This window comes from Phodopus roborovskii, unplaced genomic scaffold, assembly GCF_943737965.1.
Source record: "Phodopus roborovskii unplaced genomic scaffold, PHOROB, whole genome shotgun sequence".
In the NCBI taxonomy this organism is placed as follows: domain Eukaryota; kingdom Metazoa; phylum Chordata; class Mammalia; order Rodentia; family Cricetidae; genus Phodopus; species Phodopus roborovskii.
In genome coordinates, this window is record NW_026126682.1 from 4,471,692 (window position 1) to 4,543,780 (window position 72,089).

General features: G+C 38.7%; 2 protein-coding genes and 1 pseudogene across 3 annotated transcripts in view; 1 reads left to right on the forward strand and 2 right to left on the reverse strand.

Moving 5' to 3' along the window:
* Nucleotides 1-12,917: 12,917 nt before the first annotated feature.
* Nucleotides 12,918-32,285, reverse strand: Slc25a40 (solute carrier family 25 member 40). Its single transcript, XM_051174574.1, has 10 exons — nucleotides 32,181-32,285; nucleotides 30,299-30,358; nucleotides 27,091-27,197; nucleotides 25,238-25,305; nucleotides 23,164-23,288; nucleotides 21,860-22,033; nucleotides 20,027-20,136; nucleotides 18,185-18,266; nucleotides 14,918-14,998; nucleotides 12,918-14,610 (listed from the first exon to the last, which is right to left on the reverse strand). The coding sequence occupies exons 1-10, from the start codon at nucleotides 32,278-32,280 to the stop codon at nucleotides 14,504-14,506; spliced, it is 1,014 nt and encodes a 337-aa protein (XP_051030531.1). The 5' UTR covers nucleotides 32,281-32,285; the 3' UTR covers nucleotides 12,918-14,503.
* Nucleotides 32,286-35,079: 2,794 nt separating this feature from the next.
* Nucleotides 35,080-72,089, forward strand: part of Dbf4 (DBF4 zinc finger) — a 38,913-nt gene continuing 1,903 nt past the window's right edge. Inside the window, exons 1-11 of one of the 2 annotated variants that reach the window (XM_051174570.1) lie at nucleotides 35,080-35,360; nucleotides 36,390-36,562; nucleotides 52,829-53,008; nucleotides 54,368-54,418; nucleotides 55,647-55,716; nucleotides 55,898-55,974; nucleotides 64,388-64,424; nucleotides 65,530-65,572; nucleotides 68,503-68,631; nucleotides 69,023-69,137; nucleotides 71,058-71,182. In XM_051174570.1, coding sequence (XP_051030527.1) covers nucleotides 35,315-35,360; nucleotides 36,390-36,562; nucleotides 52,829-53,008; nucleotides 54,368-54,418; nucleotides 55,647-55,716; nucleotides 55,898-55,974; nucleotides 64,388-64,424; nucleotides 65,530-65,572; nucleotides 68,503-68,631; nucleotides 69,023-69,137; nucleotides 71,058-71,182 — 1,046 coding nt within the window. In that variant the 5' untranslated portion in view covers nucleotides 35,080-35,314. Of the gene's footprint in view, nucleotides 35,361-36,389; nucleotides 36,563-52,828; nucleotides 53,009-54,367; nucleotides 54,419-55,646; nucleotides 55,717-55,897; nucleotides 55,975-64,387; nucleotides 64,425-65,526; nucleotides 65,573-68,502; nucleotides 68,632-69,022; nucleotides 69,138-71,057; nucleotides 71,183-72,089 lie in introns of both variants that reach the window. The other variant, XM_051174569.1, reaches the window with a different exon arrangement.
* LOC127214170 (protein JTB-like) lies at nucleotides 44,797-45,370 on the reverse strand (annotated as a pseudogene).

The window sequence follows — 72,089 nt, forward strand, 5'->3', positions numbered from 1 at the left end:
ACAAACATGGTATGTACTCACTGATATATGGATTTCAGACATAGAACAAAGGATTAGCAGCCTACAATTCACACTGCCAGAAAAGCTAGGAAACAAGGAGGACCCTAAGAGGGACATACATGGTTGCCCAGAGAATGGGAAAGGGGCAAGATATCCTAACAAATTTGAAATATGGTGGGAGGGGAGAGGGAGTTAGAAGAAAGAGAAGGGGAGAAGAAGGGTGCAAAGAAGGACATGAGGGAGCAGGAAGATTGAGACAGGGGAAGAATAGAGAGCAAGAAAAGATATACCATAATAGAGGGAGCCATTAATAGGTCTAAAGAGAAATGTCCAGAGACCTACAAGGATGACCCCAACTAACAATCTAAGCAATAGTGGAGAGGCTACCTTAAAAGCCCTTCCCCAATAATGAAATTGATGACTACCTTATATGCCATCCTAGAGCCTCCATCTAGTAGCTGATGGAAGCACAAGCACTAAACACCACAGCTAAACACTGAGCCAAACTCCTGGTATCCAGGACGAGTGATGAGCAAAGGGGTCAAGACCAGGCTGGAGAAACCCACAGAACCAGCTGACCTGAAGAAGGGGAAGCTCATGGACCCCAGACTGATAGCTGGGAAACCAGCATAGAACCGATGTAGACCCCCTGAATGTGGGTGTCAGTTAGGAGGACTGGGAAGTCTATGGGGTTTCTGGTAATGGATCAGTATTTATCCCTAGTGTACAAATGGACTTTGAGAGCCCATTCCACATAAAGGGATACGCTCTCAGTCTAGACACATAGGGGAAGGCCTATGCCCTGCTCTAAATGATATGACAGACTTTGAAGATTCCCCATGGAAGGCCTCACACTCCCTGGGGAGCAGAAAGGGAATGGGATGGGGGTTGGTGGGGTACAGAGGAGGAGGGGAGGGTAAGGGAACTGGGGTTGACATGTAAAACAAGCTTGTTTCTAATTTAAATTTTAAAAAGGGGGAAAAAGTGGGTCTCCCTCTTTCAATTATTTAATTAAGGAAAAATTCTTCATAGATGTCTTAGTTAGGGTTTCTATTGCTGTGAAATGACACCATGACCAAGGCATGGAAAATTGAGGTGGAGGCTTCCAGTTTCAGCGTTTTAGCCCGCCATTATTATGGTGTGGAGCATGACTGTGTGAAGGCAAACATGACTCTGGGAAGGATCTGTTGATCCCCAGGCAACAGGATTTAGACTGGGATACTGGGTGTGGCTTGAGCATATATGAGACCTCAAAGCCTGCCTCCACAGTGACACACTTCCTCCCACAAAACCACACCTGCCCAAACAAAGTCACATCTCCCAATAATGCCACTCCTTCTGCAGGCCATTTTCCTTTCAAAGCACCACATTCCACTCCCTGGCCCCCAATGGCTTGTAGCCATATCACAATGCAAAAATGCATTCACTCCAACTTCAAAAGCCTCCATAGTCTATCACAGTCTCAAACTTATGTAAAAGTCTAAAGTTCAAAGTGTCTTCTGAGATTCATGTGATCTCTGTTTAACTGTAATCCCCTGTAAAATTAAAATTAAAAAGCAGATCACATTCTTCCAACAGGATATACATGATATATATCATTATTCATTCTTGGAGAGTGTTTGTCTTTTGTCATCCTGCCTGGATTAGATTGTTGTAACTTTCCAGTGACTTTAATCACACTACATGGTAGCACCAAGATACACCTTAAAGGATCTTTTGTACCCTAGACTTAATCTTTGTTATCTCCACTGTGGAGAATGAATCCAATTTCCTGCCTGGATCAATCACCCCTCCTAACACTATTACTTCTTTCTGAGACTGTTGGCTTAAGGTCATCTGAATCCCAATGTGGCCAGGAGCAACTCTGAGTTTCTAGTTGAATGGAATGTCTGTTGTGGGTCCTGAGAGGAGCACTCCCCACTCTGGAACTTAAACTCCTAGGCCAGCAGAACTTAAGGTCATGGGAACAGGAAGCAAAAATTTTCCTAGTGGGTCCCTAGGGTGATAGAACTATTTCCTCTTTTACCCCTTGATTCCTGGGCCCATGGATCCTGGCTATGGGAGAAACTGAATCGTATTGGGCACTGATTCAAAGCACATATTGCCTTCTAGGAGAACCCTGCCCCAGTCCTCCGGGCTGCTGCCATCTAATCAGCACTGTAACTGTGTCCTCAAAAGGCCACTCTATCTTTCTATGTGGCCAGCTGCTTCAGGATGGTGGGGAACATGTTAGGATCAGAGGATTCCATGATCATGGGCCCACTGTCACACTTCTCTGGCTATGAAGTGAGTTCCTTGGTCAGAAGCAATACTGAGTGGAATACCATGATGGTGGATAAGACATTTTGTAAGTCCACAGATGCCGGTCTTGGCAGAAGCATGGTGTGCAGGAGAGGCAGCCCACAACCATATTAAGAATCTACTCCAGTATGGACAAATCATTGTCCTTTCCCTGGAGGAAGTGACCCAATGTAGTCAACCTGCCAGCAGGTCACTGTAGGTCTACAGGCAACTATTGGTGGCCCTGAAGGACATTAGAATTATCTTGCCTGGCGTCTCATTCAGAGAAAGCCACTGCTCATTTAACAAACAGTAACAGATTAATTTCCACAGTCAAAGGTGGAAAAGGCAGTATTTCAGGTGATGGTGTGTGGGTACATCTTCTGCTGAGGGCGGAGGGACTACTTCCTCAGGTGAGATAAACCCTTGAGAATCTGAGGGTTCAAAGTTCACAGCTTCAACAGGACCAATACATATCCCTATCCCAAGTTAGAGGGTCCCATTCTTTACTAACTAATGCCCTACTTTAACCTTCCACACCCTCCCATCCCAATCTGGGACTTGAACTTTCACAGTAATTCAGCCAACCTAATAACGAGGGCTTTGGTTTGATTTCCTGCAACTTGTGCCCTATGGCTGCTGAAGAGAAGACTCTCCTCCAGGGCGCACTTAGAAACCTTTAGACTGTTTATGAGCATCTGCAGCCATTTAATTTTATCACTGAGTTCATTGCCCTTCACCATACTCTGAGATGCTAGAATTTGGTTAATTTTATCTTTTCCTTCATCAATTGACCGAGATGCTGGAAGCAACCAAGCAACAGCATCATTTTCCTTATTTTTCTACAAACCATCACGAGTTTTATACACACTCACTAAATCCATTGCCTCTCACAGTTGGTGAGTCAGGATAATCAAATGCATTTGTCTCCTTATGTCTGTGAAATAGTACACATTGTGAGCTTTCTTTCAGTACTCTCCAAGCCCCCAGAGAGGCTTCGGTAACTGCAGGAGAGGCTTCTGAAACTGGAGTAAAGGTTTCAGGAACTGGAGAGACTTCAGTAACTGCAGATGTTGGCAAATTGGAAAGCATATTCCAGATACCTAAAAAATTCGCTTATACTTCTGTTGCACTACAACCATTTCTGATACCAAAATCTGTATTAGTCATGGCTCTCTAGAATGACTTACAGGCTGGGATCCAGCTAATCGAATAATCGTGCCTCTGAATGGAAGGTTCAAGGATCCAATAGTTGTTTAGTCCAGGAGGCTAGATGTCTCAGCTGATCTTCAGCATAAGCTGGACTCCTAAAGAAGTAGGCTCAAGTGCCAGCAACAGACTTGCCAGCAAGAGTGAGAGCAAGCAGGCAACAAGAGAACTTCCTTCTTCCATGTCCCTACATGGGCTGTGAGTAGAAGAAGGTTGTGGTCCAGATTAAAGGTGAATCTTCCCACCTCAAAAGATCTGTATTAAAAGCTTATCTTTCCACCTCAAAATTCAGGTAAGAATCATGTCTTCAAATGCTTTAATTAAGGAAAATCCCTCACAGGTGTGTGCAGCCATTCGGGTTTTAGTTAATTCCAGATGTAGTCAAGTTGAACAGCCATCACAATAGTAAACAAGTAAGGTGGAGTTTAAAAGGAAGGGGTAAGAACACAGGTGATATGAAAGGAGAAAGCAGAACAATGGAACAGGATGGGTTAAATGGGGTTGCAGTACTAGGTCAGGGTAGAGGGGGGAGTATGAGGAGGGATAACACTAAAGACCTTTAAAAATGGAAACCTAGTGCTATATAAACTAGTAGTGCAGTTTTTTAAATTCATACACTCATCGTTGGTGACAAACACTTTTAACCCCAGCGTTTGGGAGGCAAAGGTAGGCAGATCTCAGAGTATGAAGCCATCCTGGTCTACAGAGCAAATTACAGGACAGCCGGAGAAACTCCATCTTAAAAAACAAAACAAAACCCCACACATTAACATTTCAATAGAGTTTCTAGGGGACAATACCTCCTCTAGATGTCATAGGCTATCAAATAAAAGACCCAGTACCAGGAATGGGTTACCTCTTTTCAAATTGTTGGCTAGTGGGGTCTCATAATCATCTCCACTCAAACATTTCAGGCCATTGCTATTGCTCTTGGTTACCCTGAAGAACTTGATGTTAAGACCCTGATATTGAAGATAACATATATTTATATTACAGAACATGAAGAAATTAAGCTGATACTAAGTTTTAGTGCTAGAAGTTTCTATGCATCCTAATAGCAATCAACAGTCTTACCCAGTGAATGACCAACCACTTTCTGGTTGGACTTAAAGTTTGTTTTACAAGTGGGAACTCATGCCTGTTACCATTTAACTGAACAAAAAAAATCATGTTTGGGTGAGGTCATAGGGCCTAAGAGAGAATTTAGTACTCTTATGCTACATGGATTTGAAATGAGAATGACTCTCAGATTAGCACATCTCTCAAACCTCAGACATTCTTTTCCAGTAGATGGTAGTTAATACAGAGACCCACAGCTGGCCAGTGTGCAGAGAATAAAGGACTGTTGAGAGCATGTCTGGATTGGACATCTAATTACCCTTCTATCTGCCAAGACTCAGAGATCATTGGGGAAGAGTGGGCAGAAAGATTGTAAGAGTCAATGGTAGTGGACATTCCCAGAGTGAATGGGGCTGGGGCTCATGAATTCCAAACCTAGAGGAGGAGCTATTGCCAGCTATGGCTTCTGGGGGACCTCTACATTGCCTATATGACTAAGACCACACTGATCCTCCCCTAGGCCCTTAAGATAATACGTATATAGCCTATCTCTAGAACCCATTTTCATGGATGACATAACAAACGCTTTGCAAATAAAGTCAATGTAATTATGCCTCCTGTGCACACAGGATTATGTTACACTAGGAAACTTTCCCCCAAATTCTACTGAACTTAAATATGCCTAAAATAAACTGCCTGGTGTCACACTCTAGAAGTTTGAACGACTACTGAGTGTTGAACTGGGTTTTCTTCTTGTTTCCACAGATCATTACTCTGCGGCGGTGGTATATTGTTTATGATTTATTAAAGTCACTGGAGATCAAAATAGAAAAGCAACCACACTAGTAGCCATAGACGCCAGGAACACACCTTTAATTCCAGGACTCAGGAGGCAAAGGCAGATGATCTGAGTTCAAGGCCAGCCAGGGCTACATGAGATTGAATCAAGTAACAGAGCTCACATCTTTAATCCCAGCACTAGAGAGGTATAAAAGATAGGAGCAGGGTCTTTTAGTAGTGAATTTCAGGATATTCTCCAGCCACACTGAAGAGAGGCAGCAGTCTGAGGCTCAGTGAGAGCTTGTGGAGACAGGACCAACCCTTTCAGCCTGAGGTAGAGGCAAGAGCTATTGGCTTGGCTGCTTTGTTGCTCTGATCTTCAGCTTGAAGCTTGAACCCCAGTATCTGTCTCTGGGTCTTTTATCTATTGTGCTACATTCTGCCAGTCCTGTGTTTGCAGACACACCACACAGTCCCAGTGACTTTTTTCTAGATTCTGATATCCAATTTCCCCAGCAACACTTAAAAAAAAAAAAAAAAAAAAAAAAAACTGTCCCTTCTCCAAGTGTGTACTTAATACCTTTGTCAAAAATCATTTATGTGAAACAATTATAAATCAAAAGGCTGCATGTTAGTGCATGGGTTTATTCTTAGAATCAATACTTTGCTCCCTTGGTCTTTGTGTCTTGTTTTGATAATAATATGTTGCTTTGATTAGTATAGTTTTGTAGTAGTTTTTAAGTATGCAGTATAATACCTTCAGTGGTATTTTTTGTTCGAAATGGTTTTGGCTGGTGAGAAAGAGAGTAGTCAGGGGTAGAGAGGTAGAGACAGACACATTACAGTGAATCTAGGTTTGCTTAGTGAGACTGTTTATCTTGTCAACTAGGTTGGACTAAGAAATACAGAGGAAGCTAATGAAGCACAACCTGGATGTGTCTGTGTGAACATTTCCAGACACAGATTGTGAGGACTCAGACTGAAGGGAAGATTTAACTCATTCATTGATGGATTTAACATCTGGATGGATCTGAGAGGTGACAGAACTATGAAGGTTGGGACCTGGTTGGAGGCTACATGTTGCCCCAGCTTTCTGTTTATTCCTGCCCACCATGATGTAGGTTGCTTGTTTGCTGTCTGTCTAGATGAGGAAGCCAATCCGCCACTGCTCCCACCATTCTTAAATTCTGTCCAGTGCTTTGGCTATGCGGTCATGAACCAAGCCCTCTGAAGCTGTGAGGCACCTGTCAAGTTCCCCTTTTCAGGTATTTGACCATCTCTATGTAAAGATAAGAGCATACATTTCATTTTTTTGTCTTCAAAGGTTTTGTAAATATTTTATAATTCTTATCAAGTAGATCCTTTTCTAGTTAAATTTACTCCCAGGCATCAGCGTGTACATGGATGTGAGGGCAACTATTGTAAACATATTTGCTTTATTGGTTCCTATTCCATATAATTTGCTATTGGCATGCAAGAATACTACTGTTTATTTTGTATCCTGACGTTGTTGAATTCACTTACTGGTTCTAATAGTGTAGAGCGGCTCTTTGGTGTGTGAAACTGCAGAAACTCTTCCTCCTGCCTGTGTTGATTAAAACTTCTAGGTTGCTGAGTAACAATAATGGAAGACTGATGCTTGTCTTCTAAAGGGAAATGCTTTAAGGGAATAGAGGAGAAGTGTACCTACTTTCAAGCAAGACTGGGACCACAAGGACTAATGAAAAGAATGTGTCACACCAGGGTGGACTGACAGTGCTGAATGGCGCCCACGTGGTTAATAAGAACTTCCACTTAAAATTTAACAAGCTTAAAAAAGGGTTTTAGAAACAAAAGAACAGAGACAAGCAAGGTTTCTTGGTAGCAGCATTTTTCTCAGTTGAACTCTGCTTTGCTAGAGACAAGCAGATATTTGCGCGGCTCCTTTAAGGGAAGATTACTGACTCAGCATAAGCGCAAAAAACCGCACAGCTTTTAAATAACTCTGCTAACAATTTATTGGTGTGTATGAGAGATGGCAATGGCAGTGACCACATCTCCAAGCCAGCAGCATGCTTTCTGGGTGGCAGCGCAGACCAAGGCGGTGAGCACAGCTTTCCATGCTGGCGGGTAAAAGTACCCGCCACCATCTTTGGTAAACCGCGGCTGACAACAGCTAAGACTTTCATTTTAGCAATGTTGTTGTTTACCAGATAAAAGACTTGTGGCCAGACGAAGATAAAGATTTACAGTAAAGACAGATTCATATTAAGAAGAATCTCTAAAGGTTTACAGTGTGTTTTAAAATATACATAGACATGAAAAAAATGGTTTTAAAGAGACAAAGAGGAACTGGGTGTGGTAGCACACGCCTTTAATCCCAGCACTCAGGAGACAGAGGCAAGCAGATCTCTGTGATTTGCAAAGTAAACCTGGTATGCAGAGTAAATTCCAGGACAGATAAGAGTTACACAGTGAAACCCTATGTCAAAAAATAAAAAAAATAAAATTAAAATAAACAGAGTAATAATAAAGCCATGTAAAGATGAAAAGCTCAGAGAGAATCTGGTTACTGTATGCTATTGTGTTATCTCTGCATTGTTTGACTGCTGAGAAAATAACAACAACTGATAAAGGAAATGCTGCTGGATTAATTCAATTTATATATTTTAAAAATGCTTTGACTCCAACATTTAAGTTCAAGGACAAGTTACTGGGGAAAAGGATTTCTATTTTTGTTTCCACAGAAAATAAAAAGCTATGGATTCCTTCCAGACTAATGTGGTTTGAGCAAGCCAGACCCCCTGAAACAGAGTTCCTGATGATCCAACATTCAAAACAGCTTGAACAAGGCAGACTTGCAGACTACAGCCAGGATTCCTGCGTCTTCTTAGGATTCCCCCATGACAGCGCCCTTTACCAGCAGGAAGTAGTTTGGAAAGAACTACGCCCAAATTCCCAAATATTGTTTATAAATGTTTGTTTTCATTTAAATGGACTTGGTTATAAATGGTTAATGATCACAACCAATATTCTTTTTAAAGGTAAAAAGGGAATTATGGTATAGATATGGATACTTTGTATTGGAATGGATTTTCATTTATTGATACAATTTAATGTCAATTTTGTGAGATGTATATTTCTCCTTTTGTTTAGGTATTGTGTTTATATAGCTCATTTAGAAATGTATAATGTAGTACAGATAATAGATAATTATCTATGATAGTCAAAGTTTAGAGTTAAGTTAGTTAGGTTTTTCAAGATACACAGAGATGTATTTGAGATAGATAGGCATTCTTTAAACCTTTCAAAGACCTACAGAATATGGCATTTAAAATGGTTTAGGGTTTTCGTGACAGTGAGACATAATTGTTCTTGGCAATACCACCTGCACCAGAAAAGAAGATGGACATTGAAGAAACTCATTTTGGAGTTTGCTTCCAATATGGCAAGACTAGCCATTTGGACAAGATACTGCTCTTGTCTGGACTGTTTGACTTTGTGATGTATAAACTGGACATGCAGGACCCACAGAAAAGTGATTGCTGATTCAAGATGGACATTGCTACAGAGTTCCTGCTTCATGGAAGAATCTACAGGACACAGAGAAAAGTGACTGACAAACTGCCAATACAAGAAGACAGTTTAAAGTTTCCTGCTTTGCTGAAGAGTCTGCCAGACACACTATGGCCTATGGGCTGAAGATGGAAGATTACAGAAGAACTTCAGGTGACTGACAAGGCAAGATGTCTCTGTCATTTCTAGAGTTTATATACTATCCTTCTGTGGTCTTTAAAGGAGTTGAAGACAGATAGTTATGGTTATAGTTTTCCTTAGGATTCAATGATAAGGTACATATAGGACTTTAGACTCACAAGATAAAATAGATGATGAAATATTTTCTTAAATCTTACTAAATGTTAATGGACTAAATATTGTTAACTGTGATTCTTATTGGATAACTGTTATGTGATATATTTTGCTATGTTAAGGTTAAAACACTTCTTTTTATTTAGACAGAAAAGAGGAGATGATGGGAGATGCCATTATGTATATATGTTTCTCATACTGGTTAATAATAAAGCACTGTTGGCCAATAGGAAAGGAAGATAGGAGGGACTAGGAGACAAGGAGGAAATAGGAAGTAGTAAAGAGGAGTCAAGATGGAGAGTCTGGAGAGAGCTGGACGCCAGCCGCCTCCCCGGTAAGAGAAGGCCATGTGAAAATACATAGATCAGCAGAAATGGGCTAATACTTAAGACAGAGCTAGCCGATTAGAAACTAGCACCTGGCCAACAGTATAATATCAAATACAGAGTCTCTATGTGTTATTTGGGGCTGGCTTGGTGGCGGGACAAGACCAGACGGCGGGCGGAAAAACCTGTACTCCTTACAGTGCTGGGCAGATGTCATTGTGGAGTATTTTTGTAAGGCCATGGTTCTTTTATATAAGTTATCAGCTGCCTATGAGATAGGAGAGAAGCCCTAGTCCCTACTTCACAGGACCTGTCAGATCTACATGACCCCAACTGGATGGCATTCCCCTACATATGGTATTGTGGTGGGGGGTTGGGAGGGGAGGGTGTTTAGAGTGCATGGGAGAGGGTAGAGAGGGCAAAAGGGAGGGAAGGAGGGAGGGAGGGCTGAGGGGAGGGAGGGAGGGAGGGAGAGGGAACTGGGATCGACATGTAAAATAATAAATTAAAAAAAAAAAAAAAAAAAAAAAAAAAAAAAACGCTTTGACTCCAAAATTTAAGTTGAAGAACAAGTTACTGGGGAAAAGTATTTCTATTTTTGTTTCCACAGAAAATGAAAAGATGTGGATTCCTTCCAGACTAATGTGGTTTGATCACACCAGACCGCCTGAAACAGAGTACAAGCTGATCCTACATTCCAAACAGCTGGACAAAACAGCCCTACAGACTACAGCTAGGATATCTGAATCTTCTTCGAATCCCCCAAGACAGCGCCCCTTACCAGCAGGAAGTAGTTTGGAAAGAACGACGCCCAAATTCCCAAATATTGTGTATAAATGTTTGTTTTCATTTAATTGGACTTTGTTATATAAAATTAAATAAAAAAAAAAAGAACCCTTCTTTCATAACCTCAGCCTTTTTATTTTGGTGAGGGTTGATATAAGCTATTAATTTTGAGTCTGATCACTTTCACAAGTTATCACTGTAAAAAATACAAGCTGGAAGGAGTTTAAAAAAGCTGGAGAATTAAAAAAAAAATCAGTTTCTGTCACTCTAGGTTTTGATCCACATTTTCAAGTCATTATCAGTGTATCTCAAATCTGCTATTTACTGAGCTCTTTGCTAATGTCCCTAGCCACAGGTAAAATGTATAGAATGTGCTAGGCTACCACACAGTTCAAGATGAGCTTGAGCCTCAGAACTCTCAAAAAGGAAAAAAAAAAAAAAAAAAAAAATTAAGTCAGTTTCTTTTGCTCTCAACAACAGAAAAAAATCAGCCTTAGCATTTGTTCTTTTTAATTCACAAAGGCAACAAATTTGTACCTTTGCTACTAGGTCATATTTTAATGACAAATAAAGACTTGAAAATTGTTTTCAGATATAAATTCTACTTTCCATGCTTTTAGTCTTATTTCCAATTTATAGCTGCTCCATAAGGCCCCAGCTTCCTACAGTCTTGTCTCTCCTCTGACATACATGAGTCTGGCCACATTTCCAGTCTGAGCTCCCAGCAGTGTTCCCATGCAGAAGCACTGCTCAAGCCACGTGGACTAAATGCCATGGCTATTGACTTTTGTCACTTTTTCTCTGCCTCAGGATTAGTTCTTCTAATTTGCCATAATTTATTCAACATAATTCTTCCAACTATACCTCTGAAATCTCCTCTAAGATGGACAATTTCCAACATGTCTTCTTTTCCAACATATGCATGTAAAGGTCAGAACTGATTCTCTTCTACTATGTGGAACCTGGGGATTGAACTTGGTTTGTTAGGCCTGGTGACAAGCACCTGTACCCACTGAGCTATCTTCCAGACCTAAAACGTCTTAATTAATGTTGACAGATTAACAAATAAAAGCAATAGTCTTTAATTTTAAAAAGTTTATTTTGGAAAAATGTAAACTTATATACTGAACAAAAGTTCCATATATCCCTGAATGTGTGCCCAAGAAAAATGGAGAGAAAAATTTATAGGAGTCATATGCAGTTAAATAAGCAAAAAGAGTATATTTTAGGAATAAAAATTGAATTTTACTCCATACCTACTTCTTGTAAAAGGCCAAATGTATATTAGGTTAATGTGTATGTGTTAAAGGTTGTAATACCAGAATATTCTATACATTTCTTTGAAAACAGAACATTTAAGTAATAAAGTATATGAGAACTTAACACTTAACATTAAACCTGGAAAACTGTGTCCTTTATAACCATCACTAACATTGCTGTTGTGTCCAAATCCCTGAGAAGTAGCAACCTGAGAGACGGGTCCACTGTGCAATTTCCTAGGGATATAGTGTACCATGGTAGCTGCAAGACTGAGAGGGAGGCTGATTATACAACACTGCCGAGCAGGAGAAAGACTGACAGGGATTGGTACCAGCTTATCACACATGAAGCCCCACCCACAGTGACTCACTTTCTCCATCAAGGTTCTAGCTCCTAAAGGATCCACACCTTCTAAGCCAAGGCCACCAACTGGGGACTGAGTGTTCAAACATTTGAGCCTTTGGGGGACATGTCACATTCAGACACAACAGCCAATCACATCATGACGAACACAAGTATAAACTATGCTTGCAAACACAGCAAATCCTATAGCATGTGCCTTAAAACCCCAAGGCACACACCTAGTCAAAAGCTTAGCTTGTCTATTATTGTGATATCTGAGGCTATTTCATTCATGCCAATAATGGTTCCAATATTTTAAAAGACAAAACTTTTAGAAAAAAATTGAAAGTGTAATAATTATTTTAGCTACCTCATGGACCAAGTTTACCCAAATACTCCTACAATACAAAAAAAAAAGAGGGTATTTTTAAAGTGTTAATGCTTCTTTATGAGTTAAATGTAGAGACAATTTCAAATTTATATTTCTTTTAAAAATTTTATTGTGTATGTTTTGCCTACACATATGTACACCATGTGTGTACAATGCCCATGGGAGCCAGTGGATCCCCTGGAACTGAAATTACAGACAGTTTCAACCCTCCATGTGGATGCTGGGAATTGAACCCAGGTCCTCTGGAAGAGCAGCTATCTCAACTGAGCCATCTCTCCAGTTCCTCTAGCTACACTGCATGTAATATGTTACAAACACTACTGTAAAATTAGATTTATTTAACTGATTGTGTCATAATCATTTTTTGAAAGTACAGTACTAAGGGGTACAGGGGAACTTTTCACATAACAGGTGACACTATTTTAAATATTTTCTGTGGTCAGTTTCTTGCCCTTTTCTAACCACAAGAAGAAATATAACAAAACGGAGGTAAATGTTAAGTTTAATAATATATTTTCATGTATGTGTTTCACAGCATTATATAGTGATTGAATATGAAAACCATTGCCAAGAAGAACAGTGGTGCTTTTAAGCAGCATAAAATACTTCAATAAAAAAAATGACAAATACATATATGGAAATATTAAAATTTTAATGTAAATCAACACAGGATTATAATGTAAAACACCATGATATAATAAACACTGTAACTTTTATTTCTGGTGAAAAGTATACTTTCTACTATGCATTTGTTCTTCTACCAACACTAGAGTTTACTGTCACCAAACACATTATGCTGTTGGGGCAGGGAGGGGATACTTCATATTTCATAGAATGCACACAGAATGTAATAAAGTGCTCTTTGCTTTACTGGGGTAAGTAAAACAGAATAGCATTTCTTGCATTGCCATCTCATTTATTTATTTAAATTATTTCTCATCTGTGCTAGAGATCAAACTCAAGAGTTTCACATTCCAAAGGCAAGTGTTCTACCCCTGAGCTACATTCCAATCATACTTAAAAATCTCATTCCTGGGCCACTAGGATGGCTCAGTGGGTAAAGGCACTTGCTGCTAAGCCTGGAGACCTCAGTTCAAATCCCAAGACCCACAAGGTGGAAGGAGGGAGAGAACTAACTCCTGAAAGTTTTCCCCTGACCTTCATACAGACAAAACATATATACAAAACACAAATACATCTAATTTCTAAAAACCTGAGTCCTACCTAGTGATAAATACACTCATGTGTCTCATGTACAATATACAAACAGCCCGAAGGCAATGTATGCATGTTTCTATGTGCCTACATTCTGTATGCTGTCACCCAAGGGAAGGTGTGGGGGTTTCCACTTATAGCAGCAGCAATTGGGGATATTACACAAAAGAGTTGAAATTTTTGGATTGTTTTATATTTTGGTCTTTTAGATTAGAGCATGTTGATTTTATTAGAAAAAATTTGTAGAAATGACCTAAAGAACAATGACACTTGGAAAATAAGCTAGGTAAAAAAGCATATTCCCATGCCCCAAACTGTTTATTTTCACTAGTCTATGTACAGCATGGTTTTCTACTGCATAACCAAATTTGAGTGAGTATACATTTACTATCATTAGTGAAAATATGCTCCCAACAGAAACATTAGGTAAGGATTGGTAGCCTTACAATGTTGAGCCACAGCATGTAAATGATTATACTTTGGTTTGTACAGATAAAGTGCTTATACCTTTCATCAGGGAAATTCCAAGCTACAGGAGGCCTTAAAGTAGTAGCAGGAGTGAGGGAACACCATGCACTTGAATTAAGGAAGTTATCAGCTACCATCTGGGGTGTCTCTACTGAAATGCCAAGGTGTGTGGTCTGACTGTGTGTGAGACTAAACTCCATTCTCTACACTGCATCATTCAGTTCATAATCCACAGGTTAACTTATACTGAAATATGAAATGCTGCATGCACTCAGAACCTTATTTTCTACTAAGGAGCAGTTTCTTCTGCAAGAGTATGAAATGGCTGCAGCTTCTGGATTATGCTTTTAAAAATCTCAAAAAATTAAAACTAGGATTATGGTTTAGAGGTAGATTAAAAATTATTATTCATTTAAATTATAGAGAAAACAGAAAGTCACACTGTAAGAGAATAATGTTGAAAAATCCATCTTGCCTATTCATCTTCATCTTACTTGACTTTGGTTGACATTTCTAATCAAAAAGTCCATCCAGAGAATTACTGCCTTTCAACATTTTGTTTCTGGAAAAAAGCTTTTCCAAATTCATATGTGCTGATCATAATGGCACAAGCAGGAGCAATTTTAATTAATCGAGGAATTAGACCTGAAAAGAGAATAGGAAAACAATACACACACTTTACCTTTTTTTAAAAAAATGTATCATGGCGTCACATAATGACCAAATTAAGTAAACTGCAATACCAAATTTCATATCATAAATAGGTAGCAAAGAATAGAACAAACTGCTGTCTCCAAAATTCAAATTTTCCTTATAACAATGAATCTACTATAATAATATTTAGGAGAAAATAGTAGATATAAATGTTACCTATAACTTCTTCCTAAAAGTTAATTATGGAATATTTAAAACCAACGAATATGTCTGAAGACTGTAAAACAAGGATTTTTACCTGTAAACAACCCGGAAAATCCATTTTCAGCAACAATGTTCTTCATTATGGCCCAGGTTGACAAATGCAAAGGCACAGGAACTATAAATGTTAAAAGAAAAAAAAAATATGACCATAAAACACAACTTAACAATCTGTATTACAGACCTGTTCTTAGCTCTTATTCTACTGCTGTGAAGGAATACCATGAACAAGACAATTCTTGGGCTTCCTTACAATTTTGGAGTTAGCCCATGACCATCATGGTGGGAAGCAGACAGGCATGGTGTTGGAACAGTAGCTGGGAGCTTTACATCCGGATTCTCAGGCAGCTGGCAGAAAGGAAACAACAGCCCTGGCCTGGACTTTTTATGCCTTAAAGCCCAGCCCCACTGATACGCCCTATCCAACTTTTTCCGACAACACCATACTCGAAATCCTTTCCAAATAGTTTCACTAACTGGGCCCTGTCATTCAAATGCTGGACAAAAAGGGAAAGATTACAGAAAAATATCCTCTATAAAAAATGCCTATTTCAACTATAGACTAGATGACCAGATTCTAACGAAAATCCAAGACTTAACAATATGCTGACAAGATAAAATTCACATCAGTAGTGAAGAAACAGATCCTGGAGGTGAAAAGATAGAAGCCAGACCACACAGGAAGGGCTGTTCTCAAGACTCCAAACCAACTTTCCTCCTCTCATGGCTCTTACTAAAAAAAAAAAAAAAAAAAAAAAAAAAACAAAAGTCTTACTATGTAGGCAGCTAGGCTTCAACTCAAGATCCTCCTGCATCAGCCTCCCAAGTTCCCAGAATTATAAAAATGTGCCACCACTCAAGTTACTGGCTAAATAATTTTAAGGCAAAAATGATGCCAAAATACAAAAATTACCAGAATGTATTAATTCCCTAAATATTTCTTAAATCAATAATTAAAATAATTAACAATTTAAATAATATTTTAAGTTATCAAATATGTTTGGAGAAACTTAACCTCTAGAAAACAGACAAATTTGGGTCAAGTTTAAAATGGTGAAGCTAAGCATCACGTGGTTAAAAATTTAATTAATTTGCACATTTGTGAATATGAACCATGGCGAACATGTGGAGATCAGAGTACAACTTGTTGAGTCAGTTCTCTCCTTCCACTCAGTGGGACCTGGGTACTAAACTCAGGTCACCAGGCTTGGTGGCAAGTACCTTGGTTGCTGAACAATCTTAGTGGCCCACATTTTAAAAAAATCAAATAAAAATGATGCATTCACAGATGAGGTAAATGTTATAGAATTGGCACTTACTACACCTTAGTGCTTCTGAATATTCCCTGCTGTCTGGCAGGTTTTTGAGTATCTCATTTATTGGTGCACTGCTGCCTGGTTCCCAAGCCAGAGTAGACATTCAGTAACTAAGTAGTAGATGAAGAATGACATAACGTTCCATACGCAGCAAGTTCACTTTCTTTTATGCCTACTGTGGTGGATGAATGAGAATGGCCCCTTAGGCCCATGTATTTGACTCCTTAGTTCTCAGGTGGTGGATTATTTGGGAAGGGTTAGGTGTGGCCTTGTTGTTGGAGGTGAGTCACTGGGCTCCACCATTACACTGCTTCTTGTGTGCCTCAGACGTGAGCTCTCATCTAGCACTGTAGCCCATGCCTGCCTACCTGCTGCCATGACAGTCATGAACTCAACCTCTGAAACTCCAATCCCCCACTAAAGTTGCCATGGTCATGGTGTTTTGTCACTGCAACAAAAAAGTAATTAAGACACTTAAAGATAAACTAAGTCATTTCAAAACAGAGCAAAGTTATGGGGGGGAATAAATAATGTAAAATACAAAAGATATATTATACAAAACAGTTTCAGGCTATTTACTGTATAACTTTGCAACCCATATGTATCTTGATAGAGTGGTAAACATTCAGTCACTCAAGTGGAGTAATAGGTCAAAGTGAAATGCAAGTCATAGCAAATGAAAACTCAGCTCTTCTGTAAGGTTCCCCATTGTGAGCTAAAAGAGGCACTGATGAGAAAGGAAGACTAACAGGTAAGATTTCAACCTACTGAAAAAGATGGCTTCCTTGTCTCAGTCTCAGCACCAAAGCCACAAGCATGCTGCTTATGAGAAATTACACCAGACAGAATACTCTGACCAAAGACACTTAATGGGTGAAACGTATTTTGATGAGAAAGAAGAAGGAAACAAAATAATTCTAAGCTATCAAAGGAAAGACGTTGCTTAGGCAGTTGAAGGCTCATACAGAGAAAAGAGAAACTGAGAGAATAAACTATAATTACTTCACAGGCTTTGTTAGTGTCTAATATTTATTAGTATTTAGCAGGTCAAAGATAAAGATATTCAGATTAAACTATAGAAGTCTATAAACAACATTTCTTTACTATTATAATGCCAACTCTATTAAAATAATTGCATGTTAGAAAGTATTATCTACATTCTAATTAGCCATCATGAAGCTTACAAAGCATTCATAGGCCTGATATATATATCACACACACACACACACACACACACACACACAATCGTTGTTTTCCTTTTCTTCTCATCTCATCTCCCCCTCTTGTCCAGATGGGTCTCACCATGTACACTGGGATGGTTTTGAACTCATGATCCTGCTAAACCTTCCAAATGCTGTGATTACAGGCATGCACAATCACAGCCAGGCTTGCTAGACTTTTAAACCAAAATAAATGATGGTATGTGTGGTGGGGTCTGGTAGAAGAATTTACAGAAGAAATTACAGGTTACAAAGAAGTAAGAAAATAAAGAAACGGGTAAGGAAAAATAGTAAGAATAAGGCAGCTAAGCATCAATTCCATGAGAAAAAGTTCCTCAGTAATTTCCTACTATCTTTTTGGGAGACAAAGTCTTACCATGAGGTAGCCCTGGATGGCCAGTTTTTAGTCATTTATATTGATTTGTCTAGATTTATTTTATTGATTTATTTCAAAGAATACTTACAATGGTAAGTAAAAATATAAATTTGAAACAGATTTGAAAATAAACTACATGAAAAACTATAACAATGTAGCTTTTCATGATAAAAGTAACCTTTTTTTCTTCATAGCAGTTAAGAGACTTAAATGATGGCAGATAGGAAGCAGGCTTTAAGATTTCTACAATTTTCTTAGTATTTTTCTTTATCAGTTTCATTGAAGAGGAATAAGTTCTAAAAAAGACAATAGTGTTTCCTGATTTTATGTATCCCTAACAAAATCACATAAGGGAAACAACGGCATCTTAAAATGCTTTAAATTAAACTCACACTTTCCACTTTCATACGTCCAAAGTTGTGTCTGCTTCTGTGTTTTCACCACATCAAATGGTAAAGTTGCAACAGCTGCAAACTACCAAAAAATAAAATAAATAGATTCTTAATTTAGAAATACCTTTAAAATGCATTAGCACATTATTTAATATGGATGACAAAATCACAAACTGAAATCTAAAATAAACCAGATACACTTAAAGTCTTTATTGATGAAAACAGGTTACATCTCAACGATTCATTATGAAGTCCCACAGTAAACTGCCTCAGAAAAGTCCCTGTTTTCCTTCCTGAGACCATGGCTGCCAATGGGAAAGACAGAATCAGCCCTGTGTGGCATTCTAACCAGTGTTTATAACTTCTGATACTCCTGTGTCAAAGAATACTATTTTACTATATATTGTCAGTGTGGATATGGGGGTAGTTGTGGGGGTCTCACATAGCTAAGTCTTGCCTTGCAAACATTTTCCAAATATTAGAAAAATTAAATTTAAAAGCCAATAAAAATATACTTCAAACTTTTAGTTTCTGTATACCTTTTAATGGAGTTTATACTTGCAATGGCTCAAAAATCACATTTTCTAAACTCTTCTCAAGGTGATGTAATTTAATACTTTTTTATGCCGCTTTAAGTAATATTTAAAAAGATAATGCCTCTTTAAAAAAAATCACAGTTTATTTCATCTCAACAATGTGCTGTTCTTGAAATCAGTTGCAAAGATTGTAGATAATATGAAAACATTAATTACCATTTTCTCATCTCCACAGTCAAGAAACAACAGGCTGCTACTGTGCTTTTTCCATTGCACAGACAAATCTTTATTTGGAAGTTGTTAATGCTGGCAATAATCTCTAGATTAAAAATTAACAATTTATTTTCAGTAGCAACATTAAACTGGAGTTTTTCCTATTCCTGAAGCCATCATTCAATGCTATTTATTTTTACCTCTGTGTTTACTGCTAGCTAAACTGACAAAGATCTGAACCTGTTTTCTAATTTCTGCATGTCTAGTACCAGTTGTCTTATCCTAGGTTTTTCTGGCATATTGTTCCAATTTTCCTGCAACTGTCTGCTTCTCCATTCAGTCCTTTAGGTCTTACTTGTTTTTCTTAAAGACACAGGACATCATCATGGCCCTGAACCCAAGGTCCTCCTGCTCCACCTCTGGAGCACTCTGCTGACTTAGTCTTGTTGCTCTCTAACTACAATCTTTCTGTGTTATGAAGTGAATGATCACAGGTTACTTTTGGAAGTATGTGTATCTATGTGAACTCTTTATGGCCAAGGTGATGGTGAGATGCACCTGTGCCATGTGGAGGATGAGGAAGGGCAAGCTTCCTGTTCCTCAAAACAATCCTTTGTGATTCTCCCCTTCTGGTTTCAATGTCTCTCAGAATTCCTTTAGAAATTTCTAAACAGCCAAATGTTTCCAAAGAACCACCACAGCTGATGCTAGAACATCTGTTTGATTTGGTGCTACATAGGAGACAAAATTCCATGGCTATTAGCTAACCACATCTCGTAGCATTTGTTGAAGTAATGTACTGTAAAATGCTCTGTAAGAAAAAAGTGCTGGCCCACACAATTGTGATGATAGCTGTACATATCTAATCAACACAAGCTTGTTCAAAAATGAATGTGTGTAAAATAAAAACATAAAAAGTACACTTGTAAATATTTTGATGTCTAATAATGTATTTTCTGAAAACAAGAAAAAAGTATCCTCTCAATATGCATGAAATGCTACATAAGATCATCTTCTGTTTTAATGCTAATTAGTAATTTTCTGGGATAGTAACAACAACAAAAACAAAACAAACAAAAAAATAACAACTTACAGAACCAGACAATGCCCCTGAAGTAAAGTTGATCATAAATGTCGGTTCATATAAACCAGACTTCTCACACAACCACTTCTTTAAGATTTCATAGTTATACCAGTACATTGCTATAAAACAGAATGAAATGAGCACAGGCTTAGAAACACAATGTGGACTTTAGAGAACAGAGCTATGATGTTACAAATCAGAGTAAAACAGAAACTCTAGTCTTGACACACTGCCTTTTATGCTTAAAACTCGCTGGGATTAAAAAGGAGAGACCAAATTTCTGAGTAGTATTTTAACAGTCTTTTAAGCAAACAAAAACGTGTACATCAATGTAGCTGAGGTATAATTAGGCACCTGACAGGACAAGCAGGAGAAAGGACAGGCACAGGGTGAGCCACAGCACAGTGTAGGATGCATACCAAGACAAAGCACACTGAAGCAGAAAACAGAAAAGGCCATGCATGGTGTCTAGATGCAGGCAGTTCATGAGTAAGGGTAGTTAGTATAATTCATGTTACACACAGCAATAACAAAACCATGGGAGAGCCTAGTTATAATGGAGAACATTTAATGAAATTAACACTTCCATTCAAAGCAAATTCAAATTTCTCAGAAATACAGAAATAAAAACTTGTATCTTCATACTGATAAAAGATATGCACCAAAAATTTGTAGCAAAAGTAACTACTAATATATAGGAAAAAAAAGTTAGGATAAATAAAAATAAAAACACTGAATTCCTAACACATATGATTATCTACAAAAAAAAAAAGCTCAAAATATATTTAGAAAAATTAGTGTTTATTCATTGGAAAATATTTTATCATCAACAGATGACAAAAATCCAGGATGGGGGTCAATGTGGTGGCTTAGAGGGTAGGAGCACTTGCTGCTTTGTTTGACAACATGGGTGTGAAGTCCAGAGTCTGCATGGTTGGAGGAGAGAACCTCCTGTTTCTAAAAGCTAGTATGGAGGATACCACTGGGGTTATGATGTCAGGCATCAGTAAAAGGGCATATAAATGACTTACTTCATGGTTTAACACACTGAACAGTCAAGCTCAAATAGTGACATGGTAAATTCACAGGTGTTCATTTCATAAGCATACATCTGTGTTTCATTTTATATAACAGAATATATTTTTAACACATTCTCTTTCTTTTTTCAATTTTTTTAAAAATTTTTATATGCATTGGTGTTTGACCTTCCTGTCTGTGTGAGGGAGTCAAAATCTACTGGGACTGGAGTTACACACAGTTGTGACCTGCACTGTGGGTGCTGGGAATTGAACCTGGGTCCTCTGGAAGAGTAGTCAATGCTCTTAAATGCTGAGCCATCTCTCCAGCCCCCAAAACATATTTCTAAAAGTAAACTGGCATAGAAGGCTAGGACTAATTACTTACTCTATGTCTCTATATAGTATAAGTGAACCTACTTGACGTATAATGTCTTTTATGTTTATTTTTAATTACTGAAAAATTAAGAATTAAGTTCAGTTAAAGATGATCTTAAGGATATTTTACAATATTTTGATTTATATTTTATTTGCCTTATTATGACTTATTTAGGATATTGTTAAGGTAGTTTGTATTATCTGAGTATGAATATGTACCAGTGGATACTTAGCAGCAATTAGACACAAGAAGAAAACACAAGGACCTGAGTTAGAAACTGTTCAATCAAGAAAGGCTTGGACAAATCTCAAATTCGAATAATGAACTACAATCTGTGGTTAGTACAGAAAAATTTATTTTTAGCAATAAAGAGTTTAAAACCTAGTAAAATTAATACATGACCTAAGACAAAGATCTAAATTTAACTGCAACAAAGACAAATCCCACCTGAGAAAGGCACATCTCTAAGAATTGTAGGAGCCCAGCCCTTCCAAAGGGAAATCCAACCATCTTCAGACACTTTCATGCTCACAAATCGATGTAGTTCCTTATAAGAAAACTTCTTGGACTGCATCTTAGTTCTGATCAACTCTAATGGGCTTATCACTGTTACTGCACCAACTAGTACAAACAGGAGAACAGAAAAATTAAAGCATATATGATGGGAGCCAACATTAACATTTATTTTGTTGTTCTAATGCCCTCCCTCACTATCACAAATTATGCCCTAAAGTTTCCTGCATTTGGGGACCTTGCAGGGTTCAGCACACGAGGAGTACAATGAGCAAGCTTCACCCTGGGAAAACTCTCCTACCAGGTTTTGTATTTTTAAAAAAATTAATTAGTTGACAAAGTAAAAGGTTCCTTGTGGCATTTATAAATATATTTTTTTTGGTTGACTTCTGTTTCCTGCCCCCACCTCCACGTGGACCCTTTTCTCCCTGCATCCTTCTGCCCCCAGTACTCTACCTTCCTACATTAATATTTCATGTGTCTATGCTATCCTCAGTCACTCTTAATGTCCATAAAGATTAACAGAGAATAGTTAATGAGATTAAAAGGTATTTTTTTCCCTCATGATAACTATGTCAAAATAGACACATACCTTTTTCTTCCTCTCAGGTCTTTCAAGGGTAACACTAGCAATTCTGGAGTCAACCACAGAACCTCTAAAAATCCCAGTTAGTACTCCCACATAAACAACAACTACTTCTCCTCCTCTTTTTTTTTTTTTTTTTTTTTTTTTTTTTTGATGACGGGTCTCACTATGTAGCTCTGGCTGATAGAGAAATCTCTTTATAGACCCAGGCCTTCAGAGATCACCTGCCTCTGTCTCCCAGGTATTGGGATTAAAATCATATCACCATGCCCAGCACAAGTCCATTTAACAGAGACTTGTCCACAGACACCATCTTCCTTCTGACTAAGCTCTGAATCCTAGGGTTTATAAGAAACGCAATTAAAGCTTTGGCCTGAGTCATGCATGGACCCAAATATACCGGAAATTTAGGTGAATTAAGAATCAATTCTAACATCACTCTTAATAACTATCTAAGAGTCAATGAAAATGAGATAATCCTATCTCATTCTCATGGCTATCACCTGGAGTAGAGATAACAACAATTAATACAAACTAGGATGCAAAATACATCATAACACAATTCTGTACATTAAACAGAATCTCTGCAAATATCAGAATCTAAATAGATGTTCTAAGGAGAAATCAAAATAACAATAAGCTCATTACTTACATCTGGAAACAATCCCAGCAACTATTGGTATTCGGGTTTCATTTTCTCCTAATTTAGCTTTCAAATAAGCACTTAATTGTTCATAGCAGGTAAAATAAATAACAGTGGCAGGAATTGCCATCACTCTGTTAGAAACATACACAAAATATGCTCAGAATTATCAAAAGGCCTCAGCTATACTGTTAAGTTCATATATTACTCATTTTTATATGGGATAAACTAAAAAGTATAATTACCCCATGAGAGAAACGTGCTTGTGTGCATATCTGCATGTATATGTACTTGGACAGGTTCGTGTATATGCACGCACAAAGAGACATGGTCAGAGTTGGATGTCTTACTCAGCTGCTTTCCATCCTACCTTTTTGGGATAGGGTCTTTCACTGAACCTCAAGCTCACTGATCAGCCCACAAGCAGCAGGAATAATCTGTCTCCACCTCCCTAGTGGTAGGACTACAGATGCGCACCAATATGCTGGACATCAGTAAGTGCTGGTGTCACACTGAGGTCCTCAGGCTTCCCTGAAAAGCACTCTACCACCATTTGAGCCATCTTCCCAACCGTAATTATGCTTAGTTTTAAATCACAGATCATATATCACAGCAGCTTATAAGTAGATAATATTACACTGCCAGGATTATATATGTTACTTCTAAGGAAATTCTGACAACATTTTAAATGAAAATATAGAAGTGTATTATTAAGCTCAAATAGAAATTTCAGGCACCTGTATGTCATCCAGATTAATACAACAAGAAATCATTTTGCATTTATGATATATCACAACAGTCTCAGTGACAGACCATAGCTTGGAATGCTTATACTTTATAGAGATGTCCAATGCTAAGAATTTAGAAATAGGACTGAATAGTGGTCCCAGAGCTGTATTATTTTAGGCATGAAAATGTATGCCTCAAATATGACTCAAGACTAAATAATCCCCTCCATACCAAAAAAAAAAAAAAAAAAAAAAAAAGACAAAGCAGCGAAGCAGAGGAAGCCAAAAATCTGCTAGAGTTTTCACAATCAGCTTTTTGAGTTTCCCATATTCATTCACAAGTCCATACTTAATAGAGAACTATAATTGGATATAAAAAATACTCAACATATCTAACAGTTTCAGTACAACAAAAACACCAAATTATTTTTAAAAAAAAACAAAACAAAACAGCATGGACAGCAAAAACTTAACACAGAGGGTTTGCCTGCTTAAGTTTTCTATGATTTTTTCCATGAGAGCCTATTTGTATGCTAACCTTTAGCCACCAGAATGTTCTTGAGAATAGTACTTTAGGTGTCTCTAAAGCTCTTCAACAATTAATTTGGACCAATTATGTAAAAGGTGGCATTTTTTTCAGTTGCAAAATGATGTGGGATGCTTCTGTATGCTGCAAATATGTGTTGCTTTTACTAGATGATGAATAAAGCTCTTTTGGCCAATGGCCAGGCAGGAAATCCAAACAGAGTTATGGAGAGAAGGAAGGGGGATTCCATGTAGCCACCAGGAAAGCAATATGTTTGGTAACAAGCCACAAGCCTTTGTGGTAAAATATAAACTATCAGAAATGAGTTAATTTATATGTAGAGCTAGCCAGTAAGAAGTCTGAGTCATTGGCCAAACAATTATAATTAATATTATACCTTAGAGTGGTTATTTAGGAACTGGAGGGAGGAGAAAAACCTCCAACTACAGCAGACAGAATGCTCCATGTAGCCAACACGTAACAGCAACTGTGCATTCTGAAACACATCACACACCGCAGTTACATGTTACCAGAGTAAGTACATCTTGTGCTACACCAGGAAAAGAATTTTAGAAAGTGACAAGTGGTCACTTAATGGGTCCTTTTCCTCACCAACTATACTTGGTATGCTGTAACTGGAAAGAACCATACACATGAATATAACCTTCCCTGGCTTCCATGAGTCTTTCTAGAACATCAAATGTACAGCTGTGAAACTCATAAAACAAACTTCAGGAAGGAAAAGAATCCTAATATTCAAACGCAAGACTTTGTTCAACCACGCTCATTTCAAACATGCTTAGTAGAAAAAAACATAGCTTCAACTTACAGAGTAGGAGGGAGGCCACTCCATAGTGATTTAATGCCCTCATTTCGAAGAATTTTTAAAAAGGCATCCTAAAATTAAAATAGAAAGGTAAACAAAATGCATTTTTAAATCAGGTAAAAATTCATAATGATAACTTGTAATTTGAATATCTTAAACATCCATTTCTAAAATAAAAGTTTCTTGTACTTAAAGATGCCCATTCTTAGAAATAAGAGTCAATTTCATACACATAAGGTGTAATGTATTCTTACAGAATGAAGTTTCCATTACTTTTTCTGGCATTTTTTTTTTTTTTTTTTTAAACTTGTTTCACATTGTTTTTATCGAACAAGCTTTTGAGTGGCTGGAGAGATAGCTTAGCAGTTAAGATTGTTCTTCCAGAGGACCTGAGTTCAGATCCTTACACCCACATGAGGTGGCTCCAAGGGGATCTGATGCTCTCTTTTGGCCTCCGTGGGTACTCACACACATGTGGGCACAGATTCACACACACATATATACATTTAAAATTTTTAAATAAAATTTTTTATAAGGTTACTATAAAAAGGAAGTACAAAATTGATCACAGAACCTCTCCTAAGTATGAAATCTGAGACGCTGTCATTAAACACCACTTTTTGAAGTATCTAGAGAGGAATCAACAGCAGTCAGAAACTAAAGCAAAGCCTATTACGAGCAGACAACTTAATAATAAAAACTTAAGAAGTGTCAAAAGATAGAACAGAAACACCTCTGTGGGATATACGCCTGGCATCATTAATCACTGTGGAAGTGAAATGCAGGGCCACTTCAAACACACCAGGAAGACTGGAAAAAAAAAAAAAAAAAAAAAAAGGCAGGTTTGGTCCAGCAATGCTGGGAACCCATTTATCTGTGCAGAAAGATGGAAAACCCAAGGCCACCCAAGGAAGCATAATGAAACCTCCCTGGAGAGAGGGATGGAACCAGAGGAAGACAGAGCTCTATGGGTTCAAGGCCAGCTTGGTCTGCATATGAAGTTCCAGACCAGCCAGGGTTATAAAGAGAGACACTATTTTCAAAATCCAAAACAAAACAAAATTCACTGCAAAACCCAACACAGTAAAGATGTCATTTTACCCTAGCTGGGATAGAAGTGTAATATAATTCCTGTTAAAAAAAAAATCTTACATATATTAAATAACTTTATCACACATAACATACCCCCTGCCCCCATGACAAACAAAATGAATGTAGCAGCTTTTATTCTCAATAACTGAGAACTTCAAACAACCCTGAGTGGAAATGTGGCACATCTACACCAAACTATTGGACAATAAACCAGAAGCAAATAAGGGATTCAACAACAGCGTGGATGAATCTCCAGGCTATTATGTGAAGTAAAAATGCCAACCCCTAAAGGCAGCATATGCCATGATTCCATTTATATAGCATGTTTCATGTGACAAAGTTTTTAAAATTAGAAACGGATTAGAAGTTGCCAGGGATTACAGAGTGGCTGAGAGCACAAAGCAAATGCATACTGTTCTTCAAAGGAAACAAGAAAGGCCTCTGAATGCTCTCTTTAGAAGTGCATTAATGTTAATACGCCCAGGATACAGGACACACACGCATGAGTCTGTTTGTATTTTCAAAAATAAGGAACAGCTACAATTCTCAAAAAACTTAAAAATAACTTTAAAAAGCTACCTTTTCTTCCTATGTAAACAAGATGAACAAATTAAAGTTAACAAGTTATACATGAAAGAAACACTTTTCTTTACCATGATTTGGTATTTTGAACTTTTAATTTCCTTATAATTAGAAAGTCATAAATAAGAATAAATATAAGAACAGAAAACATACAAAGATTCCAAATAAAAGCATCTCTTTACCAATGTTCCCTGGAAATTTCCTGGCTTCTTATACCATGCTTTCTTGTTCCCATCTTCACAGACACACATATGATCCATGAGTCCGTTACTGTACACAAAACACTTTCCTAATAAAGAAGAGTCCAATAACCAGTAGTTATTTCATATAATGATATCATTTTTACAGATAAACTGCAAGTACGGCGAGACTAGAAAAGTTTGGAAAGAGAAATTCTAGGATGGAACACATATAATTAGCTTAATTTACTTAAGGTAAGTCAGCCCTGGTCCCTAAACTCACACTGTGACAAGTGACAACACGAATTAGTGGGTTTTATATATTCAGAACTGTGGCTTTAAAAAAAAGTTCACAGCAGTATTTTTTAGGTTACTTAAGGGATGGGAGATGGAAGACAAAAAGAAAACCATGTTTGCATGTCAACTCTTGCACACAAGGGAAATTCCTGTGAAAATGAGCAGAACAAATGTTACTAACATAAGTAGTGCAATGCTTGTCTTTTCTGTTTGTACTGCTGTCTAGCAAGCTGTCAGCTCTACCTAACTTACCACAACTTGTCCTAATGGAGTCACACTTGCTGACAGGATCGTCTTCTTTGTTCAATGACATGCAACTCTATATCACAATGTACTTCTACTCCCACAACTTTAATGTGCAAAGATAATCATTTAGTCTCTTTTTTACTATTCACCTACCCTTATCTGAAATATGATTGTTCATTTCACCTGTTTCTATATATTCAACAAGAAACCTATCTTTTTAAATATCATTATTTTTATTGTTATTATTATTATTGTTGTCCCCTTCATATTGATGCCGAGACAAGAACTAGGCATCATATATGCTAGGAAAGCAATGCACGCATTGAGCTAGTTACATTCTTAGAGGGAGCATTCAAATACGGCAATTTATCACAGCCCAGTCAACTTTTGCTATTTGATGTACTACCTTTATAACATTTTCAAAGGTTGATTATAGAATTGGTATTCTTTTTGTCTGATAAAATATAGAATTACTTTTATCAAATTCCATACAGTCATATAATGAACACTCCTGCATTATAAAATAACTGAGAAAAACAGGTAGGCTAACTGCAGACCTTCATCTCTCCCTTCTCTTCCCCAAATCCAGTCCCCCAGTCTCACTCTCATCTCTGTAGCAGACACCTGCTGTGGTCTCCCCCTCCTTTCTGCCCCATGTCCATTTGATCAGGAAGTTCTCCTCCAACCTTCCTCCCCACTTATCCTGTTATTTCAGACCCAATGCTAGCAGGCTTTCTCTGGAACACAAAGTGTATGGAATAAAAAAATATTAAAAGCTGCAAGAAACAAGTAATAAATAAAAGCATACCTACTAAAATAACACTTCTCAATAGAGGCTCTAAATGCCAGAAAGGCCTGGACAAATGTTCTACAGACTCTTAAGAGGGCACAGATGCAAGGCCACGCTATTATATCCAGCAAAAACTTTCAAGAGCAATAAATGGAGAAATAAGACATTCCACGATAAAACTAAATTTAAGCAATATCTGTCTACAAATCCAGCCCTATAGAAAGTGCTCCAATTTAAAGAGGTTAACCACTCCCCAAAACACAAGGAATAAATAATCCCAGACCAGCAAATCAAGAGGTGAAGCACCACACAACCCATCATTTTGCTGCATAAAAGAAACACACCTTAACATCAAAAACAGACATCAACTCAGGGAAAAGAATTCCAAGCAGATGGATCTAAGAAACAAACTGGTATAGCCATTTTAATATCTGACAAAATAGATTTCAAACCAAAAACTAACCAAATTGAATAGGGAAGGATACTACATACTCAAAGGAAAAATCCACCAAAAGGACATTTTCATCTTCACATCTATGCCCCAAACACAAAAGCATCTATGTTCATAAAAGAAACACCACTACAGCTTAAATCACATACTGACCCTCACACAGTGATAGTGGAAGACATCAACACCCCACTCTCACCAATAGACAGGTCATCCAGACAAAAACTAAAAACAGAGAAATGTTGGAGCTAACTGTTGTTATAATCTAAATGGGCCTAACAGATATTACAAAACATTTGTTCCAAACACATAGGAATATATCTCCTTCTCTGTACCTTGAGGAATTTTCCCCCAAATTGGAACATACTTGAACACAAAGCCAGTCTTAACAGATATACAAGAAAACTGAAACCTAAGACCTCATATTAGTAACTTAACAGCATACCTGAAACCTCTACAACAAAAAGAAGTAATCAAACCCCAAAAGAATAGACAGCAAGAAATAATCTCATGGCTGAGATCAAGAAAACTGATAACCTCATTAAAATACTTAAAAGAAATGTTCAACATCCTCAGTCATCAGGGAAGTGCAACTCAAAACTACTTTGAGATTTCATCTTGCATCTGACAGAATGGCTAAGATCAATAACAAGTGGCAAGGATGTAGAGTAAGGGGAACATTCCTCCACTGCTGGTGGAAGTATAAACTTGTACAGATACTATGGGAATCAGTGTGGTGGTTTCTCGGGAAAACAGGAATCAGCTTACTCCCAAGATCTAGCTATACTCTCTTGGCATATACCCAAAGCACACATCATCCTACCACAGGAACACTTAATCAACCATGTTCCCTGATTCATAAAAGCCAGAAATTGGAAACCATTTAACATCCCCCAACAGAAGAAACAGAATGTAGAGAGCCAGCTCAGATCTTCCTTTGTATTTATATTATTTTTATGGGACCCCTGAGTGTGTGAGTGGGCCTCTGGTTCTTGTGCCTTCTCCTGGGGATCTTTTCTTTCTGTTTGCTCTGTCCAACTTTGATATGATGGTTTTGTTTATGGTTTGATATGATGGTTTGTTTTATCTTGTTGTGTTTTGCTATTATCTCCTTGAAACCTTTTCTTCTTTAAAGAAAGACAGAAAGAAGTATATACTCACATATAGTCACTCTCTACTTCAATAAGATAATCCATAAAAATATTAAGATATAGATGGATAGATGTATTTATATACGATAAACAGGGATAGATACCATACATATTTTTTTTCCTGCCTATACCTCATTGGGTACAATTAAAAGGTGAAAAAAAATATTTCTAGATAAGGCATCAATTCTAATAAATTAACAAAAACACTATACAAATAAAAATGAGTACAGTAACATTTTAAAAAGTCTAACAATACTGTCAAGGTATTCAAATACATACCTTTGGGGAATGGGTTTTTCTGGGCTTGCAGTCGAATTTTAACAACATCCAGTGGTGTCACTATGAATATATAAATTTTAATTAAGATGAGATATCTCTAAATCTCTAACATGTATATGGCCATTTAAAAACTATACATCAACTCATATTTTTCCTCATTTCTATGCAATGAATAAGCTGTTTATGTAAAAACAGCACTGAATGTGTATCCTACCACTGGGGGGAAGAGGGGGTCTACTGCTCCTAAACATAGTTCTCTGCTAGTGAAGACAGACTGCCAATCACTTCTCACAAGTACGGGTCATTTCTATCTGCAACTACAATCCCATTAGTGTTAAAACTAAAGCACTACAATTTTAGAAAATATATTCTTTAAAGCAGTGTGGTGGCCCCTCAGTTTCAGGCTTTAACTAGTTGAAAAAAAAATCTATTAAAGATAAAAATATGTACATACACACATATATAATACATACATGTAACAAAGTTTAGTGAAAAATATCTTCAAAACAACCTGCTAAACTATAATAACAAGTTACAAGTAACTAAAATAGACAGTGCTAATCTTCCCAATCTGATCAATTTATCTGCATCAGATAAACCTGTAGGAATGAAATTTGGGTTAGGATAGCCATAAATCATCGTCAACATTATGTTATGCCATCCATTTGGGAACAAAGAAAATTTGCATCTTATTTTCATTTGCATGCTCTATTTCATAAAAATAAGAAAAAAAAGTACCAGACTGTGGTTTCAAAAGAACTATTCCTCATCAAAAAACAAGAAAGTCACATTAGGTAAAATGTACAGTCATTATGAACTTGGATTCTGACCTAAAGATGCACGACAAAGCAATTGGTTTATATGTTCTAATCACTTATTATCTTAGTTAAAGAAACTAGTCAACTTAAAATCATTCAAATGTTATCATATCATCTGTGCCATTTGGCCGAGTCTGTACGAAATGCACTATATGAAACATAAAAAAATAATCATTAGAAACTTAAACTCCTAAGTTGCCCAAAATGGTATTATTCCTTGTGCAAATAAAGGAACTGTAAGTTTAATTATGTTGATAGGGACCTCTAATAACTTATTTTAAAGCCAATTTTCTTCCTCTTTTCTTTTTCTTTGTTTGAGAGAGTCTATTATGTAGCCCTGGTTGTTCTGGACTCTTACGTATACCAGGCTGCTCTCTAAAGATCCACATGCCTTTGCTTCCCAAATCTTGGGATTAAAGGCATGTGCCAGCACACCCAGCTGAAACTCCTTATTTTCAATAAAAAGAAAACCTCAGAAAAACAGGTATTGTCCCCAACTGTAGCGGTGACCTGTGAGTGAATAAGCCAGGACAGGAACTGCAAATCTCTTCATTTCCTGTTCTTTTCACATTATTGTGCTGAAGAAATACTCGCATTCTAGATATGGTATAATATCAATATTAGAGATGACTCAGTAAAGCATGCCTGCCCCACATCCATGTTAAACATTGGGCCCAGCAGCACTGGGGTGGCAAAGATAGGAGGATCATTGAGGCTTGCTAGCCACTCATTAAGCTCTGGGTTCAGTGAGAAGCTGTTTCAAAAAATAAAGTGGAGAAGGATTGAAGAAGACATCCAGTATCAATCTCTGGTCTCTACAAACACTTGCATACATAGGTATGCGCGCGTGCACACACACAGGCACACACACAGACACACACACACACACAAATAAGGGAAAGAGCAACAGAAGATGCTGACATTGACTTCTGGCTGCCACAGGCACACACATAAACAATAAATATGTATATATACATATACCCCTCAAAAATAGTGTCATTATTTCACAGATGATAAACTCTAATGGAATATTCAAAGTTACATAATCTGTAACATAATTTTACCCATCATTGATGTCAATATAGCTCCAGTACAAGAGGCAACCATTTGCTGAAGAGGTGTTACATGGATTGTTGGTGGTGGCCCCTCGGTTTCAGGCTCCATTATTTTTAACTAGTTGAAAATATATCTGTTGAAACAAAAGATAAAGTAGTGTATGTGCACACACACACACACACACACACATAAAAAATACATACAATATATAGAATACGTAATAAGATTTGGTGAAAAAAAATCTTAAAAATTACCTGCTAAACTATAAAGCAATAATCAAGGGTGCTTGCCTAACATGTTCAAGTCTTTGGTTTGATCCTTAGCACTGCAAAAATGAAACAAAATAAAACAGAATAAAATTTATATATCAAAGCACATGTTTTTATTACTGCCAAAAGTAAGTCATAAATGAAAGTTAGTATATAACTACCATTAATAGCACACGGCAACCTCTGGTAAGAATGTGTTTGGCCAAGCTGCATGAATAGCATTAAGTTTGCAGAACAGGTAACCAACATGTAAGGAAACATCCTCTGACTAAAAGCAGCAAACCAACAAGAATTTACAAAATCAGTATGTTTACAGATAAGCATTACTTAGATCCCTACTCTATTCTAGAATAAAAAAACATTCAATATAGCACAATTTTTATTGCATGCCAATTGTTGTTGCATAGCTATAAAATAAAAACACACAGCCTTAATCAGTATCTCATAAAAACTTCATGAGGCAGGCAATATTTATTATGTTTTAGAAGGCATATATACATATATGTACACATACATATAAACACATTTAGACATTGCTATATGTAAACATGCTATTTTAAAAAAATAGTAAATACTATTTATGCTTAGTACACTGCTATGAATATAACACAAACACTATGATAACTTTCTATCACTTTAATGCTTTACAGAGTATATAATATTCTTAAACAATTTCTTATACTTAGGTTGCAAATTCTCAATGGCAAGACATTCTGATATAATCTCCTACTCATACATCTTCTTGTAGTCTTCCTACACTCTCTGTCTATGACCAAGTCCTTCTTCCTGCGGCTACTCTTAATATTTGGATTTCAGTAACATTTTTTAAAAATGTCACTGAATGGTAGACTGAAAAACTACTAACTACATGGTGAACTACATGGTGAGTAGATTTTTTTTTTTGGCTTATTCATAGCTTGCAATTATCACTTATGTAACACAGAAAGGCAAGTCTAACAGGTTCAACTCTTTCACTGCCCTGTCTCAGAAGAAATATAATTCACCTTTCACAAGTGCATTTACTGTTTTTTTTTTTTTTTAAGTTTGTTCAACCTGTGACTTCAGCGCTTCAGCGTTTAGCTGTATTACCATCCAAATTGTACTTACCTATATCATCATCAAACTGTCATTAAGGAAATGAATGACACATGAAAACCAAAGATCTACGTTTCAAGTTTTGGCTGTTTTGAAATAAATGTCTTGGGAACAGAGAAGTTGTGCAAGGCTCATCAAAATGACAGCAAATAAAGAACTCTTACTGTGCCTGGTACTATACTGTGCTTTCAAGAACATTCCACCTAACTCCCACAACAGCTAAGAACTATTGCCCCCTTTTCACACACTAAAACTGAGCCTCAAAATGATCTAATTCCTATGGGTTGTTGAGGCTGGAACCACCTCAGTTCTGTGAGGAAACCCCTTGACTTCCTAGTTTTGTTCCCAGTTCTTTCAGCTGCTTGGCCTCCCTCTCTCCCCGCTTATTTCCTTACCCTCTGACTATCCCAGATTCTGTTTCTCACTGGCTCTATTCACTTCAGGGCATTCCAACCCTCCCTCGTGCTTCAGTTCTAGTCTGAATTAATGTTCCTCAAACATTCAAACCATTTCACAAGCATTTAACCATGTCACAAAAATTCCGTGTTCTTAATGTAGCTTGCATTTTGAAAATTGAGTTTTGTCCTTCTCAAGATCTGTTATGCACGTTGTGTGTAAACTCAAATCCATCAGCACAATGCCTCTTAATGTGTATGCTCCCTTCCTGGCTTGCTCCCACACTTTCCTTGTGAATACAAATATCTCCAACTGTCTAATAAACAGTTTAACAAAGTTCCGTGATTGCTGCTCCAAAATCCACCCTGTTCAAAAAACGAAACAAACAAAAAACCACATTTCCTTTAGCTATCCTTATCCATCTTGGTGTCCTGTTTTTGGCTAGCAATCTCAAAATTCACTTGTATGGGCTTCAATATTCTTATTTGCACTGACTGGTCTAAGGTACTACATCAAAAATCAATACTGTAAGGAATGTCAATTATAGCCAGGAGTTAAGAAATGCAACACAGTACAAAATATAACGTGTGTAAGGGTGAGCAAGCAGAGGTATACTCAAAACTAGTTTTGTGAGGCATTTTCTCATCTATAAAGCAAAATTAAAACAAATCACAAACGTCTCAATTTCGTCTTGAAGCGCAGCGATGGTCGGGTCGTGTCGGGTCCGAGGAGTGAACCCCCGCGCGGCCGCCACCCTGGCCACCCAGGTCCTCTGCGGCCTGTCTGCAGGTCGGCGGGAGCCAGCGCGGAGCCCGCCCCGCGTCCCGCACGCGGCTCAGTGGCGTACCTGGTGGCGAGGCGTCTGAAAGGCGGGGGTCGCAGCAAGCCTAGCAGGTGATGAAGGCCATAAGGCCTGCGAGGCTAGGCGCACTCACGGCCGGGGCTGCCGCCCTCCCCACTCCCGAGTCTGCAGCGCGGCGCCGGAACTCGAAGGGGACGCGGGCCAACCGGGGTCGGAGACAGTCAGGCTGGCGCGCAGAGGCGGGGCGGGGCGGAGTCACGGCCGGGCGGGGGCGGAGTCACGGCCAGGGGCGGGGCCGCCCGCGGCGCGCGAGGCCCGGCAGGTGGAGCTTGCGCGAGGCCGGCCCGGCGTAGGGAGGGCGGGGAGCGCGCCTGGGCGCGGCGGTCGCGTGACGCGATTTCAAATCTTTAACCGCCGCGCCTCACACGTCCGTGCTGCAGCCCCTTCCTGCTCCGAGGCCCGGCGCCGGAACCGGTCCTGAGCTCGCCGGGGCGGGCGGGCCTTCCTTGGAGCTTTGTGTTCGCGGCCGCCACACGCGGCACCCGGTGCGGACTCAGCATGTAGGTGCCGGGTGGCTGCCATGAACCTCGAGACCATGAGGATCCACGGCAAAGCACCTCTCCCGGGTATGGAGCCCCTCCCCCGCCGGCCCTTTAAGCCTTCCCTGCTCTGCCGGTCCCGCGGCGGCTGCCCGGGGAGCCTGCCCGCGGGGGCCTCGGCTGCTTTTGCACTTGGGTGGGCTCTCGGCGCCCTGAGGGCGTTCGGTCTCCCGGAGGGGACGGCGCGGGCCGGGCCCCTCGTGCTCTCCCGGCCGCGGCTGCGACCCCGCATTCCCGGGCTGCAACCTTTAGACAATGCGCGGGTCCCCGACGGCCCCGCCGAGGCCCCCACTGCGTGCGTGAGTGTGAGTGTGTGTGTGCGCGCGCGCGGGGGAGGGGTGGGGGACACGCCGTGTTCATTTCAACCCCATAGACACGTGAAGACACACAAAAACACTTCTATTCCAGTTGCACTGTGTCGTCTAAAAATAAAAATTCATGGTTAAAAAGTTTTCCTAAGAGATATGTGTGTGTCTGTTAACCAGGTACTCTACAATGCAGGTTGTGTTTGAAAAGTTTTGGGAAGTTTGCTTGATTCCCATCCACTTTTAAAAATAAAAGGAGGTGAGTGTCGGCGTCCTTAGTGGGTCTGAGTTCTTGGTGTGTAAACAAAGTGTGTGGACTAGATCATTAAGTGTGTGGATTAGATCATTTAGTTCTGTTTTAGTAGTGGACAAAACTATGAAACCCTGATTGTAGCACATAGTAAGTAACCCTGTTGTTTTCCCAGTTGACATCAATAAATAACTGGAGTCAATACCCACATGAAGTTTAGATGCTGAGAAAATGGGGTTTTCAGGAATGCTTTATAGGGTTCCCTGCCTTCATACATGAACAGGGATAAATAATGGGCCACTTCCTGCCGTTTCAGCTCTTGTTCTGCAGTGCAGAATTTGGAAACATACAAGGCAATTTGCCTTCATCCTAAGTTTAGAATCCAACTAAAGTTGGTATGACTAACAATTTTTCCTTTCTGTGGTAAGGTCTTCAAATATTTCCTAAGCAGTTAAATTTTGGTCTGTATAAAGTTTTACCTGATTCTTTTTGTAATCACAGGTGGCATCCAGGACAAAAACGAAAAGAACAGATCGTCTTTGAAATCCCTGAAAACTGATAATAGGTTGGAAAAATCCAAATATAAGCCTCTTTGTGGAAAAGTATTTTACCTTGACTTGCCTTCCATCACCATATGTGAAAAACTACAAAAGGACATAAAGGATCTTGGTGGGGTAAGTGGAAACTGCACACTCACAAAAAGTAAAAAATTATACTCATACTCATATACTCCATGAAATCATTCAAGAATTTCATTTTGGAAAATGATAGCCATTTAATCAGCATCAGCCTAAAGACTGAATTGTTTATTGTTGATGAATCATTTGGGGACTGGGAGTGTAGCCCAGTGGTCTAGCACCTACTGAGCATATGCAAGGTTTTCTGTGCTCAAGTCCCAAAACCAAAGGCCAAAGAAAATATGTACCTGACAAAAGTTCATGTTTCTGTGATATGTGGTTAAGTATAAAAGAAAGAGAGTCCTTGGTCTTGGTGAACTGCTTTGAAATATCAGGAACTATTTGACTGATGGGGGGAGGAGGACCACACACAACACAGGACTCTTAAAATAGTGCCTGGCAGTGGTGGTACATGCCTTTAGTCCCAGCATTTAAGAGGCAGAAGCAGGTGGATATCTGAGTTCAAGGCCAGCCTGGTTTACAGAGCTATTTAACAAGAAACTGTCTCTAAAACCAAAATAAAATAGTTCTTCAGTGATGTGTCCATGAGTTACAAAACATAGTGTGTGGGTGGGTAGGTGGGTGGGTGGGTGGGTGGGTAACTACTGAGTCAACAGCAGCCTGTCATTGAGGGAACAGTTTTGGAGTAATAATTACAATGTCTTTTCCCTCTCACATACATTACTTAGATTATTACAAAACTTAGGCAAAAATCTAAAAGATTTCTTAGGTATAATGTGAATATTATCTAAATTCTAGCAAATGAAGTTATTATGTGTTTTAGGGGTTTCTGCTTGGCTGGAATTTTTAGTTTCTGAAAGTTCAAGTGTTTCCAGTCTGGAAAGAGTATTTCACAGATCCCTTAGAATTATTTGTTGATGTGATACTTAGCTTACCTGCCCTTGAAATTTTTCTATTTTTCTTTGTGTGTATGTGGGGGGGGGGGGAGTTAAGTAGAATTATACTTTGAATATGAAAAAAGTTTCTTATCTATTTTTTGTATTAATTTCATTTTTTATATTTTGCCAATTACATTCATATACAAATTATATCATAATCAGTTACCCCTTGTTAACCTTCCTTGTCCTTCTACTCTTGCTCACTCTGTTCTTTGTAAGTAGGTCCCTTCCTCTGAACATCCTCCTTTTCTACTATTATTACTTATTTATGGTAGCGTTCATCATAACGACCCATATGGCTGTACTTTTAGAAGTCTTGCTTGATAGACCTGCCTCCATTGACTTCGTGGTCTTTCAAGGGCATGATAATGTGCTTCACGCCTCAGATATGTGTGAAGACTCTGTAGAGTACTGTCTGCTGGTTAATCCCAGAGTAAACTATCAGTGGCTAATAGTCGCTTCATAGCTTTCTCAGGTATGTTGCCCAATCTGTTAAACTTTAGGCCTAAATCACTGATGTTGAGATTTCTTCTAGCAGTAGATGCTTCAGACAGTGGTATGTCTCTAAGCCTAGTGTGAGGAATCTATGAAAAGGAAGCTGTGACTAAATTAGCAGTGTGACCACTTCCACAGGAATCAGTTCCAGTGCCCCTTTCTTTCTCCCCCATCCTCACAGCACTTCCTAAGGAAACAAATTTATGAATTACTTGTACATAGATAGTACTTAAGGAAGATTTTGATTTTATGTGTCAGATTTTACATTCAATGGTTTCAAGTATCTCAGTGAACATATGAAAAACATAAGATTTATACTTATGTGATGACAAAGATGATTTTCCCAAGGTGAAGCTTATCCATAGCAGTCCAGATGTACTGACCCCCTGTGATTTCCACAAATGCAAATGGCTCTGCTGCATAATTTACACTAATGGAGCTTGCATCTGCACTCTGCCCTTAGGGAAAACTTCCTGGGCCAATGAGGTAGCTTGCAAGGGAGGGCATTTGCTGCCTAACCTGGTTAACTGAGTATGATCATTGGGATGCATATGGTGAAGAGCAAGAGCTGACTTCCACATTTCACTGCCATTCTTATTGGAAAAGAGTATACAGTTCTGGTCTTTATCATCCTTTGTTACATAATTCAATGAAGTTAGTTCAGTTCCTACATCCAAACACTAATTTTGACAAATAAAAGGTTATGATTCCCCGGATTTTTACTTTTATATGACCCTTTATCCTTTTTATGACTGACTTTTGCTTCAGATCTCGCCAAAAGTGTCATTATTTAATTGAATGCATACTGTATGGTTTTTTTTTCTTATTTTGCATATTGACCCAGGTCACTCTTTCTACCTCCCTCCATCTCTTCTGCCCTTCTATGCCCCCCAACCACCCTGCCACCACCCGCCCACACACACACTCCACATGTACGGTGACACATTCCAGGAGGGATCATCAAGATCTGTCAAATCATTTGGAGCAGGGTCTATGCCCTCCCTCCTGCCTCTAGGTTAAAGGTGTATTCCCCCTATGGGGGATGTGTTCCCAAAGTTTGTACACCAGGAATACAACCTGGTTCCACCATCAGAGGTTCCTTAGACTGCCCAGGCCTTATAACTGAGACCCATGTTCAAGGGGTCAGAGTTGGTTCAATGCTCAATTCACAGCTGTCAGTCTGGGGACCTGTTAACTCCTTGTTTAGATCAGTTGTCTCTATGTATTTTTGTAGCCTGGTCTTGTCCTCCTCTGCATTTGGATTCCAATTCTGCTTAGTGTTTAGTTGTGGGTGTCTGCTTCTGTTTCCATCAGCTACTAGATGAGGGCTCTATGATGGTGGATAAGTTAGTTGTTGATCTCATTATCAGGGAAGGACATTTATGGTAGCCTTTCCACTGTTGCTCAAATTGTTAGTTGTTGTCAGTCTTGTAGGTCTCCGGACATTTCTCTAGACTCAGTTTTCTCCTCAAACCTATAATGGCTCCCTCTTTTATGCATCTATCTATCTCTGTCTCTTTCTCTCTTCCTCCCCTACCTCAATCTTCTTAGTTCCATGTGCTTTCCTCTCTTTCCCTTCTCTTTCTCCTAACTCACTCTCCACTCACTGTCCCCTTCACTCCAGTATGCTCAGGAAACCTTGTCTTTTTCCCATTCTGTGAGGAACCTTGTATGACTCTCTTAGAATCCTCCTTGTATCCTAGTTTCTCTGGCAGTGTGAATTACAGGCTGGTGATCCTTTATGTCTAAAATCCATATATGAGTGAGTTCCTCTTTGGTGACTGTGTTACCTCATTCAGGATGGCTTCTTCAATTTCCATACGTTTGCCTACGAATTTCAAGATTCCATTACTTTTTTTTTTTTGCAGAGTAGTAGTCCATTCTGTAAATGTGTCACATCTTCTTTATCCATTCTTCAGTTGAAGGGCATCTAGGTTGCTTCCAGATTCTTGCTATTACAAAAAATGCTGCTATGAACATAGTTGAACACATGTCTGTTGCATGGATTTGGATCATTTGGGTATATGCCTAAGAGGGGGATTGCCGGGTCCTGTGGTAAACTAATGCCCATTTTCCTGAGGAACCGCCATACTGATCTCCAAAATGGCTGTATGAGTTTGCCTTCCCAGCAGCAGTGGAGGAGTGTTCCCCTTTCTTCACATCCTCTCCAGCATAAGTTGTCCTTGGCGATTCTAATTTTAGCCATTCTGGCAGGAGTAAGATGGTATCTCTTGTTTAGATTTGCATTTCCCTGATAGATAAGGATGTTGAGCACTTTCTTAAGTGTCTTTCAGCCTTTTTGATTTCCTCTATTGAGAACTCTTCAGTTCTGTACTCCATTTTTTAATGGGGTTATTTATTGTTTTGGTGACTAGTTTCTTGTGTTCTTTATATATTTTGGAGATCAGCCCTCTGTCAGATGTAGGGTTGGTGAATATCTTTTCCCAGTCTGTTGGTCTTGTCAACTGTGTCCTTTGCCTTATAGAAGCTTCTCAGTTTGAGGAAGTCCCATTTAGTAATTGTTGATCTCAGTGTCTGTGCTACTGGAATTATGTTCAGGAAGCTGTCTCCTGTACGAATTTGTTCAAGGGTATCTCCTACTTTCTCTTCTAAGACGTTCAGTGTGGCTGGATTTATGTTGAGGTCTTTGATCCATTTGGACTTGAGTTTTGTGCATGGGGACAGACATGGGTCTATCTGCAGTCTTCTACACACCCTCATCCAATTGTGCCAGCACCATTTGTTGAAGATGCTTTCCTCCTCTCATTATATACTTTTAGCTGTTTTGTCAAAAATCAGGTCTTCATAGGTGTGCAGGTTAATAATCAGGATTTTCGATTGGATTCCATTGGTCTACCTTTCTATTTTTGTGCCAACACCAAGCTGCTTTCAGGACAATAGCTCTATAATAGAGCTTAAAGTCAGGGATGGCGTTGCCTCCTGAAGTTCCTTTACTGTACAGGGTTGTTTTGGCTATCCTGGGTCTTTTGTTTTTCTATATAAAGTTGATTATTATCCTTTCAAGGTCAGTGAAGAATTGTGATGGGGATTGCATTGAATCTGCAGATTGCTTTTGTCAAGATTGCCATTTTACTATGTTTATCCTACCTATCCAAGAGCATGGGAGATCTTTCCATTTTCTGGTATCTTCTTTAATTTCTTTCTTTTAAGACACAAAGTTCTTGCTACATAGGTCTATCACTTGTTTGGTAAGCGTTACCCCACGATACTTTATGTTGTTTGTGGCTTTTGTAAAGGGTGTTGTTTCTCTGATTTCTTTCTCTTGTCTCTTTGTCGTCTGAAAAAAGTAGGGCTACTTACTGATTTTTTTGAGTTTATCTTGTATCCTGCTAGTTTGCTGAAGGTGTTTATCAGCTGAAGGAGTTCCCTGGTAGAGTTTATTGGGTCGCTTATGTAAACTATCATATATCATCTGCAAATGAAAGTTTGACTTCTTCCTTTCTAATTTGTATCCCTTGATCTCCTTTTGTTGTCTTATTACTTTACCTAGAACTTCTGGTATAATATTGAAGAGATATGGAGAGAGGGGGCAGCATTGTCTTTTTCCTGATTTTAGAGGAATCGCCTTAAGCTTCTCTCCATTCAGTTTGATGTTGGCTGTTGGGTTACTGTATATTGCTTTTATTATGTTTATGTATATTTCTATTATCCCTGATCTCTCCAAGTCCTTTATCATGAAAGGGTGTTGAATTTTGTCAAAGGCATTTTCAGCATCTAGTGAGATGATCATATGGTTTTTCTTTTTCAGTTTGTCTATATGGTGTATCTCATTGATAGATTTTCATATGTTGAACCATCACTGCAACCCAGGGATGAAGCCTACTTGGTCATGGTGGATGATTTCTCTGATGTGTTCATGGATTCGGTTTGCCAGTATGTTATTGAGAATTTTTGCATCAATATTCATGAGGGATATTGGTCTGCAGTTCTCTTTCTTAGTTGTGTCTTTGTGGTGCTTGGGTACCAAGGTTATTGTGACCTCGTAAAAAGAGTTTGGTAATGAACCTTCTGCTTCTATTGTGTGGAACAATTTGAGGAATATTGGTATTAACTCTTCCTTGAATTTCTGATAGAATTCTGCAGTAAAGCCATCTGGCCCTGTGCTTTTTTTTTTTTTTTTTTTGTTTGTTTGTTTGTTTTTTTTTTTTTTTTTGGTTGGAAGGAGTTCAATGACTGCTTCTATTTCATTAGGGGTTTTAGGTCTATTTAAGTTGCTTCTCTGTTCTTGATTTAATTTTGGTAAGTGATGATTATCCAGAAATTTGTTCATTTCCTTTGAATTTTCAAAGTGTGTCCTGAAAATTGTCTGGATTTCCTCTGTGTCTGTTGTTATGGCCCCCTTTTCATTTCTGATTTTGTTAATTGGTATGTTCTCTGTCTGCTTTTTGGTTAGTTTGGATAACAGTTTGTCTATCTTGTTATTTTCTTGAAAAGCCAACTCTTTGTTGCATTGGTTTTTTATTTGTTTTGTTTTGTTTTTTGTTTGTTTGGGTTTTTTTGTATTGGTTTCCTGGTTTATACTTTATTGATTTCATCCCTCAAATTGGTTATTTCCTGGTGTCTACTCCAGGGTGACTTTGCTTCTCTCTGTTCTAAGGCTTTCAGTTGTGCTGTTGATTCTCTAATGTGACAATCCTCTGTTTTCTTCATATGGGCACTTAGTGCAATGGACCTCCCTCGAAGCACTGCTTTCAAGGTGTTCCGTAAATTCGGGTATGTTGTGTCCTCCTCCTTGAATTTTAGGAAATCCTTAATTTCTTTCTTATTTCTTCTTTGACCCAGGTGTAGTACAATTGCGCATTGTTCAGTTTCCATGAGTTTGTAGGGTTTCTGTGATTTGTGTTGTTGTTGAATTCCAACTATAAAGCATGGTGGTCTCATAAGATACAGGGGAGTATTCCAATGTGTTTGGTATCTGTTGAGGTTTTTTATGTCGCCTAGTATGTGGTGGATTTTAAGAGAAGGTTCCATGTGGGGCAGAGAAGAAGGTATTCTTTTGTGTTTGGATGGAATGAGACATAACTTCTGTTAGTCATTTTGTTTCTTTGTTAAGTTTCTGTCTGATGGTCCTGTCTAGTGGTAAGAATGGGGTGTTGAAGTCTTCCACTATGAGCGTGTGAGTTTTTATGTGAGGTTTGAGTTTTAGTAGTGTTTCTTTTATGAATGCAGGTGCCTTTGTATTTGGGGCATAGATGCTCAGAATTGAGACTTTGTGCTGATGGAATTCTCCTGTGATGAATACGAAATGACCTTCTTCATCTCCTTTGATTGATTTTGGTTTGAAGTCTAACTTGTTAGATATTAGGATAGCTAGACCTGCTTGCTTTTTGAATACATTTGATTGGAAGATCTTTTCCTAGACAGGTAATGTCTGTCTTTGAAGCTAGATGTGTTTCTTATATGCAGCAGAAGGATGGATTCTCTCTTCATATCCATTCTGTTAACCTTGGTATTTTTATAGGCGAGTTAAAACCATTAATGTTGAGGGATAGTAAGGATCATTGATTGTTAATGCTTTGTTTTAGATTTGTTGTTGGTGATGGTAATGTGAATATATTTGCCCTGCTTTATTTACCCTTGGGTTCTGGTGAAGTGGGATTATCTATTGCCTATGTCTTTGTGAGCGTAGTTAACTTCCTTGGGTTGGAGTTTTCCTTCTAGAACTTTCTGTAGGGCTGGATTTACAGTTACATATTGTGAAAATCTGGCTTTGTCATTAAATATCTTGTTTTCTCCATCTATAGTGATTGAGAGTTTTGCGGGGTATAGTAGTCTGGGCTGGCTTACATGGACTCTTTGTACTTGCAGAACATCTCTCCAGGACCTTCTGGCCTTGAGGGTTTCTATGGAGAAATCAAGTGTAATTTCAATAGGTCTGCCTTTATATGTTACCTGTCCTTTTTCCTTAGCTGCTCTTAATATTCTTACTTTATTCTGTATGTTAACTGTTTTGATTATTATGTGGCAAGGGGTCTTTTTTCTTTGGTCCAGACTATTTGGTGTTCGGTATGCTTCTTGTACTTTTGTGGGCGTGTCCTTCTTCTGATTGGGAAAGTTTTCCTCAATGATTTTGTTGAATATATTTTCTGCACCTTTGAAATGGGCTTCTTTGCTTTCTATGCATATTTTTCTTCTTCTTCTTTTAATTTTTAAAAAGAAATATTTGTATTCATTTTCCTGTGTTTATATTTCTTTACACTAGTTTATACACACCACTAGCAGGCAGGTGCCAGAGGCCAGAAGGCAACAGAGCTCCTAGAATCACCACCTGATGTGGGTGCTGGGAATCAAACCCAGACCCTCTAATAGAAGCAAGCAAGTGCTCTTAATTAATGAACCAACTCACCGGTCTCTTATAATTTAATTAATTTTTTGAGATGGAGTTTCACTATATATCCCTTGCTGACCTGGAGCTCGATATATGGAAACGATGGCTTTGAGCTCACAGATAGGTCTCTCTCTGCTGTCATCCATGTTTGGGATTCAAGGCATGTGCCACCTCACCCAGTGCTCCCCGAAGCCAAATTATTATAGGAAATGAAATTGTTTTACTCCTTTATTACTTTTTTCTTTTTTTAAAACAGTCTTGCCTTTAAATTTACCAAGGAGCCTCCTGCCTCACTCTCCAAGTACTGGGATTACAAGTGTGTGCCACCATGCCCAGCTCTATTTCACGTTTAATTGTGCTCATTAATGGTCTGGAAGAGGAAGTCAGGAAAAGGTGCTACTACCAGACTTAGAATGTGAATTAGCTCACTGGTCCTTCTCCATCTGAGATACAGTCTGCAAGTCCCAGCATAATACAGTGGGATTCAGCTATAAAGACTCAATTTGCTTCTGAACTTTTTCAAGAGCCTTTCTATCCAGTTGTCGCTGACGAATGATGACAAGGCAAGTGAAGACTAAAGCCACACCCACCATGGTGCCTTCAAACTTCCAGAATAAGTGTTGTTCTATTAGAGCAGAAGGGCAGCTTTTGAATTCATTCCTTTTAGATGAGCTGCATGTGATTTTTCTCCACATACCCTGTAGAACCACACTCAGGCGTTGTTTTAATATGGAAGTTAGAACATAGAGTACAATACACTCTTCTGTCACTATGAACTCTTCCACCAGCCAACATGGTGAAGTTGAGGCACTCACGGACAACTTCTCCTCGAGCATCGGAGCCTCTCTATGCAGAGGATTAAGGTGAAAGCAACCAGCAGAGGTGGCTGCCCTGGGGGGGGGGGGCTAAGCCTCCCCGGGCCCGCGAGCATGGAGCAGTCAGTGTTGCACCTGTTGTAGCAGACCTCCCAGAGGTTCCAGCTCAGAGCAGCGAAATGCCCGAGTTCTCTCCCTGGGCCAACTAAGGCTCTACGGGGACGCCCTCGCGACCACAGCGAGAATAATCCATATTTATTTATTGGCTAGAAGTGGGAGGCCTTTGTGGGGGCACAAGCAGCTGGAGGAAGGGTGAGCGGTCCTGACTTAGTGCCCTCGCCCCTTGGCCTCTGTCACTGGAGTGGCCATCTTGCTCGCAGAGGCTCCTGGTCCCAGCACTAGCGAGGCAGTCCCAGGTGCTCTTGTCTGTCTCCTGCTGGGGCTCCCTATGCGTATTATTCTTAGGTTTGGCCTTTTCACAGTGTCCCACATTTCCTGAATGTTTTGTGTTAAGAATTTGTTGGATTTAAGATTTTTTTTGGTCGATGAATCCTCTAATTTATCTTAAGCACCTGAGATTTTCTCTTCCATCTCATGTATTCTGTTGGTTATGCTTGCATCTATAGTTCCCAATAATTTGCCCAATTTTTCTATTTCCAGCATTCCCTTAGTATGTGTTTTCTTTATTGTCTCTATTTCAGTTTTCAACTCTTGAACTGTTTGAGTTGTTTCTTTCAACTGTTTGATAGTTTTTTTTTCTTGACTTTTTTTACTTTCTGTAAGAGATTTGTTCATTTTTTGCATTTTTTGTGGTCTTTTCCTCTATTTCTTCCAATTTTTTGTTTGTTTTTTTCTTCTACTTTAAGAGATTTTCTCATATTGTCTTTGAAGGCCTCTATCATTTTTATGAAGATATTTTTTAAGTTATTTTCTTCTGCTTCATCTGCTTTGGTGTGTTCGGGTCTAGATGGTGTGGAGTCCCAAGATTCTGGTGGTGTCATGATTGTCTTTCTATTGTTGGTGTTCTCTTGTGTTGCCATCTTCCCATCACTTCTTCCAGTAGGTGCAGGTGGGATCTCGCTCTCTCTATGGTACTCCCCCAGTGGGCTTAGATGGGTCAGGAGTTCGATGTCTGTAGCTGGGGGGGGGGTGGAGGGGGGAGTCCAAGCTCTCTAGGAGGTCTCTCCTCAGGCAGGGCTCGGGGGAGGGGGGTCAAAAATCAGGCAGGTGGGGACTCAGGGTGGTCCTGTGTGGATAGCTGGGTCTAGTGCACACAGAGCAGATCCAGGAAGTTCCCCGGAGGTGGTGGGATTGTTGGACCCACCCTCTGGTCCAATGCTCAACCAAAGCAGTGGGCTAGGTAGGGCACAGGGTCAGGGGAGGGCAGGCTCTGAGTTGTGTGGTTGTGGATCAGAGCACTTTCACTGGGGAGAGGACACAGGGGGAGCGAGATTTGGGGCCAGCCCAGGGAGTTCCCAGGGAAGGGTTTGGGGAGGATTCCATCCGAACAGGTCCCAGACTCACCTCTGGCAGAGGCCCGGCAGTGGGGGCGGGGGTCAAAGATCAGGCAAGCGGGGCCTCAGGGTGGTCTTGCACCTGTATGGTTTTTTCTAATCTTAATAAAAGCATGTTAATATCCTATTCTTTTGCACAGAAGACTCATAATTAAACTACTGATTGTGTTGTAGTCAAATTTCACACATAGCAAACTTTATATAGTGTTAAGAAAAATAGCTAAATCAAAACCATGCAAGGACATAGAGCTGATCTTGCTTATTTCCAGGTTTTGGAGGCTAAGACTGGGAGGATCATGATTTCAAAGTTTCATGCCACCTTGGGCTACTTAGTAATACCCTACTTAAAGAAAAAGAAGGATAGGCCCATTTCTAAACAGACTAGAATAAAACATTGGAGAAAGATAATATAAAGGTCTGGGAGAGCAGGGCCTAAAAATGAGGTGGACTAATGTTTTGTTCAGTGACCAACTTTATTTGGAGCATCAGGCAATTTATACTCTGAGGGTTAAGTGAAAAGGACCATATTGGCTTAGAACACCCCAAGACCAAGTTCTCAGCACAAAGATTTATTTGCTCCAGAGGGATAAATAGCAAGGAATAAGAGACAAAGAATGGAGATGTTTAGAAGAAACCAAGGTCACAAAACTCTTGTTTTCTTGGAATTTTCTCACAAGCACGCAGAGTTCTCATGTGATTACATTCTTGGGCTATGTTTCGACATGGTGATGCCTTGTTATGTCATGCTCTTGAAGGCAGAGTTAAGCATAATTTTGTGTTTGCCCATTAAAAGACGTAGGGCCACAATTTCCTATAAGTTGAAAGCCATGGTAAAACTACAGTTGAACAGTTCTTTTGAGTATGATTTTCAGGGTGTGGTATCATGTTTTATTAGGCTCAAAAGTGAATCCTCTGTCTTTTCTGAAGTTCTAACCCAGACATAAATGGCATGTTGTGTGAAAAATCTTTTCTGGGGGAGACAGCATATATCATCTACTCACCTCAGGTAGGGATCCCATGACAAACCAAAATATGGTACCACCAAAGTCTAGCTTGATGAACCAATGAGTTTTATTGGATTACTTATAGAAGCAGAAATGATTCAAAGACAGCTGCATCACCAGGACCCACCTTAGTGTGGATGACACTCACCAATGCTGGTGCTGGAGCTCACTGTGCAACCTGCAGGCATCTCGATAGGTTAGAGAGTATCCTTTCCAAGTGACTGGTCTAAACCTCTTCTGGGCAGCTAGCTGATTACTACTACTTCCAAGTAGCTGGTGTGGTCTCAGAGTTGTTGCAGGTTACATTCATCTGAGAGGGATCTCAGCTTTTATTGTTTACTCTCAGAGAGGGGCCTAGTGAATCTGGTCAGTTTCAGGGACTTCCTTGATGTTCTTAGTTGTTCACTTTCCTCCAGCTTAAGGAGTTCCCTGTAGGGTGGAATGTTTCAATACTCCAGGAAACTTACACAACACATGGATGCAGTTGATTGTAATATAAAAGTCAAAGGGAATGGGAGATGACTTCTAGCTGAAGGACGTTAAGAGGACATTGTGTGGGCATAGTAATGAAATAATTACAGAACGACCCAGTGAATGCTGTAATAGAAATTGCTATTAAGATACAGGTGAAAATGCCTACTTGCCATTATGAATCAACACAGTTAATGTTTTAGTTGGGTCTTTAGGGTCTGGTAGTGATGTGCTTAAATCTCTGTACTTAATTTTTGGAAAGAACATGCTTAAAAAATATATGCCTGTATGGGTGTGCTTGTGTACTTAATAACCGCTATAGCATACCTTGAGATTGAAGTTTAGATATGGAAGTAGCAATAATCCAGTTATGTTAAAACCATATAATAAAGGACATTTCATTATGAAGGTTTGGGCTTGGGGTGGGGAGGGATGAGGGTAGGTAAGTTTATGTTTATGTTTACCCCAGGCTGGCCTGGAACTATCTTCCTGCCTCCATTTCCCCAGTTTTGAAATAGAGACCTGAGCTGCTGCCACACACAGCATAGGTGATTTTTCTGGTTTGGTTCTGTTTTGTTTTTTTGTGGTGGTGGTTATTTTGAAGAGTTAAATTAAGACAGGGTTTCTCTGTATTGCACTGTGCTCAGAACTACCAAGGATGGTTTTTATTATTTATTTTAGTGTGTGCATGCTTATACAATAAGGCATCACGGGCACCCAAGGAAGCCATAGGAGGGCATCAGACCCCCTAGAAGTGGAGTTAGGGGTGGCTGTGAGCTGCCATGTACATGGGGTGAGCTGAATCCAGGGTCTTCTGGAAAGAATAGTAGGTGCTTTATCTGCTGAAACTTCTCTGCTCTCCCACCCTCCCTTTTCAATTTTACATTAAGGAATTTTAACTCCATGTATAAGAAATGTATTATAGTTGATTGAGAGCTTAGAAATAAACTTTTACATAGAGTTAGTTATTGGTTTATTTTTGTTTTTTAAATAATGGATCAGTCGGTTGGTTTCAGGAGAGCTAGATAGACAATTACTTTACATCACAAGCAAGAATTAACTCAAAATGGATCCAAGGTGTATATGTAAGAGGCTAAATAATTAGAAATATTAAAAGAAATATTTATAATACTGTCCTGCAATAGTTTCAGTAATACCAAAATCTAATCATTGGCAGTGATTTTAAAAGATTCATAAGTTCAACTTAGTTAAAATTAACAACCCATCCATCTCTCAGGACATTAACAAGAAATCCACAAAATGGTAGAGAATATTTTGCAAATCATTCATGCTTACCCAATTGCTAGTGTTTCCTAGGCCTACATGGGGTTAGTCCCTGCCATTGCATAAAATGAAAACAGTGGTACAGACCAATAATTAGAGCATTCAGGAGGTAAGGGCAGGAGAGTCAGGCATTCAAGGTCATCCTTAGGTCAAGGCCATCTTATACTATATGAGGTGTGTTTCAAAGAAAAATTGTATATTCTATAAGGGGTTTATATACAGAATATATGAAGACCTACATTTCAACAACAGAAGGACAATCAGTGGCTAAAGGGGATTGTAGAGATGGCTTGACAGTTAAAAGCTTTTGTCCTTACAGAGGACTTAGATTCAGTTCCAGAACCGAATGGTGGCTCACTGTCATCTGTATATAATAGTTCTGGGTGACCTGTTACCCTTCCCTGGCTTCAGCAGGCACCAGATACATATATGCAAGCAAACCCTCACACACATAAAAATAAATGAGCATTCAGAAAAGATCTACCAGTAGCCCCACAGCTTCCTAATCTTCAGGTAAATAAATGCAAATCTAAACCTTAGTCGTGCTGTTAGCTACTGTCAATGAACCAGAAAATGAAAGTGTTAACTTTCACTGTTTTTTACTTGTCCACTGTAGGTGGGGATGTAAAATGAGGCAACAACTTTGTAAACAGTATGGATGCTATCAGAATACGGGGGGGGGGGGGGGTATTAGCAATTTACTTTAGGACATCTATCTGAAAGAATTGAAAGTAGGATGTCAAAAAGCTGTGCTGAGCAAGCTGTAGAGAGCAGTCAGGTGAATAGCATTCTTCCATGCACTCTGCTTCAGTACCTTCGAGCTCCTGCCCTGGCTTCCCTTACTTAGATCATTTTCTCAACTGGTGGGTCAAGACCCATAAGACCTTTGGAAAACACAGATGTCTACATTACAATTGAAAACAGTAGCATAAAGAAGTGTACTAAAGGGGAACAGCATTAGGAAAGTTAAGAACCACTGTCCTAGGTGATGGGCTCCTCCCTGAGACGACAGGAGGCTGATGCTCTGGACAGACTGAAATTGAGAGCACTAGTGCAGCGCTGGCATTCGTCTTTCTCCCTGCCTGACATCATTGTGATCAGCCACTGCATGCCCCTGCTGTCATACCTTGTCTTTTGTGTTGAATTGATTATATTCCCTCAGATCTTGAGCCAGAATAAATCCCTTCTTCCTAAAGTTGTTTTTGTGAGGTATTTTTGTTAAAGCCAGTGAGGAAAATAACAATACAATGACTTTCTGGTCATCCCATCCTAGATCTCTTCGTTTTGCATAGCCAGAGCAGTAGCACTGGGGCTTAATCCCACCTTTATGGCCTCATTTAACTTTCAGAGAATCTGTCTCCAAAGACCACAGAACAGTGGTTTCTCAACCTTCCTAATGCCGTGATTCTTTTACATTTCCTTATTGTATGGTGATGCCCAGCCATGCAATTATTTCATTGCTACTTCATGACTGTAATTTTGCTACTGTTAATGAGTTGTAACATAGATATCTGATATGTGGACCACCCACACTCCCATGGGTCATGACCCACAAGTTGAGAGCCACTGCTATAGAATGTTTTCACCTTTACCTTTATCTATTTTTATTTTAAAATATGAGTGTTCCTCCTGCATATGTGTATGTACCGCATGCATGTGGGGCCTGAAGAGGTCAGAAGAGGGCATCAGAATCTCTGAAGTTATAGGTGGTTGTGAGCCTCCATATGGGTGCTGGGAACTGATCCCCGGTCCTCTGGAAGAGCAGCCAGGACTCTTTCCAGCCCATTTCCACCTTAATACCTCACAATTAGAATTAAATTTCAATGGTGTAAGCAGGAACAGTGAAGTACCTAGAATAGTCAGATTCATTGAAGCAAAGTAGAGTTGAGGTTATTAGTATGAGGACATGGAGTTAAATTTGGGATGAAAATGTTCTAGAAATGGATAGTAGTGATGGTTGTTTAGCACTGTAAAGGTGGGGATTCCTTTGAATTGTTATACTTAAAATAGTTGAACTAAGCCTGGTGGTGATGGTGCATGATTTTAATTCTAGCATTCGAGAGGCAGGGGGAATCTCTGAGTTCGAGGCCAGCCTGGCCTGCAGAGTGAGTTCCAGGACAGCCAGGGAAGAGAAAACTGTCTTGGAAAACCAAAAATAGACAGGATGGAAGAAAGGAAGGAATAGAAAAAAGTTGAACTTGTGTGTATGTGTGTATGTATGTATGCATGCATATATATATCTTGTGTGTGTGATATAGTTACTGGAGACTTTATGAAGTTTAAGGCAGTATTTTATATATACACAAATTACTATTTACATTCTTTCCTGCCTTTATTTGGGGCTCTTGTTTTCTGAAATAAAGAAGTATGAATACTTTATTAACTGGTGAGTAAAAGTGAATTTTGCCAGAGGGGAAAAAGAAATAGTTTGCATTTCGCTAAGGTTGCTCCAGTCAACAGCCAAGTCTGAGTAAATTACTTAACTGCCACAAACTTTGCTTCATTTTGTTTTTAGCCTCTTAAAGAAAAATTTAGGGAGTGTGTGTGTGTAAATGTGTACTCAGGAGTGCGGTGTGTGCTCTCACATGGAACTCAGATGAGAGCTGCAGGAGTTGGTTTTCTTCTTCTGCCAGGTGATCAAACTCAAGTCAGGCTTGTTTGGCAACAAGTACCCAACCCATTGAGGCATCTTGTTATTGTCTTTCATGGTATGAATACTATAGAGATTAGATAGAGCTTTTACAAAGTCTTCTTACTTAGTATTTGTTGCTTCTGCTTAGTTCTTAGTCTTCGTGTTAGTTGTTTTACTAGTACTACTGGTGTTATTAGACTTAGTTTAATTCTTCCCCTGGGTGATCTTTAATAACATTGACTTTGGTGTGTCAGTGATTTTGGTACTATAGAGCATGCAGCGACATTTTCCTCCAATTTTATGCTTGTAAAGGACTTTTTCTCATTTATGTTTAAGTATTAGAATATTACAAACTTAATGATTTAGAACTGTGATAACCAGCTAATTCATTAAGATTAAGTAAAATTTAAAATTCAATGGCCTGGTTATATAACTGCATTTTGGGTACTTAGTAGCCCCATGTATCAAATTTGTACAGTGTTGTTACATAGTACAGGTACAAACAGTTCATCTCTAGGGAACTTTGTTGATATGACTACCACAAGTCACTTCAATTTTCATCTCCAGAATGCATAGGTAACTACTATGGGAATACATGAAATACATTAATTAGGATAAAATACTTCAGAATAGTATTTAGCACATGACATTATTATATTGTTAATAGAACTACTGTTATACTTCCCCAGAACTACTGGAAGTACCAATTTGTAAGAAACTACATTACATCAAAATGTAATTTGTGTGATGTTTTTAAATAGCTTTTAGAGTTTCTATTAAAAATACTTTTCTTCTCCTAGCGAGTTGAAGAATTTCTCAGCAAAGATATCAGTTACCTTGTTTCAAATAAAAAGGAAGCAAAGTATGCGCAAACACTGAGTCGAGTTTCTCCTGTGCCAAGTCCAGAATCTGCATATACTGCAGAAACCACCTCACCTCATCCCAGCCATGATGGAAGTTCCTTTAAGTCTCCTGATAGAGTAAGTGTGCTATAAATACTTTGAGACTACAGGAAAGTAGATCTCATGGTTTTCTTGTTTGAGACAAGATCACCTATGTAGCCCTCTCAGGCTGGTCTGGAACTCCATATGTAGCCCAGACTGACCTCAAAATTGAGCCTTCCTCCCTCTGCCTCCCAAAATATGGGGGTTATAGATGTTTGCCCTCATACCTGACTCTGGGCTTTCAATAGCAAGCTTATAGCATGTATATGGAATGGTTATAAATTCAAAGCTCTATGGCTTTCTCACTATTAACATTGGCTGTCTTTTCGAAAGATGATTATTTTTCCCTAATAATACAGTGTAGTAAGGTTGAAACTTGATTCTTAAAGTATGTACTTTAGAGGGTAGCTTTTGTTTTTAAAATAATTTACAATGAAAGTTAATATCCAGTCATTCTTATGAAAGAAAAATAAAAACTTTAAAAAATTTCAAAATACAGAAAAGCTAACTGCTCACTTTGAGCTTACTGCCTGTTTCACACAATCTGCAAGTTAGGCATGATATATATCTAAATTGTTATGTTGCTATTTAAGACATACCTTCCTTATCAGTGGTAGCCATATGAAAAGCAGTTTAAATACAGAAAAAGAGTAAACATGAGTTGCAATGGAGATAACTTAAGAAAAGGAAGCAGGCTTGAGTATTAGTGCTGTTTGGTGAGACAGTCATGTACTGGCAACAAGCCTTTCAGCTACTTTCCATTCTGTCTTAGTTTAAATAGTTTATAAAAATAGTAAAATAGTTATACATTAAATAGTTTATAAAAATAGTAAAATAGTTTATACAAATTGTGTATGCTTATTATTTTTCTTAAATCTTCCTTTAATACAAAATTAAACCAGGCCTATTATCCCAGCTTCTTGGGAATGTGAAGCAAGAGGATTGTAATCTCAAGGCTAGTCTGGACAACTCAGTGAGACATATCTAAAGTTAAGGTTTTAGAAACACTAGAGATAAAGTTCAGTTGTAGAATGCCTGCTAGACTGTGTCACCAGAAAGGAAAATAATAAAATCTAAAATGTTAACCTGAAAATTGTAGATTTAAAATTTCAGGGGATGATAGCTATTTTAAAAACCTTTAATCTTTTTAAAATTACTAAAGAATTTACCCTCTTGGGTCTCATTCAGGTCTCTTTTTGTTCTTGAGGAAAAAGGAAAGTTTTAGTAATCTGTCTTTGCCAAGAGAATAATGAAGTCACTTTTGACCGTATGTTTGCTGTGTTCATAACTGTTTATATAAGCAAAATTTATCTACTTTAATGATTTCCCCTTTGTAACTCTTTCTCTGATGAAGTACTGTAACCTTGTTTGTTTGTTATCTTTGTTTTCTTACAGGTGTGTTTGAGCAGAGGAAAGTTATTAGCTGAAAAAGCTGTCAAGGATCATGTGAGTAAATTCGCAGAGTATGGGCTTCAGCTAGAGCTCAGTTGGGACATTGCTGGTCTAGCATGCATGAGATCTTTGGCCAGGCATAGCAGCATATTCCTGTTATTGCACTAGGGAGGTAAAGGATCAGAGGTTTAAGGACATCTTTAGCTACTTGAGTTCTAAGCCAGTCAGGGCAGGAGACCCCTGTCATGTAGGGACAAGGAGGGGGAAAATGTAGTGCATATTTTGCTTCTTTATTGTTTGATTGTTCTGAGACAGATTCTCATGTAGTTCAGGCCGGCCTCAAATTTGTTATAGGGCTTGCTTTCGAGTGCTGGCATTATAGGATATGTACCACCACACCCAGCTATATTTTATTATTAAACAATAAACTGTGGGCTGGCTAGATGTCTCAGCGGGTAAGGCCAAGACTAGTGACCTTAGTTTGATACCTAGGACCTAAATGGTAGAAGAACTAATTCATTCAAATTGCCCTCTGATCTCCAATTGTGCAGTGTAATATGTGTGCACCTACACACATGCACGAGGACATGAACACATGTAGAACAAGTAAATGCAATAAAAAAATTAACTGGAGCTGGCATGTACACAACACACACATAGCATTTTTAATTAAAATTGCACATATTCCGGAGATACTCTTTAAATTTTTAACAAGGTTAAATTTAGGCATCATCTCATTGTATCTGAAGCAGAAGTTACTTTCCCTGGAGAAACACCCCCATCTTGTGGCCATCTCAAACATTAATGGAAACCCAAAGTTTGTCTTAGGACTGTACAGTAATTGTTAAGGTAGCTGTAATGGGCACACCTTTATTCCCAGCCCTTAAGAGGCAGAGGCAGGCAGACTTCTGAGTTCCAGGCAAGCCAGGGCTACAAAGTGAGATATTGTCATAGACAAAACATAGCAATGTATTAATTGGGATTGATTTAAGAATAGTGCCATGTGGTAGTAGGGCACGCTTTTAATCCTAGCACTCGGGAGCTAGAAGTAGGAGGATCTCTGAGTTCGAGCCCAGCCTGCTTTACTGAGAGAGTTCCAGGGTAGCCTCCAAAAGTTACAGAGTCACCCTATCTTGAGAAAAAAGAAAAAAGGAATGCCAAAATATAAAACAAGGTCCTCATTACTGTTGTAATTCTTCAGGGACACTATGTATTACCTCTTTAGAGGCATTAACATTTATATAAATTTGTAAACTTGGTTTTTTTCATTGATGTTTTACAGGATTTTATTCCTGCTAATAGTATATTATCAAATGCCTTAACATGGGGAGTAAAGATTCTTCATATTGATGGTAAGAATTTTATGGCTAATATTTATTGTCTGTCCCATAGTTCTTACCTTTACATAGTAAAAATTTTGATGTTAGGAAGTACCTCCAGTGGTAACATTTATCCTAAGTTTACTGCCATTTAAGATATCATTGTTTAACTCCAAAGGTAAATTGCTAATCTTCAGTCCTTCTTTCAATAAAGACATTAGGTACTACATTGAACAGAAGAAGAAAGAGTTATGTTCACTCAAGAAACCAAGTACTTCTGTGAAGGATTCGGTATGTTGTTATCTCCATTTTTAAAGTACTATTAAAATTGATAGCTTGGCTTTTAATTTATATATCTATGAGTAATTTCCTAATGAGTCAAACATACTTGGTCAAACTATTTTATGGGTATGCCTATGTAATGTTTGTATATCGTTTGACTTGAACCTTATATTCATGAAGTGAACATTGTTTCTGGGGTAATTGTGTACATTTTTTCATTCTTTTTGGTCCCACTTTTTTTTTTTTTCTTTAACCATGTTGATCCCAGTTCCCTCTCCTTTGCTCCCTCCCTCTTACCCTCTTTGCCCCCTCACATGTACCCTGAGCACCCTCCTTTCACATCCCTCCACCCCAATTCCACATGTAGGGCAATGCCATCAAGGTGGGGTCATGTAGATCTGACAGGTCATGTGAAGTAGGGACTAGGGCTTCTCTCCTATCTCTAGAATAAGGCAGTTATCCCTCCATGGGGGAATATGTTTGCAAAGTCCTTTTCTGCACCTGGGATACATCCTGGCTCCACTGTCTGAAGTCTCTTAGACTGCTCAGTCCTTCTGGCTGAGACCCATATTCAGGGGGGCCTGAGTCAGTCCCATGTTGGCTCCCCAGCTATCAGTCTAGTGGCCATTAGCTCCTCCTTGTTCAGGTAAGCTGTCTCTATGTGTTTCTGCCGCATGGTCTTGTCCTCTCCACCTCCTTCTGGGTTCTAGTTCTACTCAGTGTTTATGTATGGGTGTTTGATCCTGTTTTCAACAGGCATTAGTTGAGGGCTCCATGGAGAAGTTAGTTGTTGAACTCACTCTCCGGGAAGGGCATTTATGATAGCCTTTCCATGGAAGCTCAAATTGTTATTTGGCGGCAGTCTTGTAGTTCTCTAGACCTTTCTTTGTGTTCAATTTTATCTTCAAACCAATATTGGCTCCCTCTTTTATGTTCTCTCTCTCTCTCTGTATGTCTCTCTCTCTCTCTCTCTGTCTTTCCTATCTTCTATTCCTAACCAGGCTCAATCTTCCTGGCCGCACATGTTTTCCTTTCCTCCCCCTCATTTTCTCCTACTTCTCTCTCTCCATTCGCTGCCCCCCCCCCCCCACTTCCCCTGAGCTCTGGGGGACTTGTCCTTTCCCAGATCTGTGAGGGACTTTATATGAATCTCTTAGAATCCACCTTGTATCCTAGTTCGTCTGGTGATGTGAATTATAGGCTGGTGATCCTTTGCTCTAGGTCTAAAATCCATATATGAGTGAGTACATACTGTGTTCCTCTTTTTGTGACTAGGTTACCTCATTCAGGATGGTTTCTTCAAGTGCCATCCACTTGGCTGAGAATTTCAAGATACCATTATTTTTTTCTGCAGAGTAGTATTTCATTGTGTAGATATGCCGCATCTTCATTAACCATTCCTCAATTGAGGGGCATCTAGGTTGCTTCCAGGTTCTTGCTATTACAAATAGTGCTGCTATGAACATAGTTGAACAGATGTCTTTGTTGCATGGATGTGAATCCTTTGGGTATATGCCTAAGAGGGGGATTGCTGGGTCCTGTGGTAAACTAATTCCCATTTTCCTGAGGAACCGCCATACTGATCTCCAAAATGGCTGTATGAGTTTGCCCTCCCACCAACAGTGGAGGAGTGTTCCATTCCACTTTCTCCACATCCTCTCCAACATAAGTCATCACTGGTGTTTCTAATTTTAGCCATTCTGGCAGGGGTAAGATGGTATCTCAAAGTTGTTTTGATTTGCATTTCCCTGATAGCTAAGGATGTGGAGCATTTTCTTAAGTGTCTTTCAGCCTTTTTGATTTCCTCTATTGAGAATTCTTTCTTCAGTTCTGTACCCCATTTGTAATAGTTATTTGGTGTTTTGTTGACTAGTTTCTTGAGTTCTTTGTATATTTTGGAGATCAGCCCTTTGTCGGATATAGGATTGGTGAAAATCTTTTCCCAGTCTGTAGGCTGCCGTTTGGTCTTGTCCACTGTGTCCTTTGCCTTACAGAAGCTTCTAAGTTTGAAGAGGTCCCATTTATTAATTGTTTCTTTCAGTGTCTGTGCCCCTGGAGTTATGTTCAAGAAGCGGTCTCCTATACCAATTTGTTCAAGGGTACCTCCTACTTTCTCTTCTAAGAGGTTCAATGTGGCTGAATTGATGTTGAGGTCTTTGATCCATTTGGACGTGAGTTTTGTGCATGGGGACAGACATGGGTCTATCTGCAGTCTTCTACACACCATCATACAATTGTGCCAGCACCATTTGTTGAAGATGCTGTCCTCACCCCATTGTGTAATTTTAGCTGTTTTGTCGAAAATCAGGTGTTCATAGGTGCGTGGGTTAATATCAGGACTTTCAATTCGATTCCATTGGTCTACCTGTCTATTTTTATGCCAATACCAGCCTGGTTTCAGAACTATAGCTCTGTAGTAGAGCTTAAAGTCAGGGATGGTGATGCTTCCTGAAGTTCTTTTATTGTATAGGGTTGTTTTGGCTATCCTGAGTCTTTTGTTTTTCCATATAAAGTTGATTTTTATCCTTTCAAGATCAGTGACGAATTGTGGTGGGATTTTAATGGGGATTGCATTGAATCTGTAGATTGCTTTTTGTAAGATTGCCATTTTTACTATGTTTATCCTACCTATCCAAGAGCATGGGAGATCTTTCCATTTTCTGGTATCTTCTTTAATTTCTTTCTTTAGAGTCACAAAGTTCTTATTATATAGGTCTTTTACTTGTTTTCCTAAGCGTTACACCAAGATACTTTATGTTGCTTGTGGCTATTGTAAAGGGTGATGTTTCTCTGATTTCTTTCTCTGCCCCTTTGTCATCTGAATAAAGTAGGGCTACTGATTATTTTGAGTTTATCTTGTATCCTGCTAGTTTGCTGAAGGTGTTTGTCAGCTATAGGAGTTCCCTGGTAGAGTTTATTGGGTCGCTTATGTAAACTATCATATCATCTGCAAATAGAGACAGTTTGAATTCTTCCTTTCCAATTTGGATCCTTTTGATCTCCTTTTGTTGTCTTATAGCATTAGCTAGAACTTCTAGTACGATATTAAAGAGATATGGAGAGAGAGGACAGCCTTGTCTTGTTCTTGATTTTAGAGGAATTGGCTTAAGTTTCTCTCCATTCAGTTTGATGTTGGCAGTTGGTTTGCTGTATATTGCTCTTATTATGTTTAGGTATGTTCCTGTTATCCCTGATCTCTCCAAGACCTTTATCATGAAAGGGTGTTGAATTTTGTTGAAGGCTTTTTCAGCTTCTAGGGAGATAATCATATGGTTTTTCTTTTTCTGTTTGTTTATATGGTGGATCACGTTGGTAGATTTTCTTATGTTAAACCATCCCTGCATTCCAGGGATGAAGCCTACATGGTCATGGTGGGTGATTTTTCTGATGTATTCTTGGATTCGGTTTGACAGTTATGTTATTGAGTGTTTTGCATCGATTTTCATCAGGGATATTTGTGTGTAGTTTTCTTACTTAGATGTGTCTTTGTGAGGCTTGGGTACCACGGTTATTGTGGCCTCGTAGAAAGAGTTTGGCAATGAACCTTCTGTTTCTATTATGTGGAACAATTTGAGGAGTATTGCTATTAGTTCTTCCTTGAATTTCTGGTAGAATTCTGCACTGAAGCCATCTGTCCTGGGCTTTTTGGTTGGAAGGATTTCAATGACTGCTTCTATTTCATTGAGGGTTATAGGTCTATTTAAGTTGTTTGTCTGTTCTTGTTTTGATTTTGTTAAGTGATAGTTATCCAGAAATTTGTGTGGAATACAGGTTATTGTTTTCCTGGTTTCTATTTTGATTTCAGCCCTCAAATTGATTATTTTCTGGCCTCTATTCCTCCGGGGTGAGTTTGCTTCTTTTTGTTCTGAGGCTTTCAGTTGTGCTTTTAATTCACTAAAGTGACTATCCTCTGTTTTCTTCATATGGGCACTTAGTGAAATGAACTTCCCTCATAGCACTGCTTTCAAGGTGTTCCATAAGTCCGGGTATGTTGTGTCCTCTTTCTTGTTGAATTTTAGAAAGTCCTTAAATTTTTTATTTCTTCTTTGACCCAGGTGTGGTCCAATTGCATATTGTTCAGTTTTCATGAGTTTGTAGGCTTTCTGCAATTTGTTTTGTTGAATTCCAATTTTAAAGCATGGTGGTCTGATACGTTTCAGGGGACTATTCCAATTCTCTTGTATCTGTTGAGGTTTGTTATGCCACTTAGTATGTGGTCGATTTTAGAGAAGGTTCCATGTGGAGCAGAGAAGAAGGTATATTCTTTTGTCTTTGGATGGAATGTTCTATAGATGTCTGTTAACCCCAGTTGAGACATAACTTCTGTTAATTCTTTTGTTTCTTTGTTGAGTTTCTGATTGGTGGTCCTGTCTAGTGGTGAGAGTGGTGTGTTGAAGTCTCCCACTATAAGTGTGTGAGGTTTTAGAGTTTTAGCAGCATTTCTTTTACGAATGTGAGTGCCTTTGTATTTGGGGCATAGATGTTCAGAACTGAGACTTTGTGTTGATGGATTTCTCCTGCTATGAATGCGAAATGAGCGTTTTCATCTCCTTTGAATAATTTTGTTTTGAAGTCTAACTTGGTAGATATTAGGATAGGCACACCTGCTTTTTTCTTGGTTCCATTTGATTGGCAGATCTTTTCCCAACCCTTTACCCTGAGATAATGCCTATCTTTGAAGCTTAGATGTGTTTCTTGTATGCAGCAGAAGGATGGATTCTGTCTTTTTATCCGTTCTGTTAGCCTGTGTCTTTTTATAGGTGAGTTAAGACCATTAATGTTGAGGGTGAGTAAGGACCATTGATTGTTGATGCTTGTTTGATTTAGGTTTGTTGTTGGCAGTGGTATTGTAAATATATTTGTCCCGTTTTACCCTTGGTTTCTGGTGTAGTGAGATTATCTGTTGCCTACATTTTTGTGGGCGTAGTTACCTTCCTTGGGTTGGAGTTTTCCTTCCAAAACTTTCTGTAGGGCTGGATTTGTAGGTACATATTGGGAAAATCTGGCTTTGTCATTAAATATCTTGTTTTCTCCATCTATAGTGATTGAGAGTTTTGCTGGGTATAGTAGCCTGGTCTGGCAGCCGTGGACTCTTAGTACTTGTAGAACATTATCCAGGACCTTCTGGCCTTGAGGGTTTCCATGGAGAAGTCAGGTGTAAATTTGATAGGTCTCCCTTTTTCCTTCGCTGCTCTTAATATTCTTTCTTTATTCTCTGTGTTAGCTATTTTGATTATTATATGTTGAGGGGTCTTTTTTCTTTGGTCCATCCTATTTGGTGTTCGGTATGCTTCTTGTACTTTCATGGACACGTCCTTCTTCAGTTTGGGAAAGTTTTCCTCGATGATTATGTTGAATATGTTTTTGGCACCTTTGAGCTGGGCTTCCTCACCTTCCTCTATGCCTATTATTCTTGAGTTTTGCCTTTTCACTTTGACCCACATTTCCTGGATGTTTTGTGTTAAGGATTTGTTGGATTTACCATTTTCTTTGGTCGATTAATCTATTTCCTCTATAGTTTATCTTCCGTGCCTGTAATTCTCTGTTCAATATCTTGAATTCTGTTAGTTATGCTTGCATCTGTAGCTCCCTATCGTTTGCCCAGTTTTTCTATTTCCAGCATTCTATCAGTTTGTGTTGTCTTTATTTTCTCTATTTCAGTTTTCTATTCTTGAACCGTTTCCTTCATCTGCTTAATCATTTTTACTTGGCTTTCTGTACTTTCCTTAAGAAATTTGTTCATTTCTTCCACTTTTTTATTTTTACTTCCATTTCTTTAATGGATTGTCTCACATCTTCTTTGTGGGCCTTTATCATTTTTATTACGATAATTTTAAGTCGTTCCCTTCTGCTTCATCTGCTTGTTGTGTTCCAGTCTAGTTGGTGTAGAGTCCCTATATTCTGGTGGGGTCATGGTTGTCTTTCTGTTGTTAGATGTTTTTTTGTATTTCCGTCTTCCCATAGCTTCTTCCAGTAGGTGTTTGTGCGGTCTCTCCCTCTCTATGGCACTTCCCCAGTAGGCTTAGGTGAGTAGGAGGTTCGATGTCTGTAGCTTTGGGTGGTCCAAGCTCTCTAGGAGGTCTCTCCACAGGCAGGGTCCTGGTGATGGTGGTCAACGATCAGGCTCCAGCAGAAGACTGGCAATGGGGGTCAAAGATCCCGAAGGCTGGGACTCAGGATGTTCCTGGTGCCTGTAGGCACTTCTAGCCTGGGTCTGGTGCTCTCCAGCTGAGGCCTCTTTAGAAGAGTCCCTGCGATGGGGGTCACGGACCCTGCTGGCAGGAACTGAGAGTGGTCCTGCAGAGATAGGTGGATCTCTGGGAGGGGCCCAGAACTGCAGTAGAGGACCGGCAGTGGGGGACAGAGACCAGGCAGGTGGAAGTTATGAGTGGTCTCATGTGTTCAGATTCCTGTTGCCTCAATTTTTGAGAGATACTTTTGTTTATTCTGCAGAAAACACTCAGATTAACCTATTGTGTAAAAAAATCCAAATACACGTTTTATTTGCTCCAAACAATAGAAGTGCTCTAAGTCTTGTGCAGTCTAGCCAGTTATCCTGAGTGTAAGGTTTTTACTATTGGTTTATGCTGTGGCTGTCCTAATGGCCGCCTGCCATCAGTCTTTAGAGTCTTTTGCTTTTGTCTTTGAAGCCTCTCTATAGAGGCTTTTCCTGTCCATTGGACTTCCCTTGACCTTATACCCCTAACTACTATTAAATCTTCATAACCTATCTCCTTGATCCTTAGCAGATCTCTGCTCCTTCCTCATTTTCAGCTGACAACTATAAACAGTTTCCCGGGTCATTTTGATACCTTTAAAGGCGGTTGTGTTGGTTTTCTCAATGTTGTCCATTCCTGAAATTTGCATCTCTTCACTTCCTCCTGCTTTCTCTTGTTCCTCACACCAATCTTTTGTGGTTTGCTTTTCCAACATTCAATCCTTAAACAACTTGAATATAAAGAAAATAAAGTTGGTAGAATACATAAAAAGTGATGGAGACAAAAGTAGTTTAGTAATTTTGGTCATTTTATGTAATATAATAGGAAACTTAGCATAAGTGCCATAGTTTTCAGTTCTATAATTTCTGTTCAGTATGCATGCATGTGTGTGTACATGAGTGTCTGAACTTTTATGTGTCAGGTAAGCTTTCAGTACACACAAGATATAGCCAGTGCTTTGCAGATTCCATATTTATTATAATAGATTTTGTTTTTACTGTTATTTTTGTTGTTTGTTTTTCTCAAGACAGGTCTCACTGTATATTTCTAACTACCCTGAAACTCACAGAAATCCACCTACCTTTGCCTCCCTTGTGCTCTGATTAAAGGTACATGCCACTGTGCTGGCATTACTGTTGTTTTAAGAGCTATATTCATCCAGGTTTTATTCAGACTGTAAATTCTGTCTTAATTTTGTGTTTACAAGGTCATTCTAATGTGTTACAGTTTTCAAAGACTGGTGTACAGCATTGGGGTTGTCTTATACACACACATACACACTATATATGGGTTAATCTTAGATTTTGGCAGTGATTTAAATCTTAGTTCCGTTTCCAAAGTCCTTTCTATCTTGCACTTTGGATTTATTGATAGCATGTGCAAGATTGAGTTCTGCCCAACACATGCACAGATTTGCACAAGGAATTGGGGATGCCCCTCTCCTGCCTGCTCCTTGAATCCTCTGTTCAAAGGTCCCTTTCCTGGCTCCCCTAGTAAGAAATTGGGGATTTCCCATACTACATTTATACCTGGAATGCTCTCTCAGAACAACTGGAAGAAAAGAAATTCAGAGACTTCTGTGGGTTCCTGGTGCCTCTTTTGTCACTTCTCTAGTGGGAAAGATGGAGTTAGTTTAATTTTTGAGTCATTCACTCAAACACCTTCATGACTGAAGGTTCTTGTTTAACTTGATCTTCACTATCTGCTCCCTCCTTAAAAATGTTTATATACCCACTTAGTTGCTTATTGAATGCTATGTGGAGTTTAATTATAATAGTGAATTGTAGTTGTTTGTTTCTCATAGGTCTAAACTGTTAACTGTACCTTCTCATTAACTAATGTTGTGTAGGCTAAAATTTAATCTATAATGCAAGGACTAAAGATATAGCTAGGACTGTGAGGCCTATGTTCAATACCAGCATCAAAAGCTCCAATGAAGAATGTAAAGTGGAACTGAATTCTATAGAGATGATTAAGATCTTTAGTTCTTGAGTGCTATTCACTTTATTTGATGGAATTGATTTTAAGAAGGAAGATTTTTCCCTCTGTAAAGTAACCACCCACTTTGATGCAGTGTTTTCCCTGTGAAGTTTTTCTCTTGATGTCACTGAACAAATTGTACAGCTTCTGCTGTGTTTTCAAACCCAGTGTTTTCACTGCATCTTTTCTTTCTTTCTTTTGTTTTTTTTTTTTTTTTTTTAAAGGGGAAAAAAGCTGGTACTGGAATGCAAAAGGCCAGAAGTAAGTATTCTGATACAATGTTTAATTTTCTTCTAGAGAGCAGAAAAAAAAATATGAAGATTGAAGCTTAGGACTCTTAATTCAGTGGTTGAACACTTATCCCGGTGTGTGATGACCTAGAGTCAGTCTCCAGCATAGATAGCCAAATATATGCGCTTACAGAGATTTTCTAAGATAAATTGTCCATTAAATGATTTATTCAAGGACTTTTAGAATTTTTAGAACATGGACAGTCTGACACTTAACACACTACCCTGTCCCATGTTACTAGGTTTTTGTTTGTTTTGTTCATTTTGTTGTTGTTGTTGTTGGGGTTTTTTGTTTTGTTTTGTGTTTTGAGACAGAGTTTCTCTGTGTAACAGCTCTGGCTATTCTATAACTCTCTGTAAACCAGGCTGGCCTTGATTTTATAGAGATTCACCTGCCTCTGCTTCTGGAATGCAGGGACTAAAGGTGTGTTCCACCACAGCCCAGATGTTAATAGTTTTTTTTAAAGATATGTATTTTATTATGTTTGTGGGAAGGGGATATGTGTACATTAGTACAGGTACCCAAAGAAGTCAGAAGAGGTTGTTGTGTCCCTTGGAACTGGGGTTACAGGCAATTGTGAGACTCACTTGATAAAGGTACAGGGAACTGAATTTCTCTGGTCCTCTAGGAGTATTATAAGATCTCCACTGCTGAACTCTCCAGCTTTCAAAAACAAAAAATGGGTTCTATTCAAACCTGTTTACTGTGATGAACATGAAACACGGCTTTGAGATAGTTTTACAGTGTGAAAATACCAACGCCATTCAGTTTTAAGAATATTTGACTGGTTCTGATGGCTCATGTCTAATCCCAACAGTGTGGAGACTGAGGCTTGAGTATGAGAAGTGCCTGCCCAGCCTGAACTGCAGTAGAGAGATTCTGTCTCACAAAACAAAACAAATTCTCAAAGTATGGTAGATTGGGTATGTGGGATGGTGTTGTTGGAAACTATTTTACCAGCGGCCTACACCTTTCAACTCTATGGATATAAAATAATTTCCAGGGTAATTTTACCCATTGTAGAGTCTTTTAAGTATCATCTGCAAGTATCTAATGGTATTCTCTTCTCAAGCAGGGAGACTCAAAAAGCCTTTTTTAAAGGTTGAAGATGTGAACCGGTAAGTGTCAATGCCTAATGTGTAAGAAGTTGAGTTGCTATTACAGAGAAAAATCTGATTAGACTTATTTCCATTAATATGTTTATGTCCTTTATATGACAGTGATGATATAGCTTAATTCACTTATGTTCAAGGACTGAATTTAGTTTCATCCTATTACAGATTTAAATTTAGAATATCTGCTTTAGACTAATCATAAAATCATTTCATTTTTTAGTATTTTAAATAATCAGTCTGGCTAAATTCATTATATTAGCTTGAACAATTACTAAAATTTCCCCTATAATTGTGGGGGGAAATTATAGATAGTACTTGGAAGTATTGAACCTAAATATGACATCTACCATAATAGCTTTTCAAACTCTTAGGTTTTCTAAGATAATCTTAATGAAATCAATAAACAGAGGTAAGTTTGGAAAAGTTAGATTACTTTCTCTTAGCTCTCTGGCTACTTCTTTGGCCGAGTTAGCTAATTCTCTTGGGTGTTCACTGAAGTGACTAAAGCGTTGAAAGCTTCTTTTTTAAAGTGTGGTATGGGGCTGGAGAGATGGCTGAGTGGTTAACAGTGCTGGCTGTTCTTCCAGATAACATGAGTTTAATTCCCTGCATGCTTATTGAATGGCTCATAGTCACCTGTAACTCCAGTGCTAGGGGATCTGGTATCCATGGCACTCGCATACATGCATACATAAATAAGTAATAAAATATTTTAGACACATAAAAATTTTAAGTGTATTATTGTGAAAAAAAAAAAAGGTGCAGTTTAAAATTAGGCCTGGGGCTGGAGAGATGGCTCAGCTGTTAAAAGCTAGGCTCACAACCAAAAATAAAATTGGGCCTCGCCAAAGTTTGATGGTAACATGCCTGTAACTTCAGGAGGGTCTGAAGTTCTAGTCCATCCTAATCAGCATAGGGAGATTTTTGTCACAAAATGGGTCAGACATCTTATAATCATAGGCTGCACTAGAAGATTTAATATTGTGGGTAGTTCCACCTTGGCATGTGGTCCTAGAGTTTATAAAACAGGCTTGAGGCTGGAGAGGTGGCTCTGGTTACTAGCACTGGCTGATCCTCCAGAGGACCAAAGTTCAATTCCCGGCACCCACAGGGCGGCTAACACTTGTCTGTAGCTCTAGTCTCAGGGTTCTGATGCATTTTGCTGGGCTTTGTGGGCACTGCGTACATATGATGCACAGATACATATTTAGACAAACATCTATACACATACAAATAAATGAAAATTAAATAGATTAAAAATAATAAAGTTGGGCAGTTGTGGTGCACGCCTTTGATCTCAGCACTAGGGAGGCAGAGGCAAGCAGATCTCTGAGCTTGAGGCCAGTCTGGTCTGCAGAACTAGTTCCAGGACAGCCAGAGCTACAGAGTGAGACCTATCTCGAAAAACTAAAATAATAATTATAATTGTAAAAGAAAATAAGCAAGCTTCTCAAGCCATAGGCAGCAAGCCTGTAAGCAGTGTTCCTTCATGACTTCTACTTCAGATTTTGCTGCCAGGTTCCTTCCTTGGGTTTCAGCTCTGCCTTCTCTTCATGGTGGCCTGTGATATTAGAACACGTAGGCAGAAATAAACCCTTTCCTCTGAAAGTTTTTTTTTTCATCATTTTGTCGTAGCAATAGAAACCCTAACCACGACAGCAATATAAAGATTAACCCAATAAATGGAAGAAAGCAAGTCATATATTTAGTAGTATGGAGTCAGTATCCAGACTACAAAAATCATCAGTGTAGCTCAAAAGGAAAAAATTATAGTACAGAAATACAAATCCAAATCACAGAGAAACTTCATTAGTTCCATTAGGATAGTTCCATGTGTATCTAAGAAACATAGAAATAGCCAAAAGGTGTAAGCAACCCGAGTCCATTACCGTAGTATGGGTAAATGAGCTGTGGAAGATAGATGTCTATATATTTGACAGTAGAACGTATTAAAGAGGTTGAAATTCTTACATGCCACAACACAGATGAGCCTTCCAGACATCATCCTAAGAATACATAGAGCATCCAGAATATTCAAATTCAGTCACTGATGGTTGCAAAGTGCTAGAGGGAAATGGTTATTGTTCATTGAGTAGGGTTCTGGTTTTTGCAACGTAAGAACTATAGAGGATGGCTAGTGAATTCACAATTTAATGCTTAATGTAACTAAACCTTAGAGTTTCAAATAGTATCTACAGCAGTGAGTGGTTCTCAACTTGTGAGTGGCAGTGACCCCTTGAGGGGTGTCAAATGACCCTTTCACAGGGGTGATCAAGATGGATGTTTACATTACAATTCATAACAATAGCAAAATCAAGGTTATGTAGCAAAAACAAAAATAATTTCATGGTTTGGGGTCACCACAACATGAGGAATCGTATTAAAGGGCCGCAGCATTCGCAAGGTTAAAAAACCAAGGCTTGGTGATTCTATAACGTAAGGCTTAAATGTGCTTAAATTATAGTTTCAAATTGTTAAGGTGGTAGATGTGTTTTAGTATGTTTTAAATGGTATTTTTTCAGTGTCGAGGATCTAGGAGAAGTTGAGGGAGGGGAAACTGATCAGAATATTGTACAAAAAAAGTTATTTTCAATTTTAAAGTGTTTTTTAAATGTTAAAGGAGCAGGCCTACAAAGCCAGGCAGTGGTAGCAGAAACAGGCAGATTGCAGATTTCTGTGAGTTTGAGGCCAGCCTTGTTGAATTCCAAGAGAGCCAGGGCTACACAGAGATCCGGGGGGGGGGGGGAACGACGGGACATAACACGGGATGGGACATACAGGTCTACAGATTGGTTCTTTAAAAGGAAAGTGACCCCTACCAAGTCTCTGTTGTTTATTTCTGATTGAGGTGCATTACATGATTTTGAAATACAAAAATTTTAAACTTTCCTTTCATTCTGGAGAAATTCGCATATGTGTCTCTATTCCTTTAGGTCTTACAGGCCATTCTACCTTCAGCTGACCAGTATGCCTTCTATAAACTACTCTACACACAAGCCTTGCAGTCCATTTGACATAGAGAAGCCATCCAGCGTCCACAAGCAAGCTCAGCCTAAACCCAGGTTAGTATTTTTAGAAGGAATGTCTTTTGTTTTCTTCATGAATATTTGGGATATGTTATCATATTTTGTGCTATGGTAATGGTATGTGTGCTTGTTTTTCCTGTGTATATTTTAATGCCTCTGTGCTGTGTTTAGTCTGAATCTAAGTGCATTGTTTAGAAGTTTGAGATTTGAGAGTGAAGCTCAAATAATGAAATCTGTTTCTCTTGACTATTTGAACTGTTCTTCGCTGAATTACATTTTGTTTTTATTTCTTGAAATGTGGTTAAAAATATTTGCTCTTACAAGTCTGTGATTATAGCAGATTGTGCATATGGTAGTTTTAAGAAAATACATTTTTAAATTATCCATTGAGTTTAGCAATTAATTTTGTTACTTTTTTTGTCACTAGAATTTATACGGATGGTGATAAATGTGGTGGAGCCCCAGTTCAACTACAGTTGAAGGAAAAGAGAAAAAAAGGATACTGTGAATGTTGCTTACAGAAATATGAAGATCTTGACACTGTAAATGTCATTTTACCCTTGGGATTGGTCTTTCTGAAAGCCTACATGCAGTTTTATCTTTAAATCTTACTTTATTGTTCTGATTGTAGTTTGCAGCATGACAATTATAAGTGTATTCTAAGTGGTGTCTTAAGTAGAACTACAGAAAAGCTAGGTAACCACATTTAGTGATATGACTGAAACCGGCCAGGAAAACACCCTGAAGTGCTACGATGGCATATACCAAGCAGCATGGGACTTCATGAGGCTCAGCCAGGATGTTGAAACACTTCAAGGATGAGACTAAGAGGATTTAGGATTCTAAATTGAGGGGTATGGATAAGTGAAAAGTTGCTGTATTTTGGTCTGAGCAATTGGAAAAGACAAGAGCATATTAGATGATGCTAGTTTTTAGAGATGGGGACTGTTGGAGTTTGTTCTCTGATAAATAAGAACTTTGGAATCACTGGGAATCTGTGTACCCTTAGAGTTTAGTGCATAGCAAGTGATTATTAATCTTAGCAAGTTAGTATTTGAATACTTAACTTTTAAAAGAGAAGACAGATCTAGTGGTACACAAATTACATTTTTAGTTTCAAATACTCGGGAAGTTGAGGCAAGATAAATATTTGAATGCATAATTTCTAGCACAACATAACAAGACCCATATTCAAGTGTGTGTGTGTGTGTGTGAGGATTTTGGTTTTTTTTTTTTGTTTTGGTTTTTTTGTTTGTTTGTTTTGTTTTTGCAAATTTAGAGAATTCAGCCTGAAAATACTGATTCATAAAGTGACTCTGGCTTCATCTTTCAAATTAGAGTTTGTTTTTGCTTACATAGTAAAAGAGAAAATACATTTAGTTTAAAATTGAATTGACTCTAAAGCTAATGTATTTCATAGTTTCCTGTTCCTTCTCTGTTAAAAAAAGAAAGTTACATTAGTTGTCATTGGGAGACCAGCATAATCTAGAGTGTTTGTTTTTATTAATCTTTGAGGTCCTAATGTGATATTCAGGAAATTTGAGTAACAGTGGAAAGGCTACCATAAATGCCCTTCTCTGATAATGAGATCAATGACTAACTTATCCACCATCATGGAGCCCTCATCTAGTAGCTGATGGAAAAAGAAGCAGACACCCACAACTAAACATTGAGCCAAACTGTAATCCAGTTGCAGAGAGAGAGGACAAGGCTACAGAGACAGCTGACCTGAACAAGGAAGAGTTAATGGCCCCCAAACTGATAGCTGGGAATCCAGCATTGAACCAACTCAGACCCCCTTAACATGGGTCTCCGTTAGAAGGCCTGGGCAGTCTAAGGGACCTCTGAAAGTGGAACCAAGATGTATCCCTGGTGCACACAAGGACTTTGGGAGCACATTCCCTATGGGGGAGGGCCTAGTCCATACTCCAAATGATTTGACAGATTTAGATGATCCCTCCTAGAGGGCATCATCCTACAAGTGGAGGGGGGCGGGGCAGGGTGGTCGGGGGCATGAGAGGGAGAGGGGCGTGGGGTTGATAGGTAAAATAAGAAAAATAAACTAAAAATAAATTTTAAAATGTTTTTTTTAAAAAAAAAAACCCTAGGCATGATGATATACAGGCTGGGGCAAACAGGCTGATTGCTGTTGGGCATGCTTGTCTGCTTTTCTTGAGTTGTAGGTAGAAATTTCTGCCTTCTATCTTGGCATGCTTATTGATGTTGTCCTTATTTAGTTTGTGTGCAGTGATTACAGAGTGAGTCACAGTGCCTGTGAATGAAGTTCTTACTGTGTTTGATGTCAGTTTGAGATGTGGGATATATGTATGTATATATGAGAGAGAGAAATATATGCACACAAAATTGATACTGACATATATAATGAAAGATTGTTTATTTGGTTTGGAATTTTTTGTTTAATTGATAGAATTATTTTTATGATGCTTTTTGTTTTGTTTTAGCACCTTCTGAGTGAGAAACACCAAAACTTTGCACAGAGTAACCAGTATCAAGTTGTTGATGATATTGTATCTAAGTTAGTTTTTGATTTTGTGGAATATGAAAGAGACACACCTAAAAAGAAAAGGTAATTAATTTGCCAAAGTTCTACTTGGGTTGTTAAGCTATTTTATGTATAAATTAAAACTTATTCTAAAGTTCACCTGCTCTTAGAAGGAATATAGTTGGTTTTTTTTTTTTTTTTTTAACATGACATAAAAATGGTTTAAAACTAATACCTTCTTCCCTTCTTTTTCCCTGACACCAGAGGTACTTAGTCTCCCTCTGACTTGGTTTTGAAAGGGAGTTCACAATTTTTTCTATTTAAGGTCAGTATAAAGTTAATATTTTAGGTTTTGTGAACTGAAAGAGCTCAGTGGTCTCTGTTGAGCTTTGTTACTGAACATAGCTGTATTTCAGCCAAACATTAGTTAGGAAACTAAAGTGAAGACCAGATATGAGCAGTAGATGACATTTTCAACCTCTGGTGTCAAACCATGAAACTTACTTGAAAATGTTGATTACTAACAAGGACTTTGGCAGAATTTTGAAATGTGAATACAGTGCTGTTTTGTTTCCAGTAACTACATACTGACAATTTGGGTCCTAATTAGATATTTCTCATAAAATTTTAGAAATGCTTTCATATGTATGAACTGTAGAGATGATAATTCATTTATCTATTTTTATCCTAACCTGAAGGCATAAAGATTGGAGATGTGATACTAAATCCAGCCTCCAAAGAGTAAGCAGAAGTGTTCCATCTTTAGATCCTGGACTCCTGTAGTACTCTGCTGAAGCTTCATGGCTGATTTACTGATGTGGTCGTGTGGGGCTAACTTAAAACTTTAGTTTTTAAACTAGTCGTTCTCTAGTCATTTTATCAGTACTTTTTTTTTTTTTTTTTTTTTTGTCAGTTCATGAATATCTCTGAAATTACAGTTGGACTAGTGTTGTCATCCATTTGTTGAAAGAAACTTTAGTCCCCATTTTGG

Bases quoted from the DNA above. Each gene is read 5' to 3' on its own strand.
- Slc25a40 (XM_051174574.1), bottom strand. From the start codon at position 32,280: ATGGAGCCTGAAACCGAGGGGCCACCACCAACAATCCATGTAACACCT. The intron at 30,359-32,180 runs GTAAAATTATGT...ATATATTCATAG, and splicing joins TATATTGACATCAATGATGG to TGACACCACTGGATGTTGTT. The intron at 14,611-14,917 runs GTAAAAATCCTT...TTCTCTTTTCAG, and splicing joins ATTTTCCGGGTTGTTTACAG to GTCTAATTCCTCGATTAATT.